At 42.7% G+C, this 72,089-nt stretch overlaps 1 protein-coding gene across 1 annotated transcript; it reads right to left on the reverse strand.

Moving 5' to 3' along the window:
* Positions 1 to 33,381: 33,381 nt before the first annotated feature.
* LOC123082109 (lysosomal Pro-X carboxypeptidase) lies at positions 33,382 to 36,325 on the reverse strand. Its single transcript, XM_044504524.1, has 9 exons — positions 35,830 to 36,325; positions 35,548 to 35,734; positions 35,117 to 35,250; positions 34,872 to 34,984; positions 34,645 to 34,765; positions 34,244 to 34,558; positions 33,998 to 34,077; positions 33,835 to 33,884; positions 33,382 to 33,694 (listed from the first exon to the last, which is right to left on the reverse strand). The coding sequence occupies exons 1-9, from the start codon at positions 36,229 to 36,231 to the stop codon at positions 33,561 to 33,563; spliced, it is 1,536 nt and encodes a 511-aa protein (XP_044360459.1). The 5' UTR covers positions 36,232 to 36,325; the 3' UTR covers positions 33,382 to 33,560.
* Positions 36,326 to 72,089: the final 35,764 nt, after the last annotated feature.

Consider the following 72,089-nt stretch of genomic DNA (forward strand, 5'->3'; position numbering starts at 1 on the left):
TCAATATGCAACTCGTTGCATATTGATCTCCACTTAATTTGTAGAACTGCTTGTGCACTTTGCCATGCCATGCTTCATTAAACCGGACATGGATCATACTCGTTTGTGCATCATGCCATGTTGATGTGTTGGTTGTTTACTATGTTGTGTGCTTCTTTTCCGGTGTTGCTTCTTCGGGTTGGTTCCGATAACGTCGCGTTTGTGAGGATCCATTCGTCTACGTCCGTTTGTCTTCTTCATGGACTCGTTCTTCTTCCTTGCGGGATTTCAGGCAAGATGATCATACCCTCGAAATCACTACTATCTTTGCTATGCTAGTTTGCTCGCTCTTTTGCCATGCCAATGCTACGATGCCTACCATTTGCTTGTCAGCCTCCCAAATTGCCATGTCAAACCTCTAACCCACCATGTCCTAGCAAACCGTTGATTGGCTATGTTACCGCTTTGCTCAGCCCCTCTTATAGCGTTGTTAGTTGCAGGTGAAGATTGAAGTTTGTTCCTTGTTGGAACATGGAGATGTTGTTCCTTGTTGGAACATGTTTACTTGTTGGGATATCACAATATATCTTACTTAATTAATGCATCTATATACTTGGTAAAGGGTGGAAGGCTCGGCCTTATGCCTGGTGTTTTGTTCCACTCTTGCCGCCCTAGTTTCCGTCATATCGGTGTTATGTTCCCGGATTTTGCGTCCCTTACGCGGTTGGGCTATAATGGGAACCCCTTGACAGTTCGCCTTAAGTAAAGCTCTTCCAGCAATGCCCAACATTGGTTTTACCATTTGCCACCTAGCCTTTTCTTTTCCCTTGGGGTCGCGCTCCTGAGGGTCATCATTATTTTACCCCCCCGGGCCAGTGCTCCTCTGAGTGTTGGTCCGAACTAGAGTCCTGTGCAGCGCCCCCTCGGGGAAACTCGAGGTTTGGTTTTAGTTGTACGGAGCGCTCATCTGAGTGTGCCCTGAGAAAGAGATATGTGCAGCTCCTATCGGGATTTGTCGGCACATTCGGGCGGTGTTGCTGGTTTAGTTTTACCCTGTCGAAATGTCTTGTTGTACCGGGATACCGAGTCTGATCGGAATGTCTCGGGTGGAGGTCTATTCCTTCGTTGACCGTGAGAGCTTGTGATGGGCTAAGTTGGGACACCCCTGCAGGGTATTGAACTTTCGAAAGCCGTGCCCGCGGTTATGGGCAGATGGGAATTTGTTAACGTCCGGTTGTAGAAAACCCGAAGTTGACCTTAATTAAAATACATCAACCGTGTGTGTAACCGTGATGGTCTCTTTCCGGCGGAGTCCGGGAAGTGAACACGGTGTTGGAGTTATGCTTGACGTAGGTTGCTATAGGATCACTTCTTGATCATACTTTATCGACCGTGCTTTGCCTTCTCTTCTCGCTCTCATTTGCGTATGTTAGCCACCATATATGCTAGTCGCTTGCTGCAGCTCCACCTCATTACTCCATCCTTCCTATAAGCTTAAATAGTCTTGATCTCGCGGGTGCGAGATTGCTGAGTCCCCGTGGCTCACAGATACTTCCAAAACCAGTTTGCAGGTGCCTATGTTACCGAGCAGGTGACGCAACCAAGCTCAAGGAGGAGCTCGATGAAGATCTTGCCCTTTGTGTTGTTTCGTTCTAGTTGATCAGTAGTGGAGCCCAGTTGGGGTCGATCGGGGACCTTTGTCGCATTTGGGGTTCTTCTTTTATTTTGGTTCCGTAGTCGGACCTTGATTGTATCTGGATGATGTAATGCTTTATTCATGTAATTGTGTGAAGTGGCGATTGTAAGCCAACTATGTATCTCTTTCCCTTATGTATTACATGGGTTGTGTGAAGATTACCTCACTTGCGACATTGCTTTCAATGCGGTTATGCCTCTAAGTCGTGCTTCGACACGTGGGAGATATAGCCGCATCGAGGGCGTTACAAGTTGGTAATCAGAGCCTTCCCCGACCTTAGGAGCCCCATTGCTTGATCGTTTTTAGCGGCCGAGTTGTGTCTAGAAAAATGTTTTGAGTCATTTAGGAATTATATATCGGAGAGTTTAGGAATTCTTTTTACTTCCCCAGTCTCCTTCATCGCTCTGGTAAGGCATCCTGACGTAGAGTTTTGACTCTTCTCTTCTCAAATTTCACTAAAAAATTTTTAGGATCACGCGGGTATCTTGGAATCGTTCCGATGGTTTTATGATGAGAACATTGTCTTGGTGCCTCCTGTCAGGGGTTTAGTGGAAGTGTCCCGGGGAGTTGAGCTCTGAGGTGTTGTCGTCATAATTTTATCGTTGCAGTTCTGGAATACCTGAGTTTAGTACGCCGACATCGAAAATCTCTTTTATGCAGTTGTTGGTGAGATAACCCCGATAACCCAGTACTGAGGTGAGTACAGGAGTATTGCCATGACTTGTATAACGGATGCTTTTCGAAGGTTGAGGTAGACGATTTCCGAAGGTTTCTTGGTTATGTGTTGAAGGATGGATACAGCTGGATGTAGGATTTGTTAGTTTGGGTGAGATATTATGCTTCCCCTGTATCCCCAACACCTGATTGCATAACCGGAAAATTTCGGGAGTTTCATAGGTGGAATTCAAGTAGCTCTTAGGTTTTCTTTCCGACAGATCTATGATATGACATTGGGGTTCGACGTCTAGTGGTCCGCCTATTCACGGTCGATTTTACAGTAGTCTCGTTGTGTCTTAAAGAGTCCTTGGCTATGACGACTCGGGGACGCTTCGTATGTCATGTGCACTGCCTTGTACATGATGGTGCTGTACACTCGAGCCCGTGTGGGCCCCACCACGAAAACTTCGGACGGAATCTCTATCATATGTTTGTTCCGGCTTATTCTGCAAGCCAGTCCTTTGTTTTTGTTTTGAGTTGTGGTATTCGAGTTGCTTCAATGTCAAGTGTTGATTCCATACCTTTCCGAAATGGTGTTCTCATACTCCGATGTGAATACCAATCCTTCTCGACAATCGAGATTGTCATGTCAATCCTTTTCAACCGGCGTCTTTCTCTTCAAGTGGATCCGATCACTTCAACATCAGCAAGACCAATTATCATTTCTTCTCAACGGTGGTTGTTTCATCCGTCTCCAAGTTTCCTTTGTTTTTTCCCGCCCACCCACCCTTTTTTCTCATTTCAATGTCTTCTCATACCGGTGCACCTCATTATCATTCTACTTCTCGCTATTTGTTATTCCGGAGTGCTCAAGATATCTCGAAGATTCGTGTTTCCACTCTGCTTTCGTTCAAGTTCTTTCGAGGATGTTCCCTCATTCAAGCCATTTAACTCAACCGGTGCAGCCTCTCTTTTAAATCGTTCAACGGTGTTTTCTTTTGAGTGGGCCCTAACCCACAGGTCTTTTTCCAGGATCTTACCTGACTCTTCTATTTTCCCAGAGCTATCCTAAATTCTTCTCCAAGTTTGACGTAAGAATGAGTTATCATCAGTCAAGTGCTTTTTCTCCAAGATCTTTCAAATTCTTTTCATAGTTGGCTCAACCTCTTCGTTTTGATTCTTCCGGAGTGTCTAAATAATTCATGGTGGTGTTCTCGTCGTCATTCTCGGATTTTTGAAGACCGAAGAAGAGTTTCTCTTTAATCTTGCTCCATTCTCTTCAAGATTCGTGGTTCTAGTTCGAGGCCATCCTCTCATAATTGTTCTCATTGTGGGAACTCTTTTCACCCATCTGGAGTAATTCAAGAGTCTTCTCAGTTTGATTATCCGGAGCCCATCATCAAAGATTTATTCATTCTCAGTTTGCGGTTATCATTCTCCGATCTTACCGGTGCCTTGTTCAAGTGATCTTTAATCGGCTCGTGCTCTCTTCGTTCTCATGTATCTAGATTGTCTCATGTATCTTCGTTCATTTCACTATTCTTCCCGGTGTTTCTTTGTCTTCCCTTAATTCATTTTCAATTCGTACGATGGTTCATTCAAGATTTTTTTCTTCTTTCTTATCATATCAATTCATTTGTTGTTCCAATCCTACCGGTGGTTCGTTGAAGACCTTCTCAAGTCTGATGTTATATCTCTCTTAATCTTTTCTACGAGAATAAGTAATATGTCAAATCCGTTGATTGTCATCAATTTAATTGGTGAAGGATAGACATAACATAATTCTTATTCTTGTTTCATCAAGTTTATTCAATTCCTTATTCCAGAGGTGCATCATATCACATTCTTGGTTCGAGACGCTTTATCTTTTCTTTCCCAAGAGTTCCAAGCTTTCACAATTACATCTCCACGGAGGTCCATCTAAATCATTGCGAGGCTTAAATCTTATTCTTTACATCATTCAATTATTTTGGATCTTTCTTTTGTTTACCGGAGTTTCTTCATGGAGGCTATACATGGTGGTCCATCAACGATTTTATTCCCTTCTCAAAGTTTTCATCGAGATTCTTTCCTAAGGAGCAAAAGCTTTCTTCATATGGTAATCCGGAGTGCGATTCTTTCTACCATATTTTGGAGGTGGTATTATGTCATTCTTGATAATTTGAGTTCATGTTCCATGATTCACATGTTGTTAAGAATGAGTTATTTTTAAATCCATCAACCTCGTTGTTGGAGTTATCTTGTGTCATATTTCACCTAAAGCCATCCCTAAGGACTGCTGCTATCTATTGTGCTCATATATGATCCAAGTTCTTCATATATCCTTTCGGCGATAAGTTTCTCGTCTCCTTGTTCTTATCAATCCAATTCTTTGCCGTGAGTGGCAGGTTGTCACCTCATAATTTGAGATGCAATCTATAAGAACTTATCGAGCTTATTCTTTCCGTTGTTAGTGTTCCAACAACTCCATTCGACCCTTATCCTAAGGATGTCTTTTCAAGCTCACTTGTGGCAAAAGTTTGCCATTTTTCTTCTCCGTTCTTTTGCTCCGACGATCTACCTTCTATTCTTTCTCCTGGAGGTCTACTGATGTTGCTCTTCTCAACCCATCATCTCGTTTGCCTAAGATCATGTCCTTTTCATGCCTATCCTTTTAACCGGAGTGTTGTGTCCTCTTTTCAAGTATCCTCTCATTTTGTCAAGTTCATGTTCAATTCCTTCCAATTACAGTCGGAGTGCTGCCCAAATTATATCAATCTTATTCCTCCTCTATCTAGTTTTAACCGGAGTGGTTTCAATATCTATCTTATCACTAAACCTCTTGGTTCTCATCATATTCCTTGTTCCTCTTGTCCAACAAATTGTTTGCAATCTTGGTCACCTCCGTTGTTTTGTTTCTTTCAATTTGTTCAACCTCTCAAGGTTCATGGTTTCACTCATTGGTCAAAGAAGCAACTAAGTTTTACCGCTTCTCTTTCCCTTTCGTTTTCCCTCCGGTGCCATTCTAGATCTCGGGACGAGATCCTCTCGTAGTGGTGGAGTGTTGTAACGCCCCGAGACCGATGTGCCAGGTGTCGTTCAGTTATTCGTTGTTGTTGTCTTGTCATTGGCTTGCGTGTTGCATTTCATCATGTCATCATGTGCATTGCATCATCATGTTTTCAAAACTTGCATCCGTCCCGGTCTCCTCGTTCCGTCCGTTGTCCGTTCTGAGCCCAGACACACTTGCACGCGCCCGCGGCACGTCCGAAATATTATTTTATAAGTGGCCGGAAAATGTTCTCGGATTGGGTTGAAATTTGGTGTGTGGTCTTATTATAGTGTAGACAGGCCGCCTGTCCAGTTTCATCGCAATCGGAGTTCGTTTGACGCCCCAACGGATAAATATAGCGGCAGTATAGCCGGTCTAACGTCGGACGTTTTCGGTCTCCGGAAAACAGTCGCCGGGCCTCCCTCTCTTCTCTTCTCTCAGCTCGAGACCGTCTACACAGCTCACTATCTACCGCCAGGTCCAACCTAACCTCTCTCGTCAGCCCGCGGCCCTCCTCGTGCGCGTCCGAAAGTTGTCCCGGACCCGAACCGAGCTGTCGCCACCGATGTATCCGGATCATCCCCAAACGTCTACAAAACGTCACCATTTTCTTATTTGGACTTCCTAGCTATTTTATTCGCGATCGTTCGATTGCGATCGGAGGGACGATATACCCCTAAGTCAACCCACCTACTATATATATAGTCTATCCCTAGTCCATTTTGGACAACCCTAATTTTTAGGGATCCTCCCAGCCGCCGCCACTCTCTCATCGGGTTCTTCCCCGATCCAGATCCACCTCGTTTTCTGCAGCCAACCAACCCGCGCCGCTCGCTGATTTTCCTCGTGCCCGAGGCCCCCAAGTCACTCCTCGCCGGCAATTAGCAGGAACGTCGCGTCCCCCTCCTCTGGATCTTCCCGTGTATTTTCTTTCCCCTTGTCCCTCGCTCATATCTCTCTCTGTTTCTCTGTAGCAGCAGTCGCCGTCAAGCTCCTGCAGGTCACCGTCGCGCCAGCCCGTCCCGTCTGGCAAGCCTTGGTGCCGCCACCCACCGGACCCGGCCGCCTCGCCTCCAATTCTTCCTTCCTCGGCGAGATCCGCCGCGTCCCCGTTGAAGTGGTCCTCCAGCGCCTCCTGCCTCCTCATCCTCGCCAGAACCATCTCCGCGCCGCCGCTTCGTCGGAGAACAACGCCGAGGCCCTCCTCTCCTTCTGATCTGGCGCCGTCCCACGGAGCTTGCCGCTGCCTCCCCGTCGTCATCGCACCGCAGCACCCGAGGCCACGGTTGTCCTCTGCTCCCCAACGAGGCACCGGCTGCCGGATCCGAACCCAGCTGCTGCCCTCGCCCGCTCCCGCGTCCGGTCGCCGCCGTCCTTGCCCTGCTGACCTCGCCGGAGGACTGCTGCGTCCGCCTGGGTTCGTCTCGCGCCAAGCCTGCTGCTGCAGTTCTTGCCGCTTGCTTCCTCTGCTTCGAACGAGAAGACTAGCGCCGCGCCCCGCTTCCTCTGAATCAAAGACGAGCGCAGCCGCTCGCCCCGTTGACTGCGCCTCGCGCAAGCGCGCGCCTGGGCTGCCACCCCTCCGACGCCTGTAGATCCGGCCCAGCTCCAGCGCAAGGGAGGGCCCAGCTCCGCGTGGGCCACCGCAGCACCCGAGGCCTGGATCTGCCGCCACCGGTCTCCTCTTCATGGCCCAGCCGCAAGACGGCCTGCCTGCCTCGCCTCCCCTCCGAACCGGCCCAAGGCCCAGGGTGAGCAGCCCCCTCCAGATCCCTCTCCTGTGCACTACTGGCCCAGCATATTTCAGCCCGATTTGTTTTTTTTACAGATCTGTGATTTTAGCCTTTTCCAGTGAATTAACTGTTTTACAGAAAAGTCCTTCAACTTCATGCATTTAATAACTCACAAACTATGCATCATATGTAAATAATTTAAATATGTAAAATGCTTAGAATCTTGTGTAGATTAATAATATGCCATTTTCATCCCATGCTAAAATGTTAAAAATGCTGTTTGCATTAATTTTCTCCTATGCCATGCTAAAATGCTTTATTTCATAACTAAATAACCGTAACTCCAATTTTAATAAACTTTATATGTAAATGGGGTAGAATTTTGCCTAGTTTAACATGGTGGCATCATCTTGCATGTTTAACAACTCTAAAATATTGTTTAGGGCAGAACAGTACCAAACCTAATTTATGCTCATGAGGAGTTCCCGGAATTGTTGTTCGTTGCTCCCGGCCTCATTTAAACTTGACTAGATAGGTAGTTTTACTTTGCTTCACCCTCTTGCCATGTTAACCAACATTTAATATTGTTGGGGTACATAAACGAGATCAAACTAAATAACTTTTTGTGGTGTTTCGTCAATATGCAACTTGTTGCATATTGATCTCCACTTAATTTGTAGAACTGCTTGTGCACTTTGCCATGCCATGCTTCATTAAACCGGACATGCATCATACTCGTTTGTGCATCATGCCATGTTGATGTGTTGGTTGTTTACTATGTTGTGTGCTTCTTTTCCGGTGTTTGCTTCTTCGGGTTGGTTCCGATAACGTCGCGTTTGTGAGGATCCATTCGTCTACGTCCGTTTGTCTTCTTCATGGACTCGTTCTTCTTCCTTGCGGGATTTTAGGCAAGATGATCATACCCTCGAAATCACTACTATCTTTGCTATGCTAGTTTGCTCGCTCTTTTGCCATGCCAATGCTACGATGCCTACCACTTGCTTGTCAGCCACCCAAATTGCCATGTTCAACCTCTAACCCACCATGTCCTAGCAAACCGTTGATTGGCTATGTTACCGCTTTGCTCAGCCCCTCTTATAGCGTTGTTAGTTGCAGGTGAAGATCGAAGTTTGTTCCTTGTTGGAACATGGAGATGTTGTTCCTTGTTGGAACATGTTTACTTGTTGGGATATCACAATATATCTTACTTAATTAATGCATCTATATACTTGGTAAAGGGTGGAAGGCTCGGCCTTATGCCTGGTGTTTTGTTCCACTCTTGCCGCCCTAGTTTCCGTCATATCGGTGTTATGTTCCCGGATTTTGCGTCCCTTACGCGGTTGGGCTATAATGGGAACCCCTTGACAGTTCGCCTTAAGTAAAGCTCTTCCAGCAATGCCCAACATTGGTTTTACCATTTGCCACCTAGCCTTTTCTTTTCCCTTGGGGTCGCAGCTCTGAGGGTCATCATTATTTTACCCCCCCCCGGGCCAGTGCTCCTCTGAGTGTTGGTCCGAACTAGAGCCTGTGCAGCGCCCCCTCGGGGAAACTCGAGGTTTGGTTTTAGTTGTACGGAGTGCTCATCTGAGTGTGCCCTGAGAAAGAGATATGTGCAGCTCCTATCGGGATTTGTCGGCACATTCGGGCGGTGTTGCTGGTTTAGTTTTACCCTGTCGAAATGTCTTGTTGTACCGGGATACCGAGTCTGATCGGAATGTCTCGGGTGGAGGTCTATTCCTTCGTTGACCGTGAGAGCTTGTCATGGGCTAAGTTGGGACACCCCTGCAGGGATTGAACTTTCGAAAGCCGTGCCCGCGGTTATGGGCAGATGGGAATTTGTTAACGTCCGGTTGTAGAAAACCCGAAGTTGACCTTAATTAAAATACATCAACCGTGTGTGTAACCGTGATGGTCTCTTTCCGGCGGAGTCCGGGAAGTGAACACGGTGTTGGAGTTATGCTTGACGTAGGTTGCTATAGGATCACTTCTTGATCATACTTTTATCGACCGTGCTTTGCCTTCTCTTCTCGCTCTCATTTGCGTATGTTAGCCACCATATATGCTAGTCGCTTGCTGCAGCTCCACCTCATTACTCCATCCTTCCTATAAGCTTAAATAGTCTTGATCTCGCGGGTGCGAGATTGCTGAGTCCCCGTGGCTCACAGATACTTCCAAAACCAGTTTGCAGGTGCCTATGTTACCGTGCAGGTGACGCAACCAAGCTCAAGGAGGAGCTCGATGAAGATCTTGCCCTTTGTGTTGTTTCGTTCTAGTTGATCAGTAGTGGAGCCCAGTTGGGGTCGATCGGGGACCTTTGTCGCATCTGGGGTTCTTCTTTTATTTTGGTTCCGTAGTCGGACCTTGATTGTATCTGGATGATGTAATGCTTTATTCATGTAATTGTGTGAAGTGGCGATTGTAAGCCAACTATGTATCTCTTTCCCTTATGTATTACATGGGTTGTGTGAAGATTACCTCACTTGCGACATTGCTTTCAATGCGGTTATGCCTCTAAGTCGTGCTTCGACACGTGGGAGATATAGCCGCATCGAGGGCGTTACAGTTATGCTGCTGCCCTTTGGTGCTGCTGCTCTTCTTTCCCTTTCCCAGTTTGTCATCATCAGACTCGGGGTCCTTGGTACTGTCAGAGTCGGCGTACTTAACCAGAGCTGCCATAAGTGTCCCCATGTCATTGCAATGACGTTTGAGCCACCCTAATTTCTGCTTGAGGGGCGTAAAACGGCAATTTTTCTCCAATTTCAGGACTACTGAATCGGCATTGATCCGGTCCGACGAGTGCATTATCGTTGAAACTTGGTGCACCCAATGGGTTGTTGATTCACCTTCTTCCTGGACACAGGAGGCCAAGTCCACAATCGACATGGGCTGCTTGCACGTGTCCTTGAAATTCTGGATAAACCAGGCTTTTAACTCGGCCCACGACCCAATGGAGTTAGCCGGTTGTCCCTTCAACCAAGTATGAGCCATTCCTTCTAACATCATGGTGAAATACTTAGCACATGTAGCCTCGTCAACATCCAACAGTTCCATTGCCATCTCATAACTCTCCACCCACGCTTCCGGAGGTAAATCTGTCGTATAATTGGGTACTTTACAGGGGCCTTTAAAATCCTTGGGCAACCGTACATTACGCAATGCTGGGGCCAAACATGGAACACCCAAAGATCTGAAGGTTACTCCTGTCTCGACTGGAATCGTAGGATAAACTGGAGAAGGTTGACAAGTCGCACACTGCGCTGCTAACTCAACCTCTTGACGTACTCTCCCTTGGTCCACCATGTTCTGAACATCGGCACCACCGCCCGCCGGGTTATGACCACGAGGCGAATTGTGATTTCGTGCGCTGCTTGACACGGCTGGCTCATTGATATGTCTACTATAACTCCGGCTTGGACGGTGGGTGGAATAAATCCTCTCACGACTGTACGAATAAGCCTGTTGCTGAGCCAACGCTGTCTGAAGGAGCTCTCTAACCCGTCATGTCTCAACTGCTACCGGGGACTCGCCTTCGACTGGGAGAGCCGTTAATCGTGAAGCGGCGGCGACCATGTTATCCAAGGGGTTAGAGTAATGTCCCGGCGATGTTGGCACATGATGCGGCGTTGTTACATGTTGTGGCAGGTCGTTGTTCTGTCGAGGTGGGTTCGTCGTGCGCGATTGAACCGGCACCCCTGTCCCTGGTGCTTCAGTCTGGTTTATCACTGGCTGGCTACTGGTCCCTGGCCCGGGCGTGTTGAAGAGGTTTCTCGCTTCATAAACCAAAGGTATACGGGACTGATGCCTTCTCCTCATGACATCATTTGACGCGTTCTGATCTTTCATAAGCTGATAAGATTCCGTCTAAACCCGTTGTGCCTGAGCATCCAAAGTGGCCCGCTCCTCAGCCATCCTGGTGTTTTCCACGTTCAGCTCTTCCTTGGCTTGTGCTATCTCATCCCGCAATTTCGCAATCGCCGCATTATGCTGATCCTAATCAGCAGGGTTAACCACCGTAGTCACCAACATGGTTAATTTATCCACCAAGTCAGCCAAAACTTGGGCCGGTGGGCGCACAGGGCCTCCTGCCCCGGCAGCCGTCGCCGCCGCTGATCCGGAAATCAATTCTGCCTCCGTTGATGACTATAGCACGGGCTGCGTACCGGCCATGAAAATTGCAACCCGGTTCGGCGGTTCAAGGGGGTCCCGAATACTGTCGCCATCAGAACATCCCCCAAACCGGCCATCTTGTAACTGGTACATTGACTCGGTCTCTCCGATGGACGATTCATCATCTGAATAGATAACTGTCTCGCCATTAGACACCAGTTCAGACTCTGCATCGTTGATGAATCCCACGAAGGCATGCTTCCTGGCGGGCTGAACTCGGGCGGGTCTCGCACGCTGAGCCATCTCGATGATGTTGGTGCAAGTGTCCGGCTCAGGGCCCGGTTCGCCGATCTTGCCGATGAAGACGTGAATTCCTCCAAAGGGGACCCGGTACGCATACTCAATAGAGCCGGCCTCGGGGCCCTAGCCAGCATCATCGATGTAGAGCTTGCCGCGACGACTCTTAGTCATCCGGCCCACAGCGTATCCCTTGAGCCCTTCGAAGCTGCCCTTTAAGAACTCAACACCATCGTGTGATAGCCCCACAGTGGGCGCCAACTATCACGGAAACGTCACAACAGATGTCCTAGTGTGAGGACTTAGTCGTGGAGCCATCACGTTGCGGTTAGCTTAAAGGGGTTAAACCGGACAAAGGACACGGGAGTTATACTGGTTCGGCCTCTTGTGGTGAAGGTAAAGGCCTAATCCAGTTGAGGTGATATTACTGTTGGAAATATGCCCTAGAGGCAATAATAAAAGCATTATTATCATATTTCCATGTTCATGATAATTGTCTTTATTCATGCTATAATTGTGTTATCCGAAAATCGTAATACATGTGTGAATAACAGACACCAACATGTCCCTAGTAAGCCTCTAGTTGACTAGCTCGTTGATCAACAGATAGTCATGGTTTCCTGACTATAGACATTGGATGTCATTGATAATGAGATCACATCATTAGGAGAATGATGTGATGGACAAGACCCAATCCTAAACATAGCACAAGATCGTATAGTTCGTTTGCTAGAGCTTTCCAATGTCAAGTATCCTTTCCTTAGACCATGAGATCGTGTAACTCACGGATACCGTAGGAGTGCTTTGGGTATACCAAACGTCACAACATAGCTGGGTGACTATAAAGGTATACTACGGGTATCTCCGAAAGTGTCTGTTGGGTTGACATGGATCAAGACTAGGATTCGTCACTCCGTATGACGGAGAGGTATCACTGGGCCCACTCGGTAATGCATCATCATAATGAGCTCAAAGTGACCAAGTGTCTGGTCACGGGATCATGCATTACGGCACGAGTAAAGTGACTTGGCCGGTAACGAGATTGAACGAGGTATTGGGATACCGACGATCGGATCTCGGGCAAGTAACATACCGATTGACAAAGGGAATTGTGCACGGGGTTGCTTGAACCCTCGACATCGTGGTTCATCCAATGAGATCATCGAGGAGCATGTGGGAGCTAACATGGGTATCCAGATCCCGCTGTTGGTTATTGACCGGAGAGCATCTCGGTCATGTCTACATGTCTCCCGAACCCGTAGGGTCTACACACTTAAGGTTCGGTGATGCTAGGGTTGTAGGGATATGTATATGCAGTAACCCGAATGTTGTTCGGAGTCCCGGATGAGATCCCGGACGTCACGAGGAGTTCCGTAATGGTCTGGAGGTAAAGAATTATATATAGGAAGTGCTATTTCGGGCATCGGGACAAGTTTCGGGGTCACCGTATTGTACCGGGACCACCGGAAGGGTCCCGGGGGTCCACCGGGTGGGGCCACCTGTCCCGGGGGGCCACATGGGCTATAGGGGGTGCGCCTTGGCCTACATGGGCCAAGGGCACCAGCCCCAAGAGGCCCATGCGCCTAGGGTTTCAAGGAGGGAAGAGTCCTAGGAGGGGAAGGCACCTCCTAGGTGCCTTGGGGAGGAGGGATTCCTCCCCTTGGCCGCACCCCCCTAGGAGATTAGATCTCCTAGGGCTGGCGCACCCCCTTGGCCCTCCTATATATAGTGGGGGAGATGGAGGACTTCTGACCTTTTCTTTTGGTGCCTCCCTCTCCCTCTCCAACACCCCCTCCTCCTCCATAGTGCTTGGCGAAGCCCTGTCGGAGTACTGCAGCTCCATCACCACCACGCCGTCGTGCTGCTGCTGGAGCCATCTCCCCCAACCTCTCCTCCCCCCTTGCTAGATCAAGAAGGAGGAGACGTGGTTGTTCCGTGCGTGTGTTGAACGCGGAGGTGTCGTCCGTTCGGTGCTAGGATCTTCGGTGATTCGAATCACGTCGAGTACGACTCCATCATCCCCGTTCTTTGAACGCTTCCGCTCGCGATCTACGAGGTACGTAGATGCATCTAATCACTCGTTGCTAGATGAACTCCTAGGTGGATCTTGGTGAAACCGTAGGAAATTTCTTGTTTTCTGCTACGTTCCCCATCAGTGGCATCATGAGCTAGGTCTATGCGTAGTTCTCTTGCACGAGTAGAACACAATTAGTTGTGGGCGTTGATGTTGTCAACTTTCTTGCCGCTACTAGTCTTTTCTTGCTTCAACGGTATTGTGGGATGAAGCGGCCCGGACTAACCTTACACGTACGCTTACGTGAGACCGGTTCCACCGACTAACATGCACAAGTTGCATAAGGTGGCTGGCGGGTGTCTGTCTCTCCTACTTTAGTTGGAGCGGATTCGATGAAAAGGGTCCTTATGAAGGGTAAATAGAAGTTGACAAATCACGTTGTGGCTTTCACGTAGGTAAGAAAACGTTCTTGCTAGAACCCTACTTCAGCCACGTAAAACTTGCAACAACAATTAGAGGACGTCTAACTTGTTTTTGCAGCAAGTGCTTTGTGATATGATATGGCCAAAGTTGTGATGAATGATGAATGATATATATGTGATGTATGAGATGTTCATGCTATTGTAATAGGAATCACGACTTGCATGTCGATGAGTATGACAACCGGCAGGAGCCATAGGAGTTGTCTTTATTTTTTTGTATGACCTGCGTGTCATTGAGAAACGCCATGTAAATTACTTTACTTTATTGCTAAATGCGTTAGCCATAGTAGTAGAAGTAATAGTTGGCGAGCAACTTCATGGAGACACAATGATGGAGATCATGATGATGGAGATCGTGGTGTCATGTCGGTGACAAGATGATCATGGAGCCCCAAGATGGAGATCAAAGGAGCTATGTGATATTGGCCATATCATGTCACTATTATTATTTGATTGCATGTGATGTTTATCATGTTTTTCATATTGTTTGCTTAGAATGACGGTAGTAAATAAGATGACCCCTCATAATAATTTCAAGAAAGTGTTCCCCCTAACTGTGCACCGTTGCGACAGTTCGTTGTTTCGAAGCACCACGTGATGATCGGGTGTGATAGATTCTAACGTTCACATACAACGGGTGTAAGACAGTTTTACACATGCAAAACACTTAGGTTGACTTGACGAGCCTAGCATCTGGCCTCGGGACACAGAAGACCGAAAGGTCGAGCATGAGTCGTATAGAAGATACGATCAACATGAAGATGTTCACCGACGTTGACTAGTCCGTCTCACGTGATGATCGGACACGGCCTAGTTAACTCGGATCATGTTATACTTAGATGACAGGAGGGATGCCTATCTAAGTGGGAGTTCATTGAATAATTTGATTAGATGAACTTAATTATCATGAACTTAGTCTAAAATATTTACAATATGTCTTGTAGATCAAATGGCCAACGTAGTCCTCAACTTCAACGCGTTCCTAGAGAAAACCAAGCTGAAAGACGATGGCAGCAACTATACGGACTGGGTCCAGAACCTGAGGATCATCCTCATAGCTGCCAAGAAAGATTATGTCCTACAAGCACCGCTGGGTGACGCACCTGTTCTCCCTGCAGAACAAGACGTTATGAATGCTTGGCAGGCACGTACCGATGACTACTCCCTCATTCAGTGCGGCATGCTTTACAGCTTAGAGCCGGGGCTCCAAAAAAACGTTTTGAGAGACACGGAGCATATGAGATGTTTGAAGAGCTGAAAATGGTTTTCCAAGCTCATGCCCGGGTTGAGAGATATCAAGTCTCCGACAAGTTCTTCAGCTGTAAGATGGAGGAAAACAGTTCTGTCAGTGAGCACATACTCACTATGTCTGGGTTGCATAACCGCTTGACTCAGCTGGGAGTTAATCTCCTGGATGACGCGGTCATTGACAGAATCCTTCAGTCGCTTCCACCGAGCTACAAGAGCTTTGTGATGAACTTCAATATGCAGGGGATGGAAAATACCATTCCTGAAGTATTTGCTATGCTGAAATCAGCAGAGGTAGAAGTCAAGAAGGAACATCAAGTGTTGATGGTGAATAAAACCACTAAGTTCAAGAAGGGCAAGGGTAAGAAAGCCTTCAAGAAAGACGGCAAGGGAGTTGCCGCGCCCGGCAAGCAAGCTGCTGGGAAGAAGCCAAAGAATGGACCCAAGCCCGAGACTGAGTGCTTTTATTGCAAGGAAAGTGGTCACTGGAAGCGGAACTGCCCCAAATACTTAGCGGACAAGAAGGCCGGCAAAACGAAAGGTATATGTGATATACATGTAATTGATGTGTACCTTACCAGTACTCGTAGTAGCTCCTGGGTATTTGATACCGGTGCAGTTGCTCACATTTGTAACTCAAAGCAGGAGCTTCGGAATAAGCGGAGACTGGCGAAGGACGAGGTGACGATGCGCGTCGGGAATGGTTCCAAGGTCGATGTGATCGCCGTCGGCACGCTACCTCTACATTTACCTACGGGATTAGTTTTGAACCTCAATAATTGTTATTTAGTGCCAAGTTTAAGCATGAACATTGTATCAGGATCTCGTTTAATACGAGATGGCTGCTCATTTAAATCCGAGAATAATGGTTGTTCTATTTATATGAGAGATATGTTTTATGGTCATGCTCCGATGGTGAATGGTTTATTCTTAATGAATCTCGAGCGTAATGCTACACATGTTCATAGTGTGAGTACCAAAAGGTGTAAGATTGATAATGATAGTCCCACATACTTGTGGCACTGCCGCCTTGGTCACATAGGTGTCAAACGCATGAAGAAGCTCCATGCTGATGGACTATTAGAGTCTCTTGATTACGAATCATTTGACACGTGCGAACCATGCCTCATGGGTAAAATGACCAAGACTCCGTTCTCAGGAACAATGGAGCGAGCAACCAACTTATTGGAAATCATACATACTGATGTGTGCAGTCCAATGAGTGTTGGGGCTCGTGGTGGCTATCGTTATGTTCTCACCCTCACTGATGACTTGAGTAGATATGGGTATGTCTACTTAATGAAACACAAGTCTGAGACCTTTGAAAAGTTCAAGGAATTTCAGAGTGAGGTTGAGAATCAACATGACAGGAAAATCAAGTTTCTACGATCAGATCGTGGAGGAGAATACTTGAGTCACGAATTTGGCACACACTTAAGAAAATGTGGAATAGTTTCACAACTTACGCCGCCTGGAACACCTCAGCGTAATGGTGTGTTCGAACATCGTAATCGCACTCTATTAGATATGGTGCGATCTATGATGTCTCTTACCGATTTACCGCTATCTTTTTGGGGCTATGCTTTAGAGACTGCCGCATTCACTTTAAATAGGGCTCCGTCGAAATCCGTTGAGACGACACCGTTTGAATTATGGTTTGGGAAGAAACCTAAGCTGTCATTTCTAAAAGTTTGGGGATGCGATGCTTATGTCAAGAAACTTCAACCTGAAAAGCTCGAACCCAAGTCGGAAAAATGCGTCTTCATAGGATACCCTAAAGAAACTATTGGGTATACCTTCTACCTCAGATCCGAAGGCAAGATCTTTGTTGCCAAGAATGGATCCTTTCTAGAGAAGGAGTTTCTCTCGAAAGAAGTAAGTGGGAGGAAAGTAGACCTTGATGAAGTATTACCTCTTGAACCGGAAAATGGCGCAGCTCAAGAAAATGTTCCTGAGGTTCCTGCACCGACTAGAGAGGAAGTTAATGATGATGATCAAGATACTTCTGATCAAGCTCCTACTGAAATTCGAAGGTCCACAAGGACACGTTCTGCACCAGAGTGGTACGGCAACCCTGTCTTGGAAATCATGTTGTTAGACAACGGTGAACCTTCGAACTATGAAGAAGCGATGGCGGGCCCGGATTCCGACAAATGGCTAGAAGCCATGAAATCCGAGATAGGATCCATGTATGAAAACGAAGTATGGACTTTGACTGACTTGCCCGTTGAGCGGCGAGCCATAGAAAATAAATGGATCTTTAAGAAGAAGACAGACGCGGATGGTAATGTGACCATCTATAAAGCTCGACTTGTCGCTAAGGGTTATCGACAAGTTCAAGGGGTTGACTACGATGAGACTTTCTCACCGGTAGCGAAGCTGAAGTCCGTCCGAATCATGTTAGCAATTGCCGCATTTTATGATTATGAAATATGGCAGATGGACGTCAAAACGGCATTCCTTAATGGTTTCCTTAAGGAAGAATTGTATATGATGCAGCCGGAAGGTTTTGTCGATCCTAAGAATGCTGACAAGGTGTGCAAGCTCCAACGCTCGATTTATGGGCTGGTGCAAGCATCTCGGAGTTGGAACATTCACTTTGATGAGATGATCAAAGCGTTTGGGTTTACACAGACTTATGGAGACGCTTGTGTTTACAAGAAAGTGAGTGGGAGCTCTGTAGCATTTCTCATATTATATGTAGATGACATACTTTTGATGGGAAATGATATAGAACTCTTGGACAGCATAAAGGCATACTTGAATAAGAGTTTTTCAATGAAGGACCTTGGAGAAGCTGCTTATATATTAGGCATCAAGATCTACAGAGATAGATCAAGACGCCTCATAGGTCTTTCACAAAGCACATACCTTGATAAGATATTGAAGAAGTTCAATATGGATCAGTCTAAGAAGGGGTTCTTGCCTGTGTTGCAAGGTGTGAAATTGAGCTCAGCTCAATGTCCGACCACGGCAGAAGATATAGAAGAGATGAGTGTCATACCCTATGCCTCAGCCATAGGTTCTATTATGTATGCCATGCTGTGTACCAGACCTGATGTAAACCTTGCCGTAAGTTTGGTAGGAAGGTACCAAAGTAATCCCGGCAAGGAACACAGGACAGCGGTCAAGAATATCCTGAAGTACCTGAAAAGGACTAAGGAAATGTTTCTCGTTTATGGAGGTGACGAAGAGCTCGTCGTAAAGGGTTACGTCGACGCTAGCTTCGACATAGATCTGGATGACTCTAAGTCACAAACCGGATACGTGTATATTTTGAATGGTGGGGCAGTAAGCTGGTGCAGTTGCAAGCAGAGCGTCGTGGCGGGATCTACATGTGAAGCGGAGTACATGGCAGCCTCGGAGGCAGCGCATGAAGCAATTTGGGTGAAGGAGTTCATCACCGACCTAGGAGTCATACCCAATGCGTCGGGGCCAATCAAGCTCTTCTGTGACAACACTGGAGCTATTGCACTTGCCAAGGAGCCAAGGTTTGACAAGAAGACAAGGCACATCAAGCGTCGCTTCAACTCCATTCGTGAAAATGTTCAAGGTGGAGACATAGATATTTGTAAAGTACATATGGACCTGAATGTCGCAGATCCGTTGACTAAACCTCTCCCTAGAGCAAAATATGATCAACACCAGAATTCCATGGGTGTTCGATTCATCACAATGTAACTAGATTATTGACTCTAGTGCAAGTGGGAGACTGTTGGAAATATGCCCTAGAGGCAATAATAAAAGCATTATTATTATATTTCCTTGTTCATGATAATTGTCTTTATTCATGCTATAATTGTGTTATCCGGAAATCGTAATACATGTGTGAATAACAGACACCAACATGTCCCTAGTAAGCCTCTAGTTGACTAGCTCGTTGATCAACAGATAGTCATGGTTTCCTGACTATGGACATTGGATGTCATTGATAACGAGATCACATCATTAGGAGAATGATGTGATGGACAAGACCCAATCCTAAACATAGCACAAGATCGTATAGTTCGTTTGCTAGAGTTTTCCAATGTCAAGTATCCTTTCCTTGGACCATGAGATCGTGTAACTCCTGGATACCGTAGGAGTGCTTTGGGTATACCAAACGTCACAACGTAACTGGGTGACTATAAAGGTATACTACGGGTATCTCCGAAAGTGTCTGTTGGGTTGACACGGATCAAGACTGGGATTTGTCACTCCGTATGACGGAGAGGTATCACTGGGCCCACTCGGTAATGCATCATCATTATGAGCTCAAAGTGACCAAGTGTCTGGTCACGGGATCATGCATTACGGCACGAGTAAAGTGACTGGGCCGGTAACGAGATTGAACGAGGTATTGGGATACCGACGATCGGATCTCGGGCAAGTTACCGATTGACAAAGGGAATTGTATACGGGGTTGCTTGAACCCTCGACATCGTGGTTCATCCGATGAGATCATCGAGGAGCATGTGGGAGCCAACATGGGTATCTAGATCCCGCTGTTGGTTATTGACCGGAGAGCATCTTGGTCATGTCTACATGTCTCCCGAACCCGTAGGGTCTACACACTTAAGGTTCGGTGACGCTAGGGTTGTAGGGATATGTATATGCAGTAACCCGAATGTTGTTCGGAGTCCCGGATGAGATCCCTGACGTCACGAGGAGTTCCGGAATGGTCCGGAGGTAAAGAATTATATATAGGAAGTGCTATTTCGGGCATCGGGACAAGTTTCGGGGTCACCGGTATTGTACCGGGACCACCGAAAGGGTCCCGGGGGTCCACCGGGTGGGGCCACCTGTCCCGGGGGGCCACATGGGCTGTAGGGGGTGCGCCTTGGCCTACATGGGCCAAGGGCACCAGCCCCAAGAGGCCCATGCGCCTAGGGTTTCAAGGAGGGAAGAGTCCTAGGAGGGGAAGGCACCTCCTAGGTGCCTTGGGGAGGAGGGATTCCTCCCCTTGGCCGCACCCCCCTAGGAGATTAGATCTCCTAGGGCCGGCGCCCCCCCCCTTGGCCCTCCTATATATAGTGGGGGAGATGGAAGACTTCTGACCTTTTCTTTTGGTGCCTCCCTCTCCCTCTCCAACACCCCCTCCTCCTCCATAGTGCTTGGCGAAGCCCTGCCGGAGTACTGCAGCTCCATCACCACCACGCCGCCGTGCTGCTGCTGGAGCCATCTCCCTCAACCTCTCCTCCCCCCTTGCTGGATCAAGAAGGAGGAGACGTGGCTGTTCCGTACGTGTGTTGAACGCGGAGGTGTCGTCCGTTCGGTGCTAGGATCTTCGGTGATTCGAATCACGTCGAGTACGACTCCATCATCCCCGTTCTTTGAACACTTCCGCTCGCGATCTACGAGGTACATAGATGCATCTAATCACTCGTTGCTAGATGAACTCCTAGATGGATCTTGGTGAAACCGTAGGAAAATTTTTGTTTTCTGCTACGTTCCCCATCAATTACTAGGGTTTCGATGACCAAGGAGCGAATACGCTGAGCCTAGCTCTCGATCTGATCTTTTTTGTCCCTAAACCGCCGTCGGGTCGTCCCTTTATATACACAGGTTGACGACCGGCGGTTTACAGAATCCCGGCCGGCTCATATTCGTGTCCGGGTCGGTTTCTACCCTTTCTTATCTTACAATACAAGTTATACATCTTATGGCGGTTTACATCTACGGGCCCTAATCCGCCTTTGGGCCTTGGGCCTTCTTGTTTAAACATCCTTCGTAAAGTGCCTTGCCTTCGTGGGCTTCGGATAGGAATAACTTGCTATAAGTATAATCCGGCCCCTCTTGGGCGGTTTATACTTAATAGTTATATCCCCAACAGAACACAAGGTATACCATGTCTTGTAGTGCTCAACTACTTGGGCCTCGCCATATATGCATATCAACCTCTAGGGTGTCGGACCTAAGTTAGCAATAGTTGTATCAGTATGATACCTCGAGTAACCGACAATTTCTAGATTTATTGAATCATTCCAGAATATTACAATGACTCCACTCCTCCCCGTACTCCCAACCGCAAAAGAGCTATCAAAACCGAACGACTGAGCTAAAATTTCAGCACGTGCTTTACTTATTTGGGTTTCAACAAGACATAGCACCGCCGGGGTAAATTTTGCCCTGAGTTCACGGGCTTCACAAACTGTCGCGGGGTTACCCAAACCACGACAATTCCAACTTAGGACATTCATTGGGACTGGCGGTCCTCCCCTGAGGAGTCCGCCACATTCATTGGATCTTCAACTTCCACCTTTTCCCTGCCCTGTCTCCTCCTCTTGACGATAGGCACCTTCCCAGGCATAGCAGCTGCTGTCTCTGAACCTGACGTTGTTGGTGCTCCTTCGATCCTCATAACAGTGTCAGCTACCTTGCCCATAAGACGAGGCAAAGCTTGCCCCCTCATATTGATGGTGCCATCCTGCGCAACTAGGCGCTTGCGAGTATTCCTTTCTCCTATCCCATTAATGTCTTGGCTTGTATAAACCATCTCCTCATGTGATCTTCCTCCCTCTTCCTCATGCCACTCCCCTCTTGTACCTCCTCCTCCATGTCTTCCACCTCGGGTTCCTCTTCCTCCCATTCTTCCCCGCATACCTCCTCTAGCTCCCCGTCCCCCAGCAAAAGGCCTAGCCGCTGGTGGCTCAAAGTTCCACAACAGCCACTCCTCCCACTCGAACATCCGGGGATCATGCACTCCATCTCCACACTCCTCCGCCAGATGATCCACAATGCCGCATAAGAGCAGAAGTCGGGGAGCTTTTCATAGAAAACAGGGTATCTTTTCAGTCCTCGCAGCGTTATCGGGACAAACCTAACCAACGGCCTCTCAACATCAAGAAAAACCCTGGCCCTCAGAGTGTCGCTAGGGTTTATCATTCCTTCGGTGACTACCACCATGAACGGTGGCCCACCCACCTTTTCCACTACCTTCTCTGCTAATTCCTTCTTTGTCGTAGGGCCATCTGGTAAGCCCTTGATCCGAGCCCAGACTAGCACCTTATTGAGCTTGTACTCCGAGACATCCGTGAATCCGTCTTACTCGACGATAATGACCAAAGCTCTGCGAAAAAGCCATTGCCCCCCATCCAATATACGCTTCCAATCTCCAAGACAATGGCACTGGACTAAGGACAAATTAGGTCCCTTGACACTAAAGGTCACACCCTTTGCCGCTGCCCAAGCGTTTCTCATCTGGTTCAGCAGAGCAACATGGCCAAAGGGTTTAGTAGTATGAAGCTTAAATAACCCGAGCCATCTTACATCTGTAGCGACCAGGCCTCAAACAGTCCGATCTCTGTGCATCAGTGACATCCCTGGATCGGTAATGCTGACACGCACAGTACCTGAGGATTTATAACAGAGTAGCAATCACACACTTATTACATCGAATGTCTCAAAAGAGAACTTATTACAATAAATATGGCTTAAGGCCATCTAATACGATAACAATAGAAGGCTTGGAAGATAAAGTGAGTCCATCAACTCCAACGGCATCATTGAGTGAAAGACCATGACCTAAGGCTCCTTACTCGTCGTCTAAAAAGTCTGCAACATGATACGTTGCAGCCCGAAACAGGTCAGCACATGGAATATGCTGGCAATGTAACACAAGAGAGTAATGAACATAATAATGCTATCACTACATGCATCTTTGGCTGGTGGAGGCTGTATGGTTAAAGTTTTGTGAAAAGCCAATTTTTCCCTACTACAAAGGAATATATTTTATTTAACTATAAAGTTGGTTGAAAAACATTGAGAAGGTAAACCCCCTCTCAATCCCAATTAAAAGTAATTAATAACCCAATCAGATTATATTAAGGGTGATGAGATCCACATGATAATCCAAGAACTAGATACTCAAGATGTCTATAACTGGGGACACGACTGACCATGATTAGTTTGTACACTCTGCAGAGGTTTGTGCACTTTTCCCCACAAGACTCGATCTCCTCCATTGGATTTCTCGCACTACATGATGTTTGAGAAATGGATGACCGAGACACAGTCTTTCCGAAGAGGTCCCCTTAACCGATAGATAGACCTGTACACCTACAATCCCCTACATCTGCTAGTCCATCATGGAAAGGTTTCCCACAGCTTACTCAACTATGCCAGAGCCCATATTGGCATGTGGCTGCACATGGAAGTTTCCAGCATGAATAATCTTATGATCCCTTTGAGCCTGGGTGGCAGTCTATAGGAGAATCACACGGTACCCCGGGATTTCCAAAAATACAGGCAATCACTGGGTTCCCCAGGTGCCTCAATCCACCCAGATGTGTATTAAAGTTGCCACCTTAAGTTAACCATTAAATTAACAACTCACATCAGTCATGGATACTCTCAAACATACATCACAAACTGCTACATACTCCACAATATCCTTCTTCATTCCGGTCCACCAGAATCTATCCTTCAGATCCAGGTACATCTTGGTATTTCCTGGGTGAATCGAATATGGCGAATCATGGGCCTCCTGCAAAATCAGCTTTCCGATCTCCTGATCATTTGGCACATATACGCGGTCCTCAAACCATAAGGTATCATGCTCATCCTCACGAAATCCTTTAGCCTTTCCTTTGTTCATCCTTTCCTTTATCTCGGCAATCTCCTTGTCCGTCTTCTGTGCTTCTCTGATCTTATCCATCAAAGTAGACTGAATCTCCAAAGCTGCTACATAACCTCTCAGAACTCTCTCCAAACATAGCTCACGAAGGTCTTCTGCTAACTCCTTGGGTAACTCCCCGGTCATGAGTGTATTGACATGACTCTTTCGGCTCAACGCATCGGCTACTATGTTAGCCTTTCCGGGATGATAATGCAACTTCATATCATAATCCTTTATGAGTTCCAACCATCTGCTCTGCCTGAGATTCAACTCCTTCTGCGTGAAGATATACTTCAAACTCTTGTGATCCGTGTATACCTCACAATGATTTCCGATGAGAAAATGTCTCCAAGTCTTCAACGCATGCACTACGGCTGCTAACTCCAAATCATGGGTAGCATAATTCAACTCATGGGGTTTAAGCTGTCGTGAGGCATATGAAACAACTCTTCCTTCCTACATAAGCATTGCTCCAAGTCCTTGACGAGAAGCGTCGCAATACACTTCATAATCTTTGGGTTGATCTGGCAGAACCAACACTGGTGATGTAACCAAACGTTTCTTCAATTCCTGAAAACTAGCCTCGCATTCCTCAGTCCATTTGAACTTGGTGTCCTTCTTCAACAACTCCGTCATAGGCTTTGCAATCTTCGAGAAATTCTCAATGAACCTCCGGTAGTAACCTGCGAGTCCAAGAAAACTCCGGATCTCTCCAACGGACGTGTGTGCCTCCCAATTTGTCACAGTGACGACTTTGTTGGGGTCTATCGCTATTCCTTCTCTGGATATAACATGTCCAAGGAATCCAACTTCCTTCAACCAAAACTCACACTTGCTGAACTTGACGTATAGCTGATGTTCTCTGAGCTTCCCAAGTACCAAACGCAAATGCTCCTTATGTTCCTCTTCATTCTTCGAGTTGACCAGAATATCATCAATGAACACCACAACGAACTTATCTAAAAACTCCATAAACACCTTGTTCATCATGTTCATGAAATAGGCAGGTGCGTTAGTCAGGCCAAATGACATAATGGTATATGGTAAAAGCTGTCTTAGGTATATCCTGCTCTCGATGTTCTTGATCGTCACCTCATTCAATCCTCGATAATCAACAACCATCCTTAATGATCCATCCTTCTTCTCCACTAGAAGTACCGGTGATCCCCAAGGTGACGAGCTTGGGCGAATATATCCTTTATCCAGTAACTCCTTCATTTGTTTCTTAATTTCCTCTAAATCCTGTGCGGGCATCCTGTATGGTCTCTTAGATATTGGCCCTGTGCCTGGCAAACGCTCAATCAAAAACTCAATGTCTCTATCCCTTGTCATGCCTGGCAACTCTTCTAGAAATACATCCGGGAAATGCTTCACCACTGGTACTTCCTCATGTACAACTCCTGATAAGGAATTTACTTGAGTCCTATTCGGCGCATGCCAGGATACATACTTGATCCTTCTTCCTTCTAGGGTGGTGAGCAAAATCGACTTACTGGCGCAATTGATGTTTCCTCCATACATCGATAGCCAATCCATACCCAGAATCACATCCAAACCTTGCGACTCCAAAATTATCAGATCTGAGGGGAAAACATGCCAACCTATGGTCAATGGTATCTGAAAACATCCTTGGCTTGCAATATACTCTGCTCCTAGTGAGCTCACTAACATAGGTGTACTAAGAACTTTGGTGGGCAGTTTATACTTATCCACAAATCCCCGTGATATGTATGAATGCGATGCACCACTATCGAAAAGTACGACTGCGGTAAATGACTTAACCAAAAACTTACCTATTACTGCATCTGACTGGGCTTCAATCTCCTCCATGTTAACGTGGTTTACTTGTCCCCTGTTGAAAGGGTTGGGCTTCTTCCCAGAGCTTCCATTGCCGTTTCCATTCTTAGCTTTAGGACATTCATTGGTGTAATGTCCGGTCTTCTAGCACTTGTAGCAAGTAACGTGGCTTAGATCTTTCTTGGCGGGCGTTGCTGGGTTGGAATAGTTCTATCCGTTGCTTCCTCCATTACCATTCTTGGAGCCACTATGGTTGTGCGAACTTCCTCCATTGTGAGTGTGGCCTCCATGATTATGGACAAGTCCTCCCGAGTTCGGGGTAAAACGGGGTCTCTGCTGAGCTCCAGAATTATAATTCCCTTGTCCATACTTCCTCTTGCAGTTATCAATCTGCTGCTGTTTCCCTTAAATCATGAGAGCTCTATCTACCAGCTCCTAGTAGTTGTTGAAATTTTCCACCAGCAACTGCATGCTCAGCTCATCATTCAGTCCTTCTGGAAACTTCTCCTGCTTTGCTGCATCTGTAGCGACGTCATCTGGGGCATAACGTGCTAGCTTACTAAAATCATCAACATACTGGCCAACTGTGCGTCCTCCTTGGCGTAAGTTGTGAAACTCATGCTTCTTCATGGCCATGGCTCCTGTTGATACATGGGTTGTGCGAAAAGCCTGCTGGAACTGGTCCCATGTAACAGTGGCTATAGGATAGGTGACAGTGTAATTCTCCCACCATGATGCTGCTGGTCCATCCAATTGGTGTGCGGAAAAACACACCTTCTCAGCATCTGTGGATCCTGCAGTGGTTAACTCCCTTCCAATCCCGCGGAGCCAATCATTTGCTACTATCGGCTCGGTGCTACTGGAAAACACCCGCGGTTGCAACCTCAGAAAATGGGCTAAGTTTTCAACTTGGGGTGGTGGTGGTGGGTTGTTGTTGTTGTTGCCTTGGTTCTGAACTAACAACTGCATCAGGGTATTCTACTGCTGGATCAACTGAGTGAGCTCCGGTGGAAAGGTAAATCCGGGGTCACGTCTCGGAGGAATCTGAGGGTTTAGAGGGAAGAGAATAGAATAGAATGAGGTCTAGTGAGAAAACACTACCCATATGCACATGAGACCATCACAAACATATCACTCAATCAATCAAGCAAGGGCAAACAATCGGTATAGAACTATCGTTACAAAAGTGCTCGGACTATACTATATACATGGTGGAATACTACTACTACTGATATAGTGGTCGACTAGAAATATTGATCGGTCGAAGACTCCATGATATCTGCTCCAGCTTCATCAACATAGTCATCATCGCTATTGTCGGGGTCCGAGTCGGTGTCGTCGATGATGATGTAGTTCTCCGGGCAAGTGGAACCGTCATCTTCTCCTCCTGGCGTGGGGTCTCCCATGAATACTCCTAGCTTCCTTGTCAGGTCGTCATTCTTCTCCACTAGTACGACAATTTCCTCCTCATAATCTTCGCGAGTTGCCTTGAGTTCTTCTTCAAGCTCCGTGATCCTTGTTATCGCCTTCTTCCGATCTATCATGCATGCGCACATCTAGTTCTCCTGGCGACGAATGTGCTGGTTTACTCCTGGATGAAAGCAGCAATTGATCTATCCTTCCTGGTGCTGATCATCTCCCATTGCTCATCTCGGCGCCCACAAATCCGGTAGATAGTATCCTTGAGGTCCTTGTGGTAAACTTCTCCAATGCGTCCCATGGTGATGTGGGCTGCCATACTCATTCCTAGACTCTAGGTTGGTGCATCAAAGGAAAACTCTATGGGCTTAGTGACTGACGTAAATGTCCTTCCTGGAACTTGAACTTGAATCATCCAGTGCTCCTCTTCTAGTAAAGTGGCGTTGTAAGTCGCGGTGAAGCTTGATATGCCAATGTTCAGGTACCTAGTGACTTCCTTCAAGTGTCGTCCAAAGGGTGTTTCTTCATCCGGTTGTGCAAACTTGTTTCTTGCGCCCGCCATCCTAAAGAGTAGAAAATGGAGAGGAGTCAGAAATGAGAAGAGAGTAGTGATCTAGGGCTTTAGCTTAGTGGTCGTGTCCTACAGTCATCGTGTGCTCTGATACCATCTTATAGCGACCAGACCTCAAACAGTCTGATCTCTGTGCATCAGTGTCATCCCTGGATCGGTAATGCTGACATACACAGTACTTGAGGATTTATAACACAGTAGCAATCACACACTTATTACATCGAATGTCTCAAAAGAGAACTTATTACAATAATTATGGCTTAAGGCCATCTAATACGGTAACAACGGAAGGCTTGGAAGATAAAGTGAGTCCATCAACTCCAACGGCATCACTGAGTGAAAGACCACGACCTAAGGCTCCTTACTCGTCGTCTGAAAAGTCTGCAGCATGATATGTTGCAGCCTGAAACGGGTCAGCACATGGAATATGCTGCCAATGTAACACAAGAGAGTAATGAACAGAATAATGCTATCACTACATGCATATTTGGCTGGTGGAGGCTGTATGGTTAAAGTTTTGTGAAAAGCCAATTTTTTCATACTGCAAAGGAATATATTTTATTTAACTACAAAGTTGGTTGAAAAACATTGAGAAGGTAAACCCCCTCTCAATCCCAATTAAAAGTAATTAATAACCCAATCAAATTATTTTAAGGGTGATGAGATCCACATGATAATCCAAGAACTAGATACTCAAGATGTCCATAACCAGGGACACAGCTAACCATGATTAGTTTGTACACTCTGCAGAGGTTTGTGCACTTTTCCCCACAAGACTCGATCACCTCCGTTGGATTTCTCGCACTACATGATGTTTGAGAAATGGATGACCGAGACACTGTCTTTCCGAAGAGGTCCCCTTAACCGATAGATAGACATGTACACCTACAATCCCCTACATCTGCTAGTCCATCATGGAAAGGTTTCCCACAACTTACTCAACTATGCCAGAGCCCATATTGGCATGTGGCTGCACACGAAAGTTTCCAGCATGAATAATCTTATGATCCCTTTGAGCCTGGGTGGCAGTCCATAGGAGAATCACACGGTACCCCAGGATTTCCAAAAATACAGGCAATCACTGGGTTCCCCAGGTGCCTCAATCCACCCATATGTGTATTAAAGTTGCCACCTTAAGTTAACCATTAAATTAACAACTCACATCGGTCATCGATACTCTCAAACCCAATCCACGTCTACGAGCATAGCATGGCAATATAAGCATAACGTAGTGGTAACTCTCAAGGGTTTGATAATGAACAGGTGAATAGGTTCTACCTCATCTACTTCCCAACCCACAATTTATTCAGATACTAACCATGCAAGTGTTTGAGGATTGATCTAATGCAATAAAACTGGGTAGTAAAGAGATATGATCAAAGTGTTACTTGCCTTGCTGATGATCCGTGAAACCTAAAGACTCGTAGTAGCACGCTTCGCACTCTGGGTATTCTATCGCAATCAAACAAGCATACAATAAGCAATCAAGCAAGGGGCACAGGTAAAACTCAAATAATAAGATCTAACCAGAAAGTCCAACTTAAGAACTCCGGTTTGCAAAAAGAATCAAATTAAACGAAGCAACGAAACTCAAACTGCGAAAAAAAACAAGCTTCGTTTGCTAATCTGGACTAAAGTCAAATTTTACAGTAGCAAAAACTTCTTTAAGTTGGTTAAACAGAAAGAGGGCTTCGAGACGAAACTCTAGGCGCTTGAATCGCCTGATTCCGATAAACGAGCGAAAAGATAAACTAAAACGAAAAATCGGATCAGAAATCGCGATCGAAAATAATCGCTATAATCCGAGAAAAAGAAAAACTGACAAACAGGCTAACGAACGAACGTTCGCTATCTGCGGCTAAACGGTGAAAACCGCTCGTTAAAACGATAGTCCAGACGAACGTCCGCTAAATAACTAAACCGAAAAAAACCGATCTAACAATAAAAAAACGGAATCTAGGGTTCCGAAAAAACTGATCGTTTTTCTCGCGAAAACCGAGGTGGCGGCGGGTGGCTACCTTCGGCGAAGTTCGGCGAGAGGGCGGCGGGGTCGGGCGGCGGCGGGTGGCGGCTCCGGCGGTGCGGCGCGGGGCGGCAGGCGGCGTCGGGCGGCGGCGGCGCGCGGCGCAGGCGGCGGCGGGGATGGCGCTAGGGTTCGGCAGCGGGGCGCGGACTGCGGTGGGCTGGCGGGTGGGCTGAGGGGCAGGGGGCCCCGGCTTATAAAGCCCCCGGGGTGGTGGCAGAGTCCGGGTCGCCCACGGCCCGGTAGGTCGGTAACTTTTTTTTAATTATTCCGCGAAGAAAACAAATAAAAGAAACACTAAACGGACTCCAAAAATCCTGAAATAAATTTTCTCCGTCCTCTAAAAATCTACCGGACAAGGTGAACATTTATTTGGGACTCTAATGCAATTTTTGAAAACACGTATTTTTTCCTAATTCAAATTAAATAGCGATAAAAATCCGAATAAAACTCTTATTTTATTTTTACATTAAATCTCCAATATTTCTTTATTTTGAGGAAGTCATTTTATCCTCTCTCTTTTATTTTTATAAAAGAAATATTCGAAGATAAAATAATTAAAATCAAATGATCCTCTTTTCAAAATTTGAGAAAAACTCAAATATGAAAATAACGAAATCCCCAACTCTCTCCGTAGGTCCTTGAGTTGCGTAGAATTTCTAGGATCAAGCCAAAATGCAATAAAATATGATATGCAATGATGATCTAATGTATAACATTCCAAATTGAAAATTTGGGATGTTACAAACCTACCCCCCTTAAGATGAATCTTGCCCTCGAGATTTGGGTTGGCTAGAAAATAGGTGAGGGTGATCTTTCCGTAAGTATTTCTCGCGTTCCCAGGTGGCTTCATCTTCAGTATGGTGGCTCCACTGAACCTTGCAAAACTTGATAACTTTGCTGCGTGTAACTCGGCTGGCAAAATCAAGAATCTTGGCTGGCTTTTCCTCGTAGGTCAAATCGTTATCCAACTATATCGCTTCCAGTGGCACTGTATCTTTCAGAAGGATATCAGTCATCTCTGCGTGGCACTTCTTCAACTGAGAAACGTGGAACACATCGTGAACTCCTGACAATCCTTCGGACAATTCCAACTTGTAAGCAACTTCTCCCATACGTTCCAAAACTTTGTATGGTCCCACAAAATGTGGTGCTAACTTTCCCTTAACTCCAAAGCGCTTAACTCCTCGGAGTGGTGATACACGAAGATACACTCTGTCTCCAACTTCGTAAAATGTCTCCTTGCGTTTAGTAGCTCTTTTATCTGGACTGGGCTACCTTGAGTCTATCGCGAATCAGCTTAACCTTCTCTTCAGACTCTTTAATTAAATCTGGTCCAAACAAATGTCGATCTCGAACTTCATCCCACAACAACGGTGTTCTGCACCTCCTTCCGTACAATGCTTCGAAAGGGGACATCTTCAAGATGGCTTGGTAACTGTTGTTGTAAGAGAACTCTGCGTAAGGCAAATTATCGTCCCAACTAGATTCATAATCTAGCGCACAAGCTCTCAATATGTCCTCCAGAATCTGATTGACTCTTTTAGTCTTTCCATCCGTCTGCGGGTGAAAAGTTGTACCGAACTCTAGCCTGGTTCCCAAAGTTTCATGCAACTGATTCCAAAATTTTGAGGTAAATTGGGTTCCTCTGTCTGATACAATTGTCCTCGGAACTCGATGCAAACATACGATCCTGGTCATGTATATCTTTGTCAACTTAGCACTGGTGTAAGTAGACACGCCTTCAGGTATTTCTTAACGCTAGCATGGTGGGCTGGCCCGTTAGGGTGCCTCACTCGCTCGTTAGCTGTTGCAGTCACCTTCATTCACTTTTTGTGCTCCCCCCCCCCCCAAAAAAAACACAATTGAACATTTTTCTTCTGCTTTCTTCAAGAATTTGAAAATTCTCGTGATTTTAAAGAAGTTTATGAATTAAAAACATCCATGAATCTGAAAAGTTTATGAATAAAACGATTTCTCCTGAATTCCAAAATATTCACAAATTCAAAATATGTTTGTGAATTTAAAAAAATAAAAAAATTAATAAATATAATTGTATTTTAAATTTTGATTGAGGATAAAAAAATGTAAGGCAATTCACAACAGTTCATGAATTTAATTTATTTTCATGAATTTCCAAAATAGCTCACTAACACAAAAAAGATCATGGATTTCAATAATTGTTCACAATTTTAGAAAAAGTTCATGAATTTTCACAAATTAAAAATTTTCTTCAAGGATTTCAAAAAGTGTTCGTGAATTTCAAAAATTGTTCACAAATATAAGAAAATGGTTCGAGAACTTAAAAAATGCTCACAAATTTAAAAATCACAAATTCAAAAAAGTATATGAATTCCAAAAATGTTCACAGATCCAAAAAAATCGTCAATTAAAAAATAGAAAGAAGAAAGAGGCAGAGAAATTAAAAAAAACAGAACACAAACACTTCCATAAAACCAACAACACAATTGAACATTTTTCTTCTGCTTTCTTCAAGAATTTGAAAATTCTCGTGATTTTAAAGAAGTTTATGAATTTAAAAAATACATGAATCTGAAAAGTTTATGAATTCATTTTTATGAATAAAACAATTGCTCCTGAATTCCAAAATATTCACAAATTCAAAATCAGTTCATGAATTTAAAATTTTAATAAATTCAATAAATATTATTGAATTTTAAAATTTGATTGATGATTAAAAAAATGTAAGGCAATTCATAACAGTTCACGAATTTAATTTATTTTCATGAATTTCCAAAATAGCTCCCGGACACAAAAAATATCATGGATTTCAATAATTGTTCACAAATTTAGAAAAAGTTCATGAATTTTCACAAATTCTAGAATTTTTTACAAATTGAAATTTTTCTTCAAGGATTTTAAAAAGTGTTCGTGAATTTCAAAAATTGTTCACAAATCTAAGAAAATGGTTCGGGAATTCAAAAAATGCTCACAAATTCAAAAAAAGTATATGAATTCCAAAAATGTTGACGGATCCAAAAAAGACGTCAATTTAAAAAAACAGAAAGAAGAAAGAGGCAGAGAAATGAAAAAACAGAACACAAACACTTCCATAAAACCAACAAATGAATAGAGAAAAGAAACAAAACCTGGTTGGAAACTTCCCAAAAGCGGTGAAAACATTTCCAGATCACCGCTTACCTGGGCCGCTGCCCACGTCTGACTCGCTCCCACACCTTACCTTTTTTTGCGACTCAAAGGGCTTTATTGATTAAACCATAGGTTTGCAATCATGCTGAAGTACATCACCAAGGAAGGGAGGGATGTAGTTTAACCATAAACTTCTACATCTACTTTGGCTTGCCTATCACACAACAATGAGCAGCGGTGTTAGCATCTGTTCTAATAAAGCTCAACTGAAAATAGGTGGAATTGAACTCATCTCGTTGAACAAACAACCTATCCCTATGAACACCTCAGAAAGACTAAGTTGGCGAGTCGTGAGATTGATAAAGTCATGACAGACACATCGCTATCGTCGTCAATGCCGCTTCAGATTGAAAGAATATCCCATCTTTACAAGACACCAGATTTTCAAACCTAGAGTTTGATCCCTGGTGGGTCGAGGGTACCACTGCCTCCTAATCATCAACCACAAGTTGGTTGTCCAGCTGGTCATAAAAAAATTCATATCATATTTTTAAAGAGACCTTACCGGAACTTCAATCTCTTTGGTGCGTAGCTCATCACGTGGGACATAAACATACATAGAATCGTGAACAATGTGTAAGTTCATCTTGTTCCAATATAAGCTGGGATACATGTGCTTGGAGAGCTGATCTAAATATGTTATTGCTTTGTGTTCTTAATAATAACCTAAAACAAATAGAATGAACAAAAAGGAGAGAACACACCATATATTCCTTTCCTACACAAAGCATGCATACACCTAGGACTTTATGGCTTCATCTTTGTAGTATTGATTGAGCCAATGCCCTATGATTCTCGTCTCCTTTTCCCGCACCTGCTTAAGCCAATCAGGGTCGTCCTTGCTGGAGAATCTCAAGTCTACGTGGTGTGAACCTGACCAACATTTCCAACAGCCTTAGCAGAACATAAAACAATTTGAAGATAAAGGATAAAAGTAAAAAAAAAACAATTTCTACTATGTTCACTCCATGAGAAAATGAAGACTTAAATTAGTTTGTAGTAAGATGACAAACCTTTTGGCTCAACCAGTGCAACGATGCTTCTTGAGATGTCCTTCAGTACGCTGCGCAATATGTCCAACAAATATAAATGGTCAAGGCTTTAACATGGACCAACTATGATAAATTCAGTTACCGAAATTCATCTAAACATATCTATATTAAATAATTTAATTACCCGCCACTGCTCCATGGATCTCGGAGCCCATTGAAGAAGATGATGTTGCTAGCTGACCTCTTCAAAACATTTGCAATATCCTGAAACAAAAAAGTAGTTTTTTTAGGAAAAAAACAAAGGTAGTAACTGAATCCGGCCCATGTATTTTCAGCCCAAAACCTGCCTTGATTGAGCCCAATTTGAAGAGAACCCAGCCCAAGACAAGCTGTTATTCTCACAACAACAAAAAAAACAAATAGTACTTACGAATCCTCCGAACTCTGTGGCGATCCAGTATGGCCGCGGCGGCAGGCCCGTGGAGGCGCGGCAGCCGTCGAGGAGCCCGGTGAAGTTGAAGGGCTCCGGCGGGAGGACACTGCCGTTGCGGACGCCGTAGCTCATGAGGATCATCTCCGTGCACGCCTGAAAGTCCCAGCCGTCGAACATGCCGTAAGGGTCATGCTCGGTGGCGTCGCCAAGGCAGTGCGCGTTGCCCGTGTAGTTGTAGTAGACCCCCAGGGCGTCCTTGATCCTCGAGAAGGTGTCCTTGCCCGACTTCGGGTTGTCGATCGCGCGGCACATCTGAATGAGGAAGACCAAATAAATCAATCAACCAATCCAAAACGTACGGCATGAAAAGTTGAAGTGAGAGATATATAACTACGAACCTCTTTGACGGGATAGGCCGGGAGGGGGGTGAGGAAGCCGGACTCCGTCGGGTAGTCCGTCATGGCGGAGTAGACGATGGCGGTGTCGAGCAAGTCGGGTATCGCCTCCACTGTACTACCTCTGCAGGCATGCGTGTGTATATATGTACAGATAGATTCATCAATCGAACGATCGAAGGAACTAGCGATGGTCATCGTCTCTAGGTGAGCATGTTTGCAGCACGTACCGGCACATTTTGAACGTACTGTTGAGCTGCGCCCGGCCGGCGTCATTGGAGAGCGCCTTGTCCAGCTCCTTCCACGAGTTCATGAGTACGTCGTGGCAATTCTTGCTCTCGCTCTAACACAGGCATAATGATCATGTATATAATGTTACTAACGGAATACCAAATGAGCGCTCCTAGAGTCAGCATATGTAAATATATCGATCCTGAACTTATGAGTTGCAGGTGCCATAATCATGCAAAGGCACCTTGAAATCGTTGGAGATGATGTCGTAGAAGGCGTAGGGGTCGGCCATGCCGTAGAAGCTGAGGATTGGTGCCGACGAAGCGACGGCCCCAATAACCACGTGCGGGTACTTCATCCTCATCCACGCTGCCAGCACTGTTCATCCATACAGTTCAGTGCCACGAATGCACGTGCAATTTTGTAAAAAAAATCATGAGGCGATCTTTGACACTGCAACCACTTTATTTCGTCCTATGGATGCGATCGAATATTTTTGGGGTACAACAACTAAAGAAAAAAAAAGATCTTTGCGAAAATAACGGTCAAGTAACAAGCTAAAATCCTTTCCGTTCGAAAAAATAACAAACTAAGATATCCTTGAGGTTTTAGGGTCAAGCATGCACATGCACATGCACAGTACTTGGTGAATGGAGGTGATCAATTAGTACTTACTGCCGCCGTAGGAGCCGCCAAAGACGACGACGGGGGCGGTCGGTGCGCTGAGGTTGGCCTTGAGGCTTTGCACGAGCGTGGCGAAGTCGGCGACAGCCTGCGTCGTCGTCAGGTACCCCGCCGTGCTCGTGTTCCTGAATGCTGCCTCCTCGCTCCCGAACGGTACCGATCGCCCGTAGTACCGATGCTGCATGCATTGCAGACACATCAAGAATCACGCACGCGGGACGCAGCATCCCAATCTTATACTCCCAAAAAGATCATCGACGTCGACGGATTTACCTCGATGAAGACGAGCATGGCGCGGAAGCGTGGCGCGAGCTCCCACATGAAGCCGGTGTTGTTGGTGAAGAGCTCGATGTTGCCCTCGTTACCGGCATACACGAACACCGGCGCCGTCTTGCCGCCCCAGTACGTGCCGTTCACCAGGTAGCGCTGCGGGAACGTGCGGTAGCTCGCCGGCGCCGCGTTGAAGTGGTCCAGCCGCTGTGTGTGGTACCGCGTTTCGTACTGCACCATCGCCGGCACCGTCGTGGCCGGCGCCGTCTCCGCTGTGATCACACGATGGGGACGCGACAGCGGCGACGAGTGCCGCCGCTTGGCGGTGGCGCCGACTGCGGATACATGGCACGAGAGGAGGAGGCAGAGAAGAAGGGATAGGAGGACGATGATGTTTCGCTCCATGATCGAAGTTCGGCAGGGATGGGATTTGTGGAACAGTTTTTCAGATGGAGCCGCATATATATCTCGATCTATGGATCGATTAACAATAGTATCACAATCATGCAAAGAGTAACTAATTTCCAACAAACTCAGCTATAACCCAGCCAGCTACCGTGAGACTAGGGCTTTTTTTTTAACATCAGTAATATGTATATAACGTGGACGTGACAACGCGGCTATAGTCGTATACAATGTTTCCTGACATTGTGTTTAGGAGTCACTAGCACAAATGCCCGTGCGTTGCAACGGGAGAAAACATTGATCATGAGAAACTGTGTCGTGGGACAATTTACGCTCATGAGAAAAAAGATGGATCATTTGAGAATTGCGCATGAGCTCATGACATGGGGCCGGTATTACTCCGAGTAAATTTATGTTTCTGAACCAGAAAAATTAGCAATATCAATAATCTTAAGTAATAGTAGAAGCAAACAAACCAACCTAGAATAACAATTGCAGCAGCAAGCAATTCCAAACATCATTTTGGTCCATTTAGCAGACGATGAGAGCGTTGTGGGCGGAGAGGGATGAATGTCCTGAGGAATTCGATCGGTGCCTTCCACTTTGCAGCATATTCTTTGAGAGTTTAATAACTGCTACTTCTAAATGGTGCATCATTGTAACCTTTACAAAATTATTACATGTCACTAAGGTGATGGACGAAAGGTTTATACATGTGCACTTTGTGAACCTCCACTCATTTAATCAGATTGGTAAATTCACGTGTAGTCGATGTGCAGAGTTTATCCCAATCACTACAAATAACCACCATCTGTCCCAAAACAGAGGAATATTCTAAATCTGAAGCTACCGGTAGTTAAGTTCAATTTTTTTGGTAGAAAGCTAAAATTCAAATTGTTGACCGTACTGGTTTACAGCCAACGAAACCTCGGATACATGTCTAAAGTTCATTAGGGCTGCCAGCCAACACACGAAAGCTCCTTTTTCTGAACATCACACATGTCATGTTCACTTGTTTAGAGGAAATGTAAGTTTCTCCATCAAGTAAATCAACCTTCACAAAAGAATAAAGTTACCAGATGTCCTTACATGATCATTTTGCACAAACATACGCCACCTATACTGGAGAACAAAGTTGTCCGGCAACCCACAAAATGTTCAGATTACTGTATAAAGACTGTCAGTTTTTATTATGATGAAACCTTTAAAATTGTGTACCAAAGGTTCGGATCAAAGGAAATGTAGGATCCTCATTCATACAATGGAATTTTCCAAGAGGTGCCACATCTGGAGTCTGTGTGAACCATACACGATACTCTCTCTGGTAAAACCACCCTAAATATGGGTCATTTGACATATATCAGTTTTACTTTGGGTTTTCTAGATATGACTTACTAATTGCAGGACACCAGCATGCATGTTGTCTTAATTTTCTTTTGCAATCTCAGGAAGAAAGCTGCAGATGTTTAGTTTTTTTTCCTAATGTGAGTTGTAATTTGGGTAACATAATCTTCAAAATGACTGTATAGATGACTCTTCCATGATCTACTTTTCTAAGTAAGATATTTACATATAAAGTATGCACTCCTTTGCTGTTTAAGTACTTCTCAGGAGCTGAATATACGTCCTATGAAAAATTCTTACCAGATTCTGGAAAAAATTTCATATCAGCAGAGGCCGCTCAGCTGTCATACTCAACGACCCAATGTACAGACTCTACTAAAATTGACAAGTGGTGCCTGCTTAGTGTGATATGAAAAATGGTTACAATTTGCAGAGAAAAATAAAAATCAGAGCCTTTTTGTGTGTGGCAATGGAGATGAGTTGAATGAATCTGCAACTGAATTCAACTGAAAAAATCATGGAAACCTGAACAAAAGGGAGGATCGTATACAGCTACATAATTTTAATCTGAGTGGAGTTGGTCATGCCGCATGCAGACCGTGGCGTTGTGCTGCTGTGTGCAAACCATGGAGTTTCGAGTTGCTGCCTCTATGCCCATAGCTCTACGGGTGCCTGCAGCAGCGCAGCCATCTCCTCATCGGTGATGGCGCCCAGCCGCACGAGCTCCATGTCAAACACCTCAGCCATCCACTCCTCGCGCACCACCGACTATACCAACGACGTACGGCAGGTCGAGCACGCCGCCAACATCGTCCTGCATGGATGCGTGTGTCGGGGACTTGCAGGTAAGGAGCTCCAGTAGGAGCACTCCCAGGGAGTAGACGTCCGCCTTCAGCATGGGCTGCCATGTGTCCAGCACCTCCGGGGCGTAGTAGCCGCCGGCGCCTGCGATGGCGAACGTGCGCGCAGATGGGGTGAGTCGGGGAGCGCGTGCATGCTCCCCCGTCTCCGCCGATCTCGGCCGCGCCTGTTGTTGTTGCTGCTGCTGCTGGCGGCGGCAGCGGTTGCTGCTATATAATGGGATTGTCTTCGAGCCCGGTGATGGATCGCGATGAAGACGGGGAGGAAGGCCGGCGAGGTCGGGATGGCGCTGATCCGGCTGCAGGAGGTCGATTCCGGCCTGATCCGGGCGAGGCGGCGTTAGTCGTTGGCCATGGCTGCTCCTGTAGAAGAAGTGAGAGGCAGTCCTTGTGTGAGAGAGAGAAACAGAGGGGAATGAAACGGAGAAGAGGGAGAGCAGGGAGAGGGGTGCGAGGCGTGGAGGTCCGGCGGCGCGGCAGCCGGTGGTCAGGCCGAGCGCGAAGGCGGCGGGGCGGCAAGGGGCTCCCGGATCGACGGGGGAAAACAACAACGCAGCCGGGATATATACAGATAGATTAGTTCCACTTTGGATATGGTAAATAAATATAGATGTGTTACAGAAAAAAAACTGAAAGCGTAAATTCATGAAAAGAAAGTGTATTATGACGATGAACTCATGGAGTCAATCCGTGCTTTATTATTAGGGATAGATATCTGGGAACGTTCTTGCGGACGAAATCCAGAAATCCAACGCCTCATCAGCTATCCGAAAGAGCTCGCTGTAACTGCTCATGCTCTCCTGACAAACGCCTTTTTTTATTCAAAAAGTAAATAAGGATATGGCTAGGTTTCACTTGATTTAGATTTAATCAAGTCTCAATTAAGTGATGTAGTATATAAGAAAGAAAAAGAAAAATCAGAAGAAAAAAATTGTATAAATCTCCATGGAACATCTAGGGAATATAGCATCGACAGAGGCATAACAAAGTCTCAGTCGACTGAAACTTAGCAAAACTGAATAAATAAATCCGGCTATAGGCCGGGAATCAAAACTTGTGCCCTGCTAGAGGGGTAGCCACCTGCACTCCCCTATTGGGCTAGAGAGGTGTTTGTGAACAATTTTCGCTAGAACACCTTTTATTTATTTAAGTTACTTTGTTGTGAATTTGTTTTTTTGTTTCAGAAAACTCTAAAATTCTCGATTTTTCCATTTTTGAAAGAAAAGATCCCTACTTTTTAGAGCCCCCACCCCAACTTGCCATGTGTATTTTTATTATACATAGAATGGCAATTTCCTTTTTTATTGTCATTTTTTATCTTCCAAGACATAGCATTTTTATTTTCCTACACGGCAGTTTTTATTATTAAGAGCATGTAATTTTACTAATTAATAACATGTCACTTTTATTAATAAGAGGATGACAGTTTTATTGTTAAGAGCATCACATATTAATAACTAATAGCATGACATTTTTAGTAATAAGAGGATGGCAGTTTTTTATTAATAGTATGACATTTTAATAATTAATAAAATGACATTTTTATTAAAAAGAGGATGGTAGTTTTATTATTAAGAGCATGAAATTTTAACAATTAGTAACATGTCTTTTTCTCTAAAATAATTAACAGGGTAGTTTTTATAATTTTTGGGACTATGTCACATGGCAAATTTAAACATTAATTTAATTTTCAAAAGTCATGTTTGTTTTTACATGAAAATTTTATTATTAATAACATGGAATTTTTATTAATGATAGGGATGGAAATTTATTGTTGAGAGAATGACATATTTTATTTTTAAAGGCATGTCAGTCTTATATTATTGAGAGGATGACATTTTATTTTTAATGGCATGGCAATTTTTATTGGGGCTTATACAGATAAATTTTGTTTTATCTAGAGTATTGCAGTTTTATAAAGTAGCATGATAATTTTTATATTTTTAGATCATGGCATTTTATAAATTTATGTGTACTTTTTGTTCATGGCATTTTCTATCTAGAGGGTGACAATTTTAATTTTCTATATATTTTTGTTTTTTAGTCGAGCACATTAAGTTTCCATGTAGAAAGGTCGATGCTCGAGATGTAATTTGTTTTCTGCTGCCCGTGAAGGTGTTTTTTTTTCTAGGCATATGAGATCGCACAGGAAACCAGCCAGTACTGCCTTAAAAAAAGCTAGAGCAAACATACGAGGGGAGCACTTTTGAGATAATTGCATCTATAGTCCTCATAGTCGTTGGCGACTTGGTCCTCGAAGTTGCAAAACGCTCCAATATGGTCTCGGTACATGAAAATACGTGATCAATACGGTCCCTGAGATTGAAACACCAGTCCTGGCTCTAGACGTTGTTTTATCTAGAGTATTGCAGTTTTATAAAGTAGCATGATAATTTTTATATTTTTAGATCATGGCATTTTATAAATTTATGTGTATTTTTTCGTTCATGGCATTTTCTATCTAGAGGGTGACAGTTTTACTTTTCTATATATTTTTATTTTTTTAGTTGAGCACCTTAATTTGCCATGTAGAAAGGTCGATGCTCGAGATGTAATTTGTTTTCTGCGGCCCGTGAAGGCGTTTTTTTCCTGGGCCATATGAGATCGCACTGGAAACCAGCTAGTACTTGTCCTAGAAAAAGCTACTCTTGAGATAATTGCATCTATAGTTTTTATAGTCATTAACGACATCCAACTTGGTCCTCGAGGTTGCAAAATGCTCTAATATGATCCCGGTACATGAAAATACGTGATTAACACGGTCCCTGAGGTTGAAACGCCAGTCCTGACTCTATACGTTGCATACGTATCTCGTATTTTCTATAGGTGACAGGTGTCAGCTTAGGCCAGTACTTGAAACCAGCCAGTAGTTGCCTTAGAAAAAGCTACTTTTGAGATAATTGCATCTATAGTTTTTATAGTCGTCAGCGACGTCTAACTTGGTCCTCGAGGTTGCAAAGTGCTCCAATATGGTCCCGATACATGAAAATACGTGATCAATACGGTCCCTGAGGTTGAAACGCCGGTCCTGACTCTATATATTGCATACGTATCTCGTATTTTCTATAGGTGACAGGTGTCAGCTTAGGGCACATCTTGAAACCAGCCAGTAGTTGCCTTAGAAAAAGCTACTTTTGAGATAATTGCATCTATAGTTTTTATAGTCGCCGGCGACGTCTAATTTGGTCGTCGAGGTTGCAAAGTGCTTCAATATGGTCCCGATACATGAAAATACGTAATCAATGTGGTCCCTGAGGTTGAAACGCCAGTCCTGGCTCTATACGTTGCATACGTATCTCGTAATTTTTATAGGTGACAGGTGTCAGCTTAGGCCACATTTGTATGGGGCCCATATGTCAGTGGACCAAAGAGAAATAAAAGAAAAAAAATATGTCAGTGGGCCAAGAAATAAAAGGGCACCGAGCAGAAGGGATTCGAACCCGCAAGCTCTATCACAGCGCTACGCGAGCTAGCCACTAGTCCAAGTGGGTGATTCTCATTTAAATGGGGAAGCACTGTTTATTATATGTATGCCCATGTCTTTTAAAAAAACTAGTGAATTTATAAAATTTTCATGGGTGTTTTAAAAAAAAAGTTCATTGATTTGAAAATTGTTCACGATTCAAAAATAAAAATTCGTGTCTAATAAACTGTTCTATTTTTTTAAATGTTCCCTAATTCAAAACAATATTCATGAATTCAAAAAATTTCTGTCACAAACAAAACTATTTCTGAATTTCAAAAGTTGTTCCCGAATTTCAAGAAATGTTCGCGTATGCAAAAAAACTTGTTGACGAGTTCCAAAAAACATGTACGCAAATTAAAAAAAATTGTGAACTCAAAAAATATTCACTTATAAAAGAGTTCATGAATGTTCGTAACTTAAAAAATTTGGTGAATTGTTTTTCAATTCGATGAAAAAAGTTATATCGAAAAATATTCACCCCAATTTGTAATAGTGTTTACCAATTTGAAAAAAAATCATTAATAAAAAATATTTGCAATCTCAAAAATTCTGTATATAGTGGGTGCAGGGGAGGGCGCTCGCCAAATAGGAGACCGCCAAAAAAATGAACACGAACAAAAAACTAGAACACACAGAAGACAGCTGGGCCGTAGCTTTAAAGCAGAGAAAAAACAGGCCTGGACAGCCCATAAAAAGACTGTATACCTAAATAGATTTCTGATTCTAAAAAAAAAACCTAAATAGATTTCTATTCACTTTACTGTTTATCCATCTCTATCAGATCTCACTTTGCGAATAACCGTGAAGGAATTGACAACCCCTTTGTCGCGTTGGTTGCAAGTTGGTGTTTGTTTGTGCAGGTATTCGCTGGCTTGTTGCATAGTCTCCTACTGGATTGATACCTTGGTTCTCAAAACTAAGGAAAATACTTACGCTACTTTGCTGCATCACTCTTTCCTCTTCAAGGAAAAAATTAACGCAAGCTCAAGAGGTAGCACGGGGCGTGATAAGAGCATCTACAGCCGGGCGCCCTAAATCCATCTAAAACGCTCGGGCGGGTGGACCGATCAGAAAATCGACCCACTCGGGGGCCTTAAACCGGCAAAAAACGCCCGGGCTATTCGACGCCCCTCATATCCAGCCCAAATGTAGGGCGGATATGGGGTGGACCGGACACGCCCGAGCCCATCTGCCACATCGGAGCTGACAGGCCCGACCCACCACCGACCCTAGCTCACTCACTTTCCTCTCTCGCTCCGTCCTCTCCTCTCGCTTATCTGATTCCTATCCAATCCGGCACAATGTCGAGCTCCAGCTGCTACTTCGGTTCTGAACTCTACGTCGACGAGGAGCTGGTCGTCCGCATTGCCTTGGAGCGGTCCAAGGTGGACAACCGGGGTAGCTCCGGTTCTGTAGCGTCACCGCAGCTCCAGCGCCTGCGCAGCACAGATGCCAGAGTTGGCCCCTCCCAGCCCGCGCGCTATCCCCTTCCCCAGCCGGCCGCTGCTTGATGCGGCTTGAACTACGTCTGTATTTCCCCAAAGAGGAAGGGATGATGCAGCACAACTACGGTAGCTATCTCCCTCAGTGATGAGACCAAGGTTATCGAACCAGTAGGAGAACCACGCAACACTACGTGAATGGCACTTGCACACAAAGAATAAATACTTGCAACCCGACGTAAAAGAGGGGTTGTCAATCCCTCCCGAGTAAAATATAGGTAAAATTTGTAGTAGATTGGATAAAAAGATCTCGCAGGAATGCGAGATAAAATAAATAACAATAAATTGCAGCAAGGTATTTTCGAGTCTTTGGATTAATAGATCTGAAAATAAAAGCAAATAAAAATAGATCTCGAAGGCAAATATGATAAAGAAGAGACCCGGGGGCCGTAGATTTCACTAGTGGCTTCTCTTGAGAAAAATAGCATACGGTGGGTGAACAAATTACTGTTGGGCAATTGATAGAACTTTAAATAATTATGAAGATATCCAGGCAATGATCATTATATAGGCATCACGTCCAAGATTAGTAGACCGACTCTTGCCTGCATCTACTACTATTACTCCACACATCGACCGCTATCCAGCATGCATCTAGTGTATTAAGTTCATGGAGTAACGGAGTAATGCAATAAGAATGATGACATGATGTAGACAAGATCTACTCTTATAGGAATAGACCCCATCTTGTTATCCTTAATAGCAACGATACATACGTGTCATTTCCCCTTCTGTCACTGGGATTTAGCACCGTAAGATCGAACCCATCACAAAGCACCTCTTACCATGGCAAGAAAAATTGATCTAGTCGGCCTAACTAAACCAAAGATTCGAAGAAGAAATAGGAGGCTATAAGTAATTATGCATATAAGAGATCAAAAGACTCAAATAACTTTCATGGATAAAAACATAGATCTGATCATAAACTTAAAGTTCATCGAATCACAACAAACACACCACAAAAAGAGTTACATCAAATACATCTCCAAGAGACCATTGCATTGAGAATCAAAACTGAGAGAGAAAGCCATCTAGCTACTAACTACGGACCTGTAGGTCTACAATGAACTACTCACGCATCATCAGAGAGGCACCAATGAGGATGATGAACCCCTTCATGTGGTAGCTGGAATTGTGGTTCGTCGACTCCCCTAGGGTTTCTGGAATATTGGGGTATTTATAGAGCAAACAAGCGGTGCTGGAGGCCACCGAAGTGGGCACAACCCATCAGGGCGCGCCTGGGCCCCAAGGCACGCCCAGGTGGGTTGTGCCCCCCTCGGGTCTCCCCTCTGGTACTTCTTCGGCCCACCCTGTGTCTTCTGGCCCAAAAAGATTCTCCAAAAAGTTTCATTGCGTTTGGACTCCGTTTGGTATTGATTTTTTGCAAAGTAAAAAACAAGCAAAAAAACAAGTGGCACTTGGCACTATGTCTGTAGGTTAGTCCCAAAAAATGATATAAAGTTGCTATAAAGTGATTGTAAAACATCCAAGAATGATAATATAACAACATGGTTGATACGTCTCCAACGTATCTATAATTTTTTATTGTTCCATGCTATTATATTATCTGTTCTGGATGTTTTATATGCATTAATATGCTATTTTATATTATTTTTGGGACTAACCTATTAACCTGGAGTCAGTGCCAGTTTCTATTTTTCCTTGTTTTTGAGTTTTCTAGAAAAGGAATACCAAACGGAGTCAAAAATTGAATGAAACCTTCGCGATGATTTTTCTTGGACCAGAAGACAACTAGGAAACTTGGAGGTGAAGTTGGAGGAGCCACGAGGCGGCCACAAGGGTGGAGGGGCGCCCAGGGGGGTGATGCGTCTTCAACGTATCTATAATTTTTTATTGTTCCATGCTGTTATATAATCATTCTGGGATGTTTTATAATCATTTTATATCATTTTTAGTACTAACCTATTAACATAGTGCCAAGTGCCAGTTGTTGTTTTTGCTTTTTTACATCGCAGGAAATCAATATCAAACGGAGTCCAAACGCAGTGAACCTTTTTGTGTATTTTTTATGGACCAGAAGACACCCAATGGGTCAGAGAAGCACCTGGGGGCGCCCCGAGGGAGGCACAACCCACCAGGGCACGCCTGGGCCCCTAGGCGTGCCCAGGTGGGTTGTGCCCACCTCGGTGGCCTCCCGCACCGCCTCTTTGCTCTATAAATACCCCAATATTCCAGAAACCCTAGGGGAGTCGACGAAAATCAATTCCATCTGCCGCAAGTTCCAGAAACACCAGATCCTATCTAGACACCATCACGGAGGGGTTCATCATCCTCATTGGTGCCTCTCCGATGATGCGTGAGTAGTCTTTTGTAGACCTTCGGGTCCATAGTTAGTAGCTAGATGGCTTCCTCTCTCTCGTTTGATTCCCAATACAATGGTCCCTTGGAGATCCATATGATGTAACTCTTTCTTGCGGTGTGTTTGTTGGGATCTGATGAACTTTGAATTTATGATCAGATCTATGTTTTTATCCATGGAAGTTATTTGAGTCTTTTGATCTCAGATATGCATGATTGCTTATAGCCTCGTATTTCTTCTTTGATATTTGAGTTTTGTTTGGCCAACTTGATCTGTTTATCTTGCAATGGGAAGAGGTGCTTTGTGATGGGTTCGATCTTACGGTGCTTGATCCTAGTGACAGAAGGGGAACCGACATGTATGTATCATTGCTATTAAGGATAACAAGATGGGGTCTATTGCTACATAAATAGTTCTTGTCTACATCATGTCATCGTTCTTATTGCATTACTCCGTTTTTTCCATGAACTTAATACACTAGATGCATGCTAGATAGTGGTCGATATGTGGAGTAATAGTAGTAGATGCAGGCAAAAGTCGGTCTACTAATATTGGACGTGATGCCTATATAATGATCATTCTCTGGATATCGCCATGATTATTTTAAGTTCTATCAGTTGCCCAACATTAATTTGTTTACCCACCATTTGCTATTTTTCTTGAGAGAAGCCACTAGTGAAAGCTACGGCCCCGGGTCTCTTCTTTATTATATTTGCCTTCGTGATCTATTTTTATTTGCTTTCATTTTCAGATCTATTAATCCAAAAACCCAAAAATATCTCGCTGAATATTATTTGCTTTTATTTGCATTTGTCAATCTACTACAATTTTTGTCCCGTCTACTTGCCAATTTCTGACGCCGTTACCCGAAAGGGATTGACAACCCATTTAATACGTCGAGTTGCGAGTATTTGTTATTTATGTGCAGGAGTTGTTTACGTGGTGTTGTGTGGTTCTCCTACTGGTTTGATAACCTTGGTCTCATCACTGAGGGAAATACCTACCATAGCTGTGCTGCATCATCCCTTCCTCTTTGAGGAAATACCGATGTAGTTCAAGCCACTATCAAAAGGAATTTCTGGCGCCGTTGCCGGGGAGACATCACCAACTTCTACCAGGTTCCTAATCACAAATCTCATCTCCTTCCAACTTACATTATTTGCCATTTGCCTCTCGTTTTCATCTCCCCCACTTCACAATTTTTTTCCATTTTATTCACCCTCTTTTTTGTTCGCCTTTTTCTCGTCAGATCTCTTGTTTGCTATCTCTGCTTGTGTTGCCATGTGCCTTCTATTTGCTTGCATCTTTGCTTGCTAATAATCTATTGTTATGGATCTTCATCCACTTGCTAATCTTTTCAAAAGATCCAATTATGATGAACCAATTGCTAGTGAATTGAGTTCACTAGATTATCTTTATGAAGTTTTGCTTGAGATCTATGAATCTGAAAATTGTGATGAAGTGTTAAATGAAGGAATTTATAAAGTGATTCATGATAGATCCTTGAATGAAAAGCATGATTGCAATGATTTTATTATAAATTCTATTAATGTCAATTGTGTTAGTGATATGCAAAACCCCAAGCTTGGGGATGCTTGTTTTGCTATGTCCACTACTTATTGTAGTGATCATGATTGGGGTGATAATGATTTTTATGATCTTGAAGATTTATTTAAACTTCATGATGAATATGATTGCGATAATATTAAAAGTGGGTTTGGAAGAGTGTCAACTTTAGCTAAAAATAATACCACATATTTGGAGAGTGCTCAATCTTATGAAATTTTTGTTAAAAGTGGGCTTGGAGAGGTCATGACTTTATTTAATGATAATCCCACTATTTTGAAAGAGTGACAACTTTGCATGCATGTGGATCATGAAGAGAATATTTGTGATAGTTATATTGTTGAATTCGATTATGATCCTACATATAATTATTATGAGAGAGGAAAATATGGTTGTAGAAAATTTCATGTTACTAAATTACCTATCGTTATGTTGAGATCGTCAATGTTTTATTCCTCTTCTTTGCATATGTTAGATGTTTCTTGTCATGATAATTTGCTTGCTTATAAAATGCCTATGCATAGGAAGTATGTTAGACTTAAATTTCTTTTTCACATGCTACATGATGCTCTCTTTGTGTTTCAATTACTAGATTTCATGTGAGCATCATTAAAATTATTATGCCTAGCTAGGGGCATAAAACTATAGCGCTTGTTGAGAGGCAACCCAATTGATATTTTTTTCACATTTTTCTTTCTGTTCTTGAGTGTTTGCACAATTATGCTACTGTTATGATTGTGTTTTTTGTGTTTTAGTTAGTGTTTGTGCCAAGCAAAGCCTCTGGGATCATGTTGGGTGATAGTTGATTTGATTTTGCTGAACAACAGAAACTTTTGCACCCAGGAAAATTATTTTCATTTTTAACAGATGCGTGATAAAATACTGATTCTTTTTGCAGAAGATTAGTATACAAATTGCTCACGTTGTCCTAGTTTTTCAGAATTTTTGGAGTTACAGAAGTATTAGAAATCTTCATATTGCTACAGACTATTCTGTTTTGACTGATTCTGTTTTCTTTGCGTTGTGTGCTTGTTTTGATGACTCTATGGTTTTCTTTGAAGAGTTTTTGACATAGAAAAGTTGGAATACAATAGATATAATGCAAAAATAAAATATGAATGGGTTTGCAACAGTACTTATAGTAGTGATTTGCTTTCTTATACTAACGGATCTCACGAAGGTTTTGTTAAGTTTTGTGTGATTGAAGTTTTCAAGGTTTGGGTGACTTTACGATGGATGAAGGAATAAGGATTAACAAAAGGCTAAGTTTGGGGATGCCCATGGCACCCAAAGATAATATTCCAGAAGTATCAAGCAACTTAGCTTGGGGATGCCCCCGAGTGGCATCCCCTCTTTCTTCTAACAATCATCGGTATTTTACTTGAAACTATATTTTTATTCGTCACATATTATGAGTTTTGCTTGGAGCGTCTTGTATGATATGAGACTTTGCTTGTTTTGATTTGTGTTCTTAGTCATGGATCTTTGATGGACACACCTATTTGAGAGAGTCAAAATTATGCCATGACTTGTTTGAATTGCTCTCTATGCTTCACTAAAATCTTTATGAGCTATGGAATTGTTCTAGTGCTTCATTTATATCTTTTTGAGCACGTTGTGCTTTAGTATTTTTGAAGAAATGCTCTCATGCTTCACTTAGATTTATTTGAGAGTTAGTATTTTTTTAAATTCTCTCTTGCTTCACTTAAATTATTTTGAGACAAGAAAATTTTTATGCTCATGTTCTTCACTTAGATTTGTTTGAGCTATCAAAAGCAACATATGAAACTAGTCCCGAAGTGATAGATATACAAGGAGGATATAATAAAAACTTTCATGAAGATCATTGGACAAAATAAACTTGATTCCTTGTAACAATTTTGAGATATGTTGATATAATATGCGAGTCATGTTGATGGGTAATTATGCTTTAGTAAGAATATTGGTGTTAAGGTTTGTGATTCCCTATGCAAGCATGAAAGTCAATAGTTACGCAATGAAATTACATCCTTCTTGTGGTGCATTATTCGGTGTTAGTTATTCTTAATGCCGGCTTATGAGATTTTTCATTTCCTGGTTGGTCGCTTCTCAATCTTTTGCTAGCCTTCATTTTGCACTAAGTATGATCACTACTTGTGCATCCAAAATTCTTTAAACCAGTTTTGCCATATGAGTCCACTATACCTACCTATATGCAGCATTATTTTGCCAATCTAAGCAAATTTGTACGTGGCATCTCTTTTTTTCAAAATAAACTTCTCTTTTGTGTGCTCGTACCGCTCATGAAACGGTGGGTGGATGATATATTTCCATGCTAGATGTGTTATTCTCACGATGAGTGTTTATTAACTTGTCATTCCACGAGAGTACGACAAAGTTATTAGGGATGCCTAGTCCCGAAATGAAAAATGAATTTACTTTATGCTGTCAAATAATAAATTCCTTGAGAAGTGTTGGTATGGAAGGCACCCGTGGATACGGTTAGCCATGGAAAGTGAAAGTATGGTGGAAAAAGGAATAAACTTTATTTTCTATCTGGGAATCGCCTGTGATATATCTAGCATGGAAAGTATTGGGAAATACTTGATCGTTCTCGTTGACAGGAAAAGCATGCCTCCCAAAATGTTTTATCTCTATCTTTTCGCTTTGAGCTCTGGCACCTCTACAAATCCCTACTTCCCTATGCGAAGGGCCTTTCTTTTACTTTATGCAATTTTTATTTTTACTTGAGTCTCCATCTTCTCTTATAAAGCACCAACTAAGGGGCACTATGATCGTACTTGAGCATTGGGTGTAGCTAATATGCAAGTGTGTTTCATGAATGGATCAATGATTGAGCATAATGGGCTAGGGATAACTTGCTTTAGCGTTGATATTTGGAAAGACATGGTTGCTAGTTGATATGCTTGAGTATTAAAGTCTACATGTCAAAACTAGACTATTGCTTTGAACCATATAAAAGTCCAAATGTCCATGCTATAAAACAAAGATTATGTGATGAACATGTTGTTGGGGAACGTAGTAATTTCAAAAAAAGTTCCTACGCACACGCAACATCATGGTGATGCATAGCAACGAGAGGGCAGAGTGTCGTCCACGTACCCTCATAGACCGTAAGCAGAAGTGTTATGAGAACACGGTTGATGTAGTCGAACATCTTCACGATCCGACCGATCCAGGTACCGAATGCACGGCACCTCCTAGTTCAGCAAACGTTTAGCTCGATGACGTCCCACAAACTCCGATCCAGCAGAGCTTCATGGGAGAGTTCCGTCAGCACGACGGCGTGATGACGGTGATGATGTTGCTACCGACGCAGGGCTTCGCCTAAGCACCGCTACGATATGATCGAGGGGGATTATGGTGGAGGGGGGCACCGCACATGGCTAAGGGATCAATGATCAACTTGTGTGTTCTAGGGTGCCCCCATGCCCCCGTATATAAAGGATCAAAGGGGGAGGCCGACCGGCCCTCCAAGGGCGCGCCAGGAGGAGGAGTCCTCCTCCTAGTAGGAGTAGGACTCCCCTTTCCTACTCCTACTAGGAGGAGGAAAGGAAGGGGGAAGGGGAGAAGGAAGGAGAGGGAGGAAAGGAGGAAAGGGGGGTCTCCCCCCTAGTCCAATTCGGTTTGGGCTAGGGGGGCCGCGCGCCCTACCTCCTCTCTTCCACCACTTGGCCCATGAGGCCCAATACCTCTTCACCGTATTCCCGTAACTCCCCGGTACTCCGAAAAATACCCGAATCACTCAGAACATTTCCGATGTCCGAATATAGTCGCCCAATATATCAATCTTTATGTCCCGACCATTTCGAGACTCCTCGTCATGTCCCCGATCTCATCCGGGACTCCGAACTACATTCAGTACATCAAATCACATAAACTCATAATACCGATCGTCACCGAACGTTAAGCGTGCGGACCCTACGGGTTTGAGAACTATGTAGACATGACCGAGACACGTCTCCGGTCAATAACCAATAGCGGAACTTGGATGTTCATATTGGGTCCTACATATTCTATGAAGATCTTTATCGGGCAAACCGCATAACAACATATGTTATTCCCTTTGTCATCGGTATGTTACTTGCCCGAGATTCGATCGTCGGTATCTCAATACCTAGTTCAATCTCGTTACAGGCAAGTATCTTTACTCATTCCGTAATGCATCATCCTGCAACTAACTCATTAGTCACAATGCTTGCAAGGCTTATAGTGATGTGCATTACCGAGAGGGCCCAGAGATACCTCTCCGACAATCAGAGTGACAAATCCTAATCTTGATCTATGCCAACTCAACAAGCACCATCAGATACACCTGTAGACCACATTTATAATCACCCAGTTATGTTGTGATGTTTGGTAGCACACAAAGTGTTCCTCCGGTACTCGGGAGTTGCATAATCTCATAGTCATAGGAACATGTATAAGTCATGAAGAAAGCAATAGCAACAAACTAAACAATCATTGTGCTAAGCTAACAGAATGGGTCAAGTCAATCACATCATTCTCTAATGATGTGATCCCGTTAATCAAATGACAACTCATGTCTATGGCTAGGAAACTTAACCATCTTTGATTCAACGAGCTAGTCAAGTAGATGCATACTAGTGACACTCTGTTTGTCTATGTATTCACACATGTACTATGTTTCTGGTTAATACAATTCTAGCATGAATAATAAACATTTATCATGATATAAGGAAATATATAATAACTTTATTATTGCCTCTAGGGCATATTTCCTTCAGTCTCCCACTTGCACTAGAGTCAATAATCTAGTTCACATCTTTATGTGATTAGTTCACATCTCCATGTGACTAATACCCAAAGGGTTTACTAGAGTCAATACTCTAGTTCACATCGCTATGTGATTAACACCCAAAGAGTGATCATGTTTTGCTCGTGAGAGAAGTTTAGCCTACGGGTCTGCAACATTCAGATCCGTATGTATTTTGCAAATTTCTATGTCTACAATGCTCTTCATGGAGCTACTCTAGCTAATTGCTCCCACTTTCAATATGTATCCAGATCGAGACTTAGAGTCATCTAGATCGATGTAAAAGGCTTGCATCGATGTAACTCTTTACGACGAACTCTTTTATCACCTCCATGACCGAGAAATATTTCCTTAGTCCTCTAAGGATAATTTTGACCGATGTCCAGTGATCTACTCCTAGATCACTATTGTACTCCCTTGCTAGAATCATGCTAAGGTATACAATAGGACTGGTAAACAGCATAGCATACTTTATAGAACCTATGACTGAGGCATAGGGAATGACTTTTCATTCTCTTTCTATTTTCTGCTGTGGTCGGGTTTTTGAGTCTTTACTCAACTTCACACCTTGCAACACAGGCAAGAACTCCTTCTTTGACTATTCCATTTTGAACTACTTCAAAATCTTGTCAAGGTATGTACTCATTGAAAAAACTTATCAAGTGTCTTGATCTATCTCTATAGATCTTGATGCTCAATGTGTAAGCAGCTTCATCGAGGTCTTTCTTTGAAAAATCTTTTCAAACACTCCTTTATGCTTTCCAGAAAATTCTACATTATTTCCGATCAACAATATGTCATTCACATATACTTATCAGAAATGCTGTAGTGCTCCCGCTCACTTTCTTGTAAATACAGGCTTCACCGCAAGTCTGTATAAAACCATATGCTTTGATCACTTTAACAAAGCATATGTCCCAACTCCGAGATGCTTGCACCGGTCCATAGATGGATCGCTGGAGCTTGCTCACTTTGTTAGCACCTTTTGGGATCGACAAAACCTTTTGGTTGCATCATATACAACTCTTCTTTAAGAAATCCATGAAGGAATACAGTTTTGACATCCATTTGCCAGATTTCATAAAATGCGGCAACTGCTAACATGATTCGGATAGACTTTTAAGCATCGATACGAGTGAGAAAATCTCATCGTAGTCAACACCTTGAACTTGTCGAAAACATTTTGCGACAATTCGAGCTTTGTAGATAGTAACACTACTATCAGCGTCCGTCTTCCTCTTGAAGATCCATTTATTCTTAATGACTCATCGATCATCGGGCAAGTCACTCAAAGTCCATACTTTGTTCTCATACATGGATCCCATCTTAGATCTCATGGCCTCAAGCCATTTCGCGGAATCTGGGTTCATCATCACTTTCTCATAGTTCGTATGTTCGTCATGGTCAAGTAACATGACATCCAGAACAGGATTACTGTACCACTCTGGTGCGGATCTCACTCTGGTTGACCTACGAGGTTCGGTAGTAACTTGATCTGAAGTTTCATGATCATCATCATTATCTTCCTCACTAATTGGTGTAGGAGTCATAGGAACAGATTTCTGTGATGAACTGCTTTCCAATAAGGGAGAAGGTACAGTTACCTCATCAAGTTCTACTTTCCTCCCACTCAATTCTTTCGAGAGAAACTCCTTCTCTAGAAAGGATCCATTCTTAGCAACGAATGTCTTGGCTTCGAATATGTGATAGAAGGTGTACCCAACTGTCTCCTTTGGGTATCCTATGAAGACACATTTCTCCGATTTGGGTTTGAGCTTATCAGGATGAAACTTTTTCACATAAGCATCGCAACCCCAAACTTTAAGAAATGACAACTTTGGTTTCTTGCCAAACCACAGTTTATATGGCGTCGTCTCAACGGATTTAGATGGTGCCCTATTTAACGTGAATGCAGCTGTCTCTAATGCATAACCCCAAAACGATAGTGGTAAATCGGTAAGAGACATCAGAGATTGCACCATATCTAATATAGTACGGTTACGATGTTTGGACACACCATTACGCTGTGGTGTTCTAGGTGGCGTGAGTTGCGAAACTATTCTGCATTGTTTCAAATGAAGACCAAACTCGTAACTTAAATATTCTCCTACACGATCAGATCGTAGAAACTTTATTTTCTTGTTATGATGATTTTCCACTTCACTCTAAAATTATTTGAACTTTTCAAAATGTTTCAGATTTATGTTTCATCAAGAAGATATACTCATATCTTACTCAAATCATCTGTGAAGGTCAGAAAATAACGGTACCTGCCGCGAGCCTCAACACTCATCGGACTGCATACATCAGTATGTATTATTTCCAACAAGTCTGTTTCTCGCTCCATTGTTCCAGAGAACGGAGTCTTAGTCATCTTGCCCACGAGGCATGGTTCGCAAGCATCAACTGATTCATAATCAAGTGATTCCAAAAGCCCATCAGCATGGATTTTCTTCATGCGCTTTACACAAATGTGACCTAAACGGCAGTGCCACAAATAAGTTGCACTATCATTATTAACTTTGCATCTTTTGGCTTCAATATTATGAATATGTGTATCACTACGATCGAGATTCAATAAACCATTCACCTTGGGTGTATGACCATTGAAGGTTTTATTCATGTAAACAGAACAACAATTATTCTCCGACTTTAAATGAATAACCGTACTATAATAAACATGATCAAATCATATTCATGCTTAACGTAAACACCAAATAACATTTATTTAGGTTCAACACTAATCCCGAAAGTATAGGGAGTGTGCGATGATGATCATATCAATCTTGTAACCACTTCCAACACACATCGTCACTTCACCCTTAACTAGTTTTTGTTCATTCTGCAACTCCCGTTTCGAGTTACTAATCTCAGCAACTGAACTAGTATCAAATACTAAGGGGTTGCTATAAACACTAGTAAAGTATACACCCATAACATGTATATAAAATATACCTTTGTTCACTTTGCCATCCTTCTTATACGCCAAATACTTGGGGGAGTTCTGCTTCCAGTGACCAGTCCCTTTGTAGTAGAAGCACTTAGTCTCAGGCTTAGGTCTAGACTTGGGCTTCTTCACTTGAGTAGCAACTTGCTTGCCATTCTTCTTGAAGTTCCCCTTCTTCCCTTTGCCCTTTTCTTGAAACTAGTGGTCTTGTCAACCATCAACACTTGATGCTTTTCTTGATTTCTAACTTCGTCGATTTCAGCATCACGAAGAGCTTGGGAATCGTTTCTGTTATCCCTTGCATATTATAGTTCATCACTAAGTTCTAGTAACTTGGTGATAGTGACTAGAGAACTTTGTCAATTACTATCTTATCTGGAAGATTAACTCCCACTTGATTCAAGAAATTGCAGTACCCAGACAATCTGAGCACATGCTCACTGGTTGAGCTATTCTCCTCCATCTTTGTAGGCAAAGAACTGTCAGAGGTCTCCTACCTCTCGACATAGGCATGAGTATGAAATACCAATTTCAACTCTTAGAACATCTTATATGTTCCATGACATTTCAAAACATTTTTGAAGTCCCGGTTCTAAGCCGTAAAGCATGGTGCACTAAACTATCAAGTAGTCATCATACTGAGCTTTGCCAAACGTTCATAATGTCTGCATCTTCTCCTGCAATAGGTATGTCACCTAGCGGTGCATCAAGGACATAATTCTTCTATGCAGCAATGAGGATAATCCTTAGAACACGCACCTAGTCCGCATCATTGCTAATATCATCTTTCAACATAATTTTTCTCTAGGAACATATCAAAAAATAAACGGGGAGCTACATCGCGAGCTATTGATCTACAACATAGTTATGCAAATACTACCAGGACTAAGTTCATGATAAATTAAAGTTCAATTAATCATATTACTTAAGAACTCCCACTTAGATAGTCATCCCTCTAGTCATCTAAATGATCACGTGATCCAAATCAACTAAACCATGTCCGATCATCACGTGAGATGGAGTAGTTTTCAATGGTGAACATCACTATGTTGATCATATCTACTATATGATTCATGCTCGACCTTTCGGTCTCCAGTGTTCTGAGGCCATATCTGCATATGCTAGGCTCGTCAAGTTTAACCCGAGTATTTCTGCGTGTGCAAAACTGGCTTGCACCCGTTGTATATGAACATAGAGCTTATCACACCCGATCATCACGTGGTGTCTCGGCACGACGAACTTTGGCAATGGTGCATACTCAGGGAGAACACTTGTACCTTGAAATTTAGTGAGAGATCATCTTATAATGCTACCGTCAATCAAAACAGAATAAGAAGCATAAAAGATAAACATCACATGCAATCAATATATGTGACATGATATGGCCATGATCATCTTGCGCCTTTGATCTCCATCTCCAAAGTACTGTCATGATCTCCATCGCCACCGGCATGACACCATGATCTCCATCATCTTGATCTCTATCAACGTGTCGTCATATGGTTGTCTCGCCAACTATTGCTTTTGCAACTATTGCTATCGCATAGCGATAAAGTAAAGCAATTGTATGACGCTTGCATCTTATGCAATAAAGAGACAACCATAAGGCTTCAGCCAGTTGCCGATAACTTTAACAAAACATGATCATCTCATCACGTCTTGACCATATCACATCACAACATGCCCTGCAAAAACAAGTTAGACGTCCTCTACTTTGTTGTTGCAAGTTTTACGTGGCTGCTATGGGCTGAGCAAGAACCGTTCTTACCTACGCCTCAAAACCACAATGATATTTCGTCAAGTTAGTGTTGTTTTAACCTTCAACAAGGACCGGGCATAGTCACACTTGGTTCAACTAAAGTTGGAGAAACTGACACCCGCCAGCCACCTGTGTGCGAAGCACGTCGCTAGAACCAGTCTCACGTAATCGTACGCATAATGTCGGTCCGGGCCGCTTCATCCAACAATACCGCCGAACCAAAGTATGACATGCTGGTAAGCAGTATGACTTGTATCGCCCACAATTCACTTGTGTTCTACTCGTGCATTTAACATCTACGCATAAACCTCGCTCAGATGCCACTGTTGGGGAACATAGTAATTTCAAAAGAAATCCTACGCACACGCAAGATCATGGTGATGCATAGCAACGAGAAGGCAGAGTGTCGTCCACATACCCTCGTAGACCATAAGTGGAAGCGTTATGAGAACGCGATTGATGTAGTCGAACGTCTTCACGATCCGACCGATCCAAGTACCGAACGCACGGCACCTCCGAGTTCAGCACACGTTCAGCTCGATGACGTCCCACGAATTCCGATCCAGCAGAGCTTCACGGGAGAGTTCTCTCAGCATGATGGCATGATGATGGTGATGATGTTGCTACTAATGCAGGGCTTCGCCCAAGCACCGCTACGATATGATCGAGGTGGATTATGGTGGAGGTGGGCACCGCACACGGCTAAGGGATCAATGATCAACTTGTGTGTTCTAGGGTGCCCCCTTCCCCCGTATATAAAGGAGCAAGGGGGGAGGCCGGCCGACCCTCCTAGGGCGCGCCAGGAGGAGGAGTCCTCCTCCTAGTAGGGTAGGACTCCCCTTTCCTACTCCTACCAGGAGGAGGAAAGGAAGGGGGAAGGGGAGAAGGCATGAGAGGGAGGAAAGGAGGAAAGGGGGGCCGACCCCCTAGTCCAATTCGATTTGGGCTAGGGGGGCCGCGCACCCTGCCTCCTCTCTTCCACCACTTGGCCCATGAGGCCCAATACTTCTTCCCCGTATTCCCGTAACTCCCCGGTACTCTGAAAAATACCCGAATCACTCGGAACCTTTCTGATGTCCGAATATAGTCGTCCAATATATCGATCTTTACGTCTCGACCATTTCGAGACTCGTCGTCATGTCCCCGATCTCATCCGGGACTCCGAACTACCTTCGGTACATCAAATCACATAAACTCATAATATCGATCGTCACCGAATGTTAAGTGTGCGGACCCTACGGGTTCGAGAACTATGTAGACATGACCGAGACACGTCTCCGGTCAATAACCAATAGCGGAACCTGGATGTTCATATTGGCTCCTACATATTCTATGAAGATCTTTATCGGTCAAACCGCATAACAACATACGTTGTTCCCTTTGTCATCGGTATGTTACTTGCCCGAGATTCGATCGTTGGTATCTCAATGCCTAGTCCAATCTCGTTACCGGCAAGTCTCTTTACTCGTTCCGTAATGCATTGATGACCCACAAGTATAGGGGATCTATCGTAGTCCTTTCGATAAGTAAGAGTGTCGAACCCAACGAGGAGCAGAAGGAAATGATAAGCGGTTTCCAGCAAGGTATTCTATGCAAGTACTGAAATAAGTGGTAACAGATAGTTTTGTGATAGGATAATTTGTAACGAGCAATAAGTAACAAAAGTAAATAAAGTGCAGCAAGGTGGCCCAATCCTTTTGTAGCAAAGGACAAGCCTGGACAAACTCTTATATGATGTAAAGCGCTCCCGAGGACACATGGGAATATCATCAAGCTAGTTTTCATCACGTTCATATGATTCACATTCGGTACTTTGATAATTTGGTATGTGGGTGGACCGGTGCTTGGGTGCTGCCCTTACTTGGACAAGCATCCCACTTATGATTAACCTCTATTGCAAGAATCTGCAAATACAACAAAAGTATTAAGGTAAACCTAAGCATAACATGAAACATATGGATCCAAATCAGCCCCTTACGAAGCAACGCATAAACTAGGGTTTAAACTTCTGTCACTCTAGCAACCCATCATCTACTTATTACTTCCCATTGCCTTCCTCTAGGCCCAAATAATGGTGAAGTGTCATGTAGTCGACGTTCACATAACACCACTAGAGGAGAGACAACATACATCTCATAAAAATATCGAACGAATACCAAATTCACATGACTACTGATACATCTCCAACGTATCTATAATTTTTGATTGCTCCATGCTATATTATCTACTGTTTTGGACTATATTGGGCTTTATTTTCCACTTTTATATTATTTTTGGGACTAACCTATTAACCGGAGGCCCAACCCAGAATTGTTGTTTTTTGCCTATTTCAGTGTTTCAAAGAAACGAAATATCAAACAGAGTCCAAATGGAATAAAATCTTCGGGAACGTGATTTTCTCACCGAACGTGATCCAGGAGACTTGGACCCTGCTCCAAGGAACAAAAGAGGTGGTCACAAGGGTGGCCCCCCCCTAGGGCGCGCCCCCCTACCTCGTGGGCCCCTCGTTGCTCCTCCGGCGTACTTCTTCCTCCTATATATACACATGTACCCCCAAACGATCAGAACAGGAGCCAAAAACCTAATTCCACCACCGCAACTTTCTGTATCCACGAGATCCCATCTTGGGGCCTGTTCTGGAGCTCCGTCGGAAGAGGGCCGTCATCACGGAGGGCTTCTACATCATCATAGCCCCTCCGATGAAGTGTGAGTAGTTTACCTCAGACCTTCGGGTCCATACTTAGTAGCTAGATGGCTTCTTCTCTCTCTCTTTGAATCTCAATACAAAGTTCTCCCCCTCTCTTATGGAGGTCTATTCGATGTAATCTTCTTTTTGCGGTGTGTTTGTTGACACCGATGAATTGTGGGTTTATGATCAAGTCTATCTATGAATAATATTTGAATCTTCTCTGAATTCTTTTATGTATGATTGGTTATCTTTGCAAGTCTCTTCGAATTATCCATTTGGTTTGGCCAACTAGATTGGTAGTTCTTGCCATGGGAAAAGTGCTTAGCTTTGGGTTCGATCTTGTGGTGTCGTTACCCAGTGATAGAAGGGGCAGCAAGGCACGTATTGTATCGTTGCCATCGAGGATAACAAGATGGGGTTTATTTCATATTGCATGAATTTATCTCTCTACATCATGTCATCTTGCTTAAGGTGTTACTCTGTTTTTAACTTAATACTCTAGATGCATGCTGGATAGCGGTCGATGAGTGGAGTAATAGTAGTAGATGCAGAATCGTTTCGATCTACTTGTCACGGACCTGATGCCTATATACATGATCATGCCTAGATATTCTCATAATTATGCTCAATTCTATCAATTGCTCAACAGTAATTTGTTCACCCACCGTAGAATACTTATGCTCTTGAGAGAAGCCACTAGTGAAACCTATGCCCCCCCGGGTCTATTCTCATCATATCAATCTCCATCACTTTTATATTGTTTTGCTATTTACTTTGCCTTTACTTTTTACTTTACATATTTATACCAAAAATACCAAAAATATTCTATCTATCAGATCTCACTCTCGTAAGTGACCGTGAAGGGCTTGACAACCCCTAATCGCGTAGGTTGCGAGTAGCTATTGCTTTGTGCAGGTACGAGGGACTTGAGCGTGGGCTCCTACTAGATTGATACCTTGGTTCTCAAAAACTGAGGGAAATACTTACGCTACTCTGCTGCATCATCCCTTCCTCTTCGGGGAAAACCAACGCAAGCTCAAGACGTAGCAAGAAGGATTTCTGGCGCCATTGCCGGGGAGTCTACGCAAAAAGTCAATATACCAAGTACCCATCACAATCCATATCTCTCGCATTACATTATTTGCCATTTGCCTCTCGTTTCCCTCTCCCCCCAATTCACCCTTGCCGTTTTATTCGTCCTCTCTCTCTATCCTCCCTCTCTATTTGCCTCTTTTGTCCGCTTGCTTTTTGTTTGCTCGTGTGTTAGATTGCTTGTTTGCCATGATGCCTCAAGATACTACTAAATTGTGTGACTTCACCAATACCAATAATAATGATTTCCTTAGCACTCCGATTGCTCCTCTTACCGATGCTGAATCTTGTGAAATTAATACTGCTTTGTTGAATCTTGTTATGAAAGATCAATTCGCCAGCCTTCCTAGTGAAGATGCCGCTACTCATCTGAATAGCTTCGTCGATTTATGTGATATGCAAAAGAAAAAAGATGTCAATAATGATGTCGTTAAATTGAAGCTATTTCTTTTTTCGCTTAGAGATCGTGCTAAAGTTTGGTTTTCGTCTTTGCCTAAGAATAGTATTGATTCATGGAACAAGTGCAAAGATGCTTTTATCTCTAAGTATTTTCCTCCCGCTAAGATCATCTCTCTTAGAAACGATATAATGCACTTTAAACAACTTGATCATGAACATGTTGCACAAGCTTGGGAGAGAATGAAATTAATGATACGTAATTGCCCTACTCATGGTTTGAATTTGTGGATGACTATACAAATTTTTTATGCCGGATTGAATTTTGCTTCTAGAAATCTTTTAGATTCGGCCGCGGGAGGCACTTTTATGGAAATCACTTTAGGAGATGCTACTAAACTCCTAGATAATATTATGGTTAATTATTCTCAATGGCATACTGAAAGAACTTCTAATAAAAAGGTGCATGCGATAGAAGAAATTAATGTGTTGAGTGAAAAGATGGATGAACTTATGAAATTATTTGCTACTAAGAGTCTTTCTTCTGATCCTAATGATATGCCTTTGTCTACTTTGATTGAGAATAACAATGAATCTATGGATGTGAATTTTTTTGGTAGGAATAATTTTGGTAACAACGCTTATAGAGGGAATTTTAATCCTAGGCCATATCCTAGTAATCCTTCTAATAATTATGGGAATTCCTACAACAACTCTTATGGAAATTATAATAAGATGCCCACTGATTTTGAATCTAATATTAAAGAATTTATTTCTTCGCAAATTTTTTTTAATGCTATGATTGAAGAAAAATTGCTTAAGATTGATGATTTGGCTAGGAACGTTGATAGAATTGCTCTTGATATTGATTCTTTGAAACTTAGATCTATTCCACCTAAGCATGATATTAATGAATCTCTAAAAGCCATGAGAATTTCAATTGATGAGTGTAAAGAAAGAACCGCTAGGATGCGTGCTTCCAAAGATGCCTTTATTAAAGCGTGTTCTTCCAATTCCTATGAAAATCAAGATGAAGATCTAAAAGTTATTGATGTGTCTCCAATTAAATCTTTATTTTGCAATATGAATCTTGATGAAACTGAATATGATCTTCCTTTACCTAGAAGGCGTTCTAAAATTTCGGAGTATTTAGATCTTAATGACGAAATAGATGAAAGTGGGATTGAAAGAAATAAAAATCTAGATGTTGCTAAACCCACTATATTGGATTTCAAGGAATTTAATTATGAAAGTTGCTCTTTAATTGATTGTATTTCTTTGTTGCAATCCGTGCTAAATTCTCCACATGCTTATAGTCGAAATAAAGCCTTCACCGAACATATTGTTGATGCCTTGATGCAATCTTATGAAGAAAAACTTGAGTTGAAAGTTTCTATCCCTAGAAAACTCTATGATGAGTGGGAACCAACTATTAAAATTAAAATTAAAGATCATGAGTTTTATGCTTTGTGTGACTTGGGTGCTAGTGTCTCTACTATTCCCAAGACTTTGTGTGATTTACTAGATTTCCGTAATTTTGATGATTGCTCTCTAAACTTGCATCTTGCGGATTCCACTATTAAGAAACCTATGGGAAGAATTAATGATGTTCTTATTGTTGCAAATAGGAATTATGTGCCCGTAGATTTCATTGTTCTTGATATAGATTGCAATCCTTCTTGCCCTATTATTCTTGGTAGACCTTTCCTTAGAACGGTTGGTGCGATTATTGATATGAAGGAAGGGAATATTAGATTTCAATTTACATTAAAAAAGGGCATGGAACACTTTCCAAGAAATAAAATAAAATTACCATATGAAACTATCATGAGAGCCACTTATGGATTGCCTACCAAAGATGGCAATACCTAGATCTATCCTTGCTCGTTATGCCTAGCTAGGGGCGTTAAACGATAGCGCTTGTTGGGAGGCAACCCAATTTTATTTTTATTCCTTGCTTTTTGCTCCTGTTTAGTAATAAATAAATTATTTAGCCTCTGTTTTGGTTGTGTTTTTGTGTTTAATTAGTGTTTGTGCCAAGTAGAACCGTTCGGGAAGACTTGGGGAAAGTCTTGTTGAACTTGCTGTAAAAAACAGAAACTTTAGCGCTCACGAGAACTGCTGTCATTTTTATTTGAAGAGTGATATTTAGTTAATTATTTTTCAGATGATTAATAGATAAATTCCTCACGTCCAGAAATTTATTTTAGAATTTTTGGGGTTCCAGATCTTGCGCTAGCTACAGATTACTACAGACTGTTCTGTTTTTGACAGATTCTGTTTTTCGTGTGTTGTTTGCTTATTTTGATGAATCTATGGCTAGTAAAATAATTTATAATCCATAGAGAAGTTGGAATACAGTAGGTTTAACACCAATATAAATAAATAATGAGTTCATTACATTACCTTGAAGTGGTCTTTTGTTTTCTTTCGCTAACGGAGCTCACGAGTTTTCTATTTTGAGTTTTGTGTTGTGAAGTTTTCAAGTTTTGGGTGAATTCTTTTGATGGATCATGGAACAAGGAGTGGCAAGAGCCTAAGCTTGGGGATGCCCATGGCCCCCAAGATAATCCAAGGACACCAAAAAGTCAAAGCTTGGGGATGCCCCGGAAGGCATCCCCTCTTTTCGTCCACTTCCATCGGTAATTTACTTGGAGCTATATTTTTGTTCACCAACATGATATGTGTTTTGCTTGGAGCGTCTTGTATTACTTGTGTATTTGTTTGCTAGTATACCACAATCATCCTTGCTGTACACACCTTTTGAGAGAGCCATACATGAATTAAAATTTGATAGAATACTCTATGTGCTTCACTTATATCCTATGAGCTAGATAATTTTGCTCTATGTGCTTCACTTATATCTTTTGAGCTAGATAATTTTGCTCTATGTGCTTCACTTATATCTTTTGAGCATTATAATTTTGATCTATGTGCTTCACTTAGATCTTTTAGAGCACAGTGGTGGATTCGTTTTAAAGAAACTATTGATCTCTCATGCTTCACTTAAATTAATTTGAGAGTCTCTTAATAGCATGGTAATTTGCCTAATAATAATATGCTTGGTATTCAAGATTTGTGAAACTTTCTTTTGAGTGTGTTGAATACTAAGAAAGGATTGAAGCATGATAATTGTTTTGAGATATGGAGGTGATAATATTAAAGTCATGCTAGTTGAGTAGTGGTGAATTTAAAGAATACTTGTGTTGAAGTTTGTGATTCCCGTAGCATGCACGTATCGTGAACCGTTATGTGATGAAGTCAGAGCATGATTTATTTATTGATTGTCTTCCTTATGAGTGGCGGTCAGGGAGGAGCGATGGTCTTTTCCTATCAATCTATCTCCCTAGGAGCATGCACATAGTACTTTGCTTTGTAACTTCTAGATTTTTGCAATAAGTATATGAGTTCTTTATGACTAATGTTGAGTCCATGGATTATACGCACTCTCACCCTTCCACCTTTGCTAGCCTCTCTAATACCGCGCACCTTTCGCCGATATCATACACCTGCCATATACCTTCCTCAAAACAGCCACCATACCTACCTATTATGGCATTTCCATAGCCATTCCAAGATATATTGCCATGCAACATTCCATCGTTCCGTTTATTATGACACACTCCATCATTGTCATATTGCATATCACGGTACACCGCCGGAGGCATTTATATAGAGTCATATTTTGTTCTAAGTATCGAGTTGTAATTGATGAGTTGTAAGAAAAATAAAAAGTGTGATGATCATCATTATTAGAGCATTGTCCCAGTGAGGAAAGAATGATGGAGACTATGATTCCCCCACAAGTCGGGATGAGACTCCGGACGAAAAATAATAAATAAGAGAGGCCAAAGAAGCCCAAAAAAGAGAAAGGCCATAAAAAAAGAGAAAGGCCATATATATAAAAAAAGAGAGAAAAAGAGAGAAGGGACAATGTTACTATCCTTTTACCACACTTGTGCTTCAAAGTAGCACCATGGTCTTCATAGTAGACAATCTCTCATGTTATCACTTTCATATACTAGTGGGAATCTTTCATTATAGAACATGGCTTGTATATTCCAATGATGGGCTTCCTCAAATTGCCCTAGGTCTTCATGAGCAAGCAAGTTGGATGCACACCCACTTAGTTTCTTTTTGAGCTTTCATATACTTATAGCTCTAGTGCATCCGTTGCATGGCAATCCCTACTCACTCACATTGATATCTATTGATGGGCATCTCCATAGCCCGTTCATACGCCTAGTTGATGTGAGACTATGTTCTCCTTTTTGTCTTCTCCACAACCACCATTCTATTCCACCTATAGTGCTATATCCATGGCTCACGCTCATGTGTTGCGTGAAGATTGAAAAAGTTTTGAAAAAGTTAGAGTATGAAACAATTGCTTGGCTTGTCATCGGGGTTGTGCATGATTTAAATACTTTGTGTGGGGAAGATGGAGCATAGCCAGACTATATGATTTTGTAGGGATAACTTTCTTTGGCCATGTTATTTTGAGAAGACATAATTGCTTTGTTAGTATGCTTGAAGTATTATTATTTTCTATGTCAATATAAACCTTTGTCTTGAATCTTTCTAATCTGAATATTCATACCACAATTAAGAAGATTTGCATTGAAATTATGCCAAGTAGCACTCCGCATCAAAAATTCTCTTTTTATCATTTACCTACTCGAGGACGAGCAGGAATTAAGCTTGGGGATGCCTGATACGTCTCCAACGTATCTATAATTTTTGATTGCTCCATGCTATATTATCTACTGTTTTGGACTATATTGGGCTTTATTTTCCACTTTTATATTATTTTTGGGACTAACCTATTAACCGGAGGCCCAGCCCAGAATTGCTGTTTTTTGCCTATTTCAGTGTTTCGAAGAAACAGAATATCAAACGGAGTCCAAACGGAATAAAATCTTCGGGAACGTGATTTTCTCACAGAACGTGATCCAGGAGACTTGGACCCTGCTCCAAGGAACAAAAGAGGCGGTCACGAGGGTGGGGGGCGCCCCCCTAGGGCGCGCCCCCTGCCTCGTGGGCCCCTCGTTGCTCCTCCGGCGTACTTCTTCCTCCTATATATACACATGTACCCCCAAACGATCAGAACAGGAGCCAAAAACCTAATTCCACCGCCGCAACTTTCTGTATCCACGAGATCCCATCTTGGGGCCTGTTCCGGAGCTCCGCCGGAAGAGGGCCGTCATCACGGAGGGCTTCTACATCATCATAGCCCCTCCGATGAAGTGTGAGTAGTTTACCTCAGACCTTCGGGTCCATAGTTAGTAGCTAGATGGCTTCTTCTCTCTCTTTGAATCTCAATACAAAGTTCTCCCCCTCTCTTGTGGAGATCTATTCGATGTAATCTTCTTTTTGCGGTGTGTTTGTTGAGACCGATGAATTGTGGGTTTATGATCAAGTCTATCTATGAATAATATTTGAATCTTCTCTGAATTCTTTTATGTATGATTGGTTATCTTTGCAAGTCTCTTCGAATTATCCGTTTGGTTTGGCCAACTAGATTGGTAGTTCTTGCCATGGGAGAAGTGCTTAGCTTTGGGTTCGATCTTGCGGTGTCCTTACCCAGTGACAGAAGGGGCAGCAAGGCACGTATTGTATCATTGCCATCGAGGATAACAAGATGGGGTTTATTTCATATTGCATGAATTTATCTCTCTACATCATGTCATCTTGCTTAAGGCGTTACTCTGTTTTTAACTTAATACTCTAGATGCATGCTGGATAGCGGTCGATGAGTGGAGTAATAGTAGTAGATGCAGAATCGTTTCGATCTACTTGTCACGGACGTGATGCCTATATACATGATCATGCCTAGATATTCTCATAATTATGCTCAATTCTATCAATTGCTCAACAGTAATTTGTTCACCCACCGTAGAATACTTATGCTCTTGAGAGAAGCCACTAGTGAAACCTATGGCCCCCGGGTCTATTCTCATCATATCAATCTCCATCACTTTTATATTGTTTTGCTATTTACTTTGCCTTTACTTTTTACTTTGCATCTTTATACCAAAAATACCAAAAATATTCTATCTATCAGATCTCACTCTCGTAAGTGACCGTGAAGGGCTTGACAACCCCTAACCGCGTTGGTTGCGAGTAGCTATCGCTTTGTGCAGGTACGAGGGACTTGAGCGTGGGCTCCTACTGGATTGATACCTTGGTTCTCAAAAACTGAGGGAAATACTTACGCTACTCTGCTGCATCATCCCTTCCTCTTCGGGGAAAACCAACGCAAGCTCAAGACGTAGCAAGAAGGATTTCTGGCGCCATTGCCGGGGAATCTACGCAAAAAGTCAATATACCAAGTACCCACCAGAATCCCTATATCTCGCATTACATTATTTGCCATTTGCCTCTCGTTTTCCTCTCCCCCAATTCACCCTTGCCGTTTTATTCGTCCTCTCTCTCTATCCTCCCTCTCTATTTGCCTCTTTTGTCCGCCTACTTTTTGTTTGCTCGTGTGTTAGATTGCTTGTTTGTCGCGATGGCTCAAGATACTACTAAATTGTGTGACTTCACCAATACCAATAATAATGATTTGCTTAGCACTCCGATTGCTCCTCTTACCGATGCTGAATCTTGTGAAATTAATACTGCTTTGTTGAATCTTGTTATGAAAGATCAATTCGCCGGCCTTCCTAGTGAAGATGCCGCTACTCATCTGAATAGCTTCGTCAATTTATGTGATATGCAAAAGAAAAAAGATGTCAATAATGATGTCATTAAATTGAAGCTATTTCCTTTTTCGCTTAGAGATCGTGCTAAAGTTTGGTTTTCTTCTTTGCCTAAGAATAGTATTGATTCATGGAACAAGTGCAAAGATGCTTTTATCTCTAAGTATTTTCCTCCCGCTAAGATCATCTCTCTTAGAAACGATATAATGCACTTTAAACAACTTGATCATGAACATGTTGCACAAGCTTGGGAGAGAATGAAATTAATGATACATAATTGCCCTACTCATGGTTTGAATTTGTGGATGACTATACAAATTTTTTATGCCGGATTGAATTTTGCTTCTAGAAATCTTTTAGATTCGACCGCGGGAGGCACTTTTATGGAAATCACTTTAGGAGATGCTACTAAACTCCTAGATAATATTATGGTTAATTATTCTCAATGGCATACTGAAAGAACTTCTAATAAAAAGGTGCATGCAATAGAAGAAATTAATGTGTTGAGTGAAAGGATGGATGAACTTATGAAATTATTTGCTATTAAGAGTGTTTCTTCTGATCCTAATGATATGCCTTTGTCTACTTTGATTGAGAATAACAATGAATCTATGGATGTGAATTTTGTTGGTAGGAATAATTTTGGTAACAACGCTTATAGAGGGAATTTTAATCCTAGGCCATATCCTAGTAATCCTTCTAATAATTATAGGAATTCCTACAACAACTCTTATGGAAATTATAATAAGATGACCTCTGATTTTGAATCTAATATTAAAGAATTTATTTCTTCGCAAAATTTTTTTAATGCTATGATTGAAGAAAAATTGCTTAAGATTGATGATTTGGCTAGGAACATTGATAGAATTGCTCTTGATGTTGATTCTTTGAAACTTAGATCTATTCCACCTAAGCATGATATTAATGAATCTCTAAAAGCCATGAGAATTTCAATTGATAAGTGTAAAGAAAGAACCGCTAGGATGCGTGCTTCCAAAGATGCCTTTATTAAAGCATGTTCTTCCAATTCCTATGAAAATCAAGATGAAGATCTAAAACTTATTGACGTGTCTCCAATTAAATCTTTATTTTTCAATATGAATCTTGATGAAACTGAATATGATCTTCCTTTACCTAGAAGACGTTCTAAAAATTCGGAGTATTTAGATCTTAATGACGAAATAGATGAAAGTGGGATTGAAAGAAATAAAAATCTAGATGTTGGTAAACCCACTATATTGGATTTCAAGGAATTTAATTATGAAAGTTGCTCTTTAATTGATTGTATTTCCTTGTTGCAATCCGTGCTAAATTCTCCACATGCTTATAGTCGAAATAAAGCCTTCACCGAACATATTGTTGATGCCTTGATGCAAACTTATGAAGAAAAACTTGAGTTGAAAGTTTCTATCCCTAGAAAACTCTATGATGAGTGGTAACCAACTATTAAAATTAAAATTAAATATCATGAGTTTTATGCTTTGTGTGACTTGGGTGCTAGTGTCTCTACTATTCCCAAGACTTTGTGTGATTTACTAGATTTCCGTAATTTTGATGATTGCTCTCTAAACTTGCATCTTGCGGATTCCACTATTAAGAAACCTATGGGAAGAATTAATTATGTTCTTATTGTTGCAAATAGGAATTATGTTCCCGTAGATTTCATTGTTCTTGATATAGATTGCAATCCTTCTTGCCCTATTATTCTTGGTAGACCTTTCCTTAAAACGGTTGGTGCGATTATTGATATGAAGGAAGGGAATATTAGATTTCAATTTACATTAAAAAAGGGCATGGAACACTTTCCAAGAAATAAAATAAAATTACCATATGAAACTATCATGAGAGCCACTTATGGATTGCCTACCAAAGATGGCAATACCTAGATCTATTCTTGCTCGTTACGCCTAGCTAGGGGCGTTAAATGATAGCGCTTGTTGGGAGGAAACCCAATTTTATTTTTATTCATTGCTTTTTTCTCCTATTTAGTAATAAATAAATTATTTAACCTCTGTTTTGGTTGTGTTTTTTGTGTTTAATTAGTGTTTGTGCCAAGTAGAACCGTTGGGAAGACTTGGGGAAAGTCTTGTAGAACTTGCTGTAAAAAACAGAAACTTTAGTGCTCACGAGAACTGCTGTCATTTTTATTTGAAGAGTGATATTTAGTTAATTATTTTTTCGGATGATTAATAGATAAATTCCTCACGTCCAGAAATTTATTTTAGAATTTTTGGGGTTCCAGATCTTGCGCTAGCTACAGATTACTACAGACTGTTCTGTTTTTGACAGATTCTGTTTTTCGTGTGTTGTTTGCTTATTTTGATGAATCTATGGCTACTAATAATTTATAATCCATATAGAAGTTGGAATACAGTAGGTTTAACACCAATATAAATCAATAATGAGTTCATTACATTACCTTGAAGTGGTCTTTTGTTTTCTTTCGCTAACGGAGCTCACGAGTTTTCTATTTTGAGTTTTGTGTTGTGAAGTTTTCAAGTTTTGGGTGAATTCTTTTGATGGATCATGGAACAAGGAGTGGCAAGAGCCTAAGCTTGGGGATGCCCATGGCCCCCAAGATAATCCAAGGACACGAAAAAGTCAAAGCTTGGGGATGCCCCGGAAGGCATCCCCTCTTTTCGTCCACTTCCATCGGTAATTTACTTGGAGCTATATTTTTGTTCACCAACATGATATGTGTTTTGCTTGGAGCGTCTTGTATTACTTGTGTCTTTGTTTGCTAGTATACCACAATCATCCTTGATGTACACACCTTTTGAGAGAGCCATACATGAATTAAAATTTGATAGAATACTCTATGTGCTTCACTTATATCCTATGAGCTAGATAATTTTGCTCTATGTGCTTCACTTATATCTTTTGAGCTAGATAATTTTGCTCTATGTGCTTCACTTATATCTTTTGAGCGTTATAATTTTGCTCTATGTGCTTCACTTAGATCTTTTAGATCACGGTGGTGGATTCGTTTTAAAGAAACTATTGATCTCTCATGCTTCACCTAAATTAATTTGAGAGTCTCTTAATAGCATGGTAATTTGCCTAATAATAATATGCTTGGTATTCAAGATTTGTGAAACTTTCTTTTGAGTGTGTTGAATACTAAGAAATGATTGAAGCATGATAATTGTTTTGAGTTATGGAGGTGATAATATTAAAGTCATGCTAGTTGAGTAGTTGTGAATTTAAAGAATACTTGTGTTAAAGTTTGTGATTCCCGTAGCATGCACGTATGGTGAACCGTTATGTGATGAAGTCGGAGCATGATTTATTTATTGATTGTCTTCCTTATGAGTGGCGGTCGGGGATGAGCGATGGTCTTTTCCTACCAATCTATTCCCCTAGGAGCATGCGCGTAGTACTTTGCTTTGATAACTTCTAGATTTTTGCAATAAGTATATGAGTTCTTTATGACTAATGTTGAGTCCATGGATTATACACACTCTCACCCTTCCACCTTTGCTAGCCTCTCTAATACCGCGCACCTTTCGCCGGTATCATACACCTACCATATACCTTCCTCAAAACAGCCACCATACCTACCTATTATGGCATTTCCATAGCCATTCCGAGATATATTGCCATGCAACTTTCCACCGTTCTGTTTATTATGACACACTCCATCATTGTCATATTGCATATCCCAGTACACCGCCGAAGGCATTTATATAGAGTCATATTTTGTTCTAAGTATCGAGTTGTAATTGATGAGTTGTAAGAAAAATAAAAAGTGTGATGATCATCATTATTAGAGCATTGTCCCAGTGAGGAAAGAATGATGGAGACTATGATTCCCCCACAAGTCGGGATGAGACTCCGGACAAAAAATAAAAAGATATATAAAAGAGGCCAAAGAAGCCCAAATAAAAAAAGAAAAAGAGAAAGGCCATAAAAAAAGAGAAAGGCCATATATAAAAAAATAAGAGAAAAAGAGAGAAGGGACAATGTTACTATCCTTTTACCACACTTGTGCTTCAAAGTAGCACCATGGTCTTCATAGTAGAGAGTCTCTCATGTTATCACTTTCATATACTAGTGGGAATCTTTCATTATAGAACTTGGCTTGTATATTCCAATGATGGGCTTCCTCAAATTGCCCTAGGTCTTCATGAGCAAGCAAGTTGGATGCACACCCACTTAGTTTCTTTTTGAGCTTTCATATACTTATAGCTCTAGTGCATCTGTTGCATGGCAATCCCTACTCACGCACATTGATATCTATTGATGGGCATCTCCATAGCCCGTTGATACGCCTAGTTTATGTGAGACTATCTTCTCCTATTTGTCTTCACCACAACCACCATTCTATTCCACCTATATTGGTATATCCATGGCTCACGCTCATGTATTGTGTGAAGATTGAAAAAGTTTTGAAAAAGTTAGAGTATAAAACTGTCGGATTTCGGGTTCCGGCAGACCTTTAA

This window comes from Triticum aestivum, chromosome 4A, assembly GCF_018294505.1.
Source record: "Triticum aestivum cultivar Chinese Spring chromosome 4A, IWGSC CS RefSeq v2.1, whole genome shotgun sequence".
Classification (NCBI taxonomy): Eukaryota; Viridiplantae; Streptophyta; class Magnoliopsida; order Poales; family Poaceae; genus Triticum; species Triticum aestivum.

Coding starts and splice junctions, on each gene's coding strand:
- LOC123082109 (XM_044504524.1), bottom strand. CDS start 36,231: ATGGAGCGAAACATCATCGTCCTCCTATCCCTTCTTCTCTGCCTCCTC. Junction 35,735..35,829: donor CCATGCTCGTCTTCATCGAG/GTAAATCCGTCG, acceptor CAATGCATGCAG/CATCGGTACTACGGGCGATC. Junction 34,078..34,243: donor CCACAGAGTTCGGAGGATTC/GTAAGTACTATT, acceptor TTTTTGTTTCAG/GATATTGCAAATGTTTTGAA.